This window comes from Chionomys nivalis, chromosome X, assembly GCF_950005125.1.
Source record: "Chionomys nivalis chromosome X, mChiNiv1.1, whole genome shotgun sequence".
NCBI lineage: Eukaryota > Metazoa > Chordata > Mammalia > Rodentia > Cricetidae > Chionomys > Chionomys nivalis.
The window spans coordinates 45,493,940-45,566,028 of NC_080112.1; the positions used below are offsets into that span (position 1 = coordinate 45,493,940).

The 72,089-nt window shown below is 36.9% G+C and overlaps 1 pseudogene; it reads left to right on the forward strand.

Moving 5' to 3' along the window:
* The first annotated feature begins 24,995 nt into the window (after nucleotides 1-24,995).
* Nucleotides 24,996-59,483, forward strand: LOC130868354 (odorant-binding protein-like; annotated as a pseudogene).
* The last annotated feature ends 12,606 nt before the right edge of the window (nucleotides 59,484-72,089 follow it).

Here is a 72,089-nt window from a genome sequence, read left to right on the forward strand (position 1 = left end):
GTGAAATACCTTAAGGAGTATAGGTATTAGGTCTTCTTGGAAGTTCTGGTAGAATTCCGCATTGAAACCATCTGGTCCTGGACTTTTTTTGGAAGGGAGGTTTTTGATAACCCCTTCTAATTCTTCATGACTAACAGGTCTATTTAGGTTGTTCACCTGGTCCTGGTTTAACTTTGGTATATGGTATTTATCTAAAAAAGTGTCCATTTCTTTTACATTTTCCAGTTTTGTCGCATACAGGCTTTTGTAGTAAGATCTAATGATTCTCTGAATTTCCTCTGTGTCTGTGGTTATGTCTCCCTTTTCATTTCTGATCTTATTAATTTGCAAATTCTCTCTCTGCCGTTTGATTAGTTTGGATAAGGGTTTATCAATCTTGTTGATTTTCTCCAGGAACCAGCTCTTTGATTTATTGATTCTTTCAATTGTTTTCTGTGTCTCTATTTTGTTGATTTCAGCCCTCAGTTTGATTATTTCCAGTCTTCTACCCCTTCTAGGTGAGTCTGCTTCTTTTTTTTCTAGAGCTTTCAGGTGGGCTGTTAAGTCTCCAATGTGTGCTTTCTCTGTTTTCTTTAAGTGGGCAGTTAGTGCTATGAACTTTCCTCTCAGGACTGCTTTCATAGTGTCCCATAGGTTTGAGTATGTTGTTTCTTTATTTTCATTGTCTTCAAGGAAGACTTTAATTTCTTTCTTTATTTCTTCCTTAATCCAGGTATGGTTCAGTAGTTGACTATTCATTTTCCATGAGTTTGTAGGCTTTCTGGGGGTAGCATTGTTGCTGAATTCTAGCTTTAATCCATGGTGATCTGATAAGATACAGGTGGTTATTAATATTTTTTTGTAACTGTGAATGTTTGCTTTGTTACCGAGTATGTGGTCGATTTTTGAGAAGGTTCCATGAGCTGCAGAGAAGAAGGTATATTCTTTCCTATTTGGGTGGAATATTCTATAGATGTCTGTTAAGTCCATTTGATTCATTACCTCCATTAATTCTCTTATTTCTCTGTTAGGTTTCTGTCTGATTGACCTGTCCATTGGTGAGAGAGGAGTATTAAAGTCTCCTACTATTAATGTGTGCGGTTTGATGGCTGCCTTGAGTTTTAACAATGTTTCTTTTACGTACGTGGGTGCTTTTATATTAGGGGCATAGATATTCAGGATTGAGATTTCATCCTGATGAATTATTCCTGTTATGAGTAGAAAATGTCCCTCTCCATCTCTTCTGATTGATTTAAGTTTGAAGTCAACTTTGTTAGAAATTAGTATGGCCACACCTGCTTGTTTCCTAGGTCCATTTACTTGATAAGCCTTATCCCAGCCCTTTACTCTGAGTAGGTGCCTGTCTTTGTGGTTGAGGTGTGTTTCTTGTAAACAGCAGAATGTTGGATCCTGTTTTCGTATCCAATCTCTTAGTCTGTGCCTTTTTATAGGTGAGTTGAGTCCATTGACATTAAGTGATATTAATGACCAGTGGTTGTTAACTCCGGTCATTTTTTTTAGTAGTAGATTTTGTGTGTTTCCCTTCTTTGAGATGTGCTGGTAAAGGTCCTCTAGATATCTGAGTTACTGTGGTCATTGTTGGACTCCTTGATTAGTGATTTTCCTTCTATTACTTTCTGTAAGGCTGGATTTGTGGCTACGTATTGTTTAAATTTGTTTTTATCCTGGAAAATTTTGTTTTCTCCATTTATAGTGAACGAAAGCTTGGCTGGGTATAGTAGTCTGGGCTTGCATCCATGGTCTCTTAGTTTCTGCAGTACATCTATCCAGGACCTTCTGGCTTTCATGGTTTCCATAGAGAAGTCAGGTGTAAGTCTGATAGGTTTACCTTTATAAGTAACTTGGCCTTTTTCCTTTGCTGCTCTTAGTATTCTTTCTTTATTCTGTATGCTTTGTGTTTTGATTATTATATGGCGAGAGGATGTTTTTTTTTGATCCAGCCTATTCGGTGTTCTGTATGCTTCTTGAACTTTCATAGGTATATCTTTCTTTAGGTTGGGAAAGTTTTCTTCTATAATTTTATTAAATATATTTTCTGGACCTTTGAGCTGCGCTTCTTCTCCTTCTTCTATTCCTATTATTCTTAGGTTTGGTCTTTTTATTGTGTCCCATATTTCCTGAATGTTTTGTGATGAGAATTTGTTGGCCTTGCTGTTTTCTTTGATCAGCGTGTTTATTTTCTCTATGGTATCTTCAGAATCTGAGATTCTTTCTTCTATCTCTTGTATTCTGTTGGTTATGCTTGCTTCTGTAGTCTCTATTCGTTTACCTAGGTTTTCCCTGTCCAGCTGGCCTTCTGTTTGTGTTTTCTTCTTTGCCTCCATTTCAGTTTTTAAGTCTTGAACTGTTTCCATTATTTGTTTGATTGTTTTTCCTTGGTTTCCTAGGGTATCATTCACTGATTTACTCAATTCTTCAAACTTTCTGTTATACTTCTCATCCATTTCTATTAGGGCATTTTTCACATGCTGTTTAAGGGTGTCAATCACTTTCATAAAGTCAATTTTATCTACTTCTTCATGATTAAGGTGTTCATGTCCTCCTGTTGTGAGGTCACTGGGTTCTGGTGGTTTCATATAGTTTTTCAGATTGTCGGGTGAATTCTTGCATTGGCGCCTGCCCATCTCTTTCTCCGAATGCTCCCCTATGGATCTTCTTTTTCCGGATCAGGTCTCCTTGCCTACTGATGTACCTTCCAAGTGATGGCTCTCTGCAGTGATAGCTCTCCTGGTGCTCCAGTGATGTCTCTCCTGGTACCAATATCAGATCTCCATGCCCAAAGACGGCTCTCCTGGTACCCAGATTAGCTCTCCCACTGATGGCTTTCCTGGTGCCAAGATCAGATCTCCGTGCAGGTTGGGAAGTTCGTAAACAAACCTCCTCCCTTGCTTAGTGCAGGCAGGCCAGTGAACCAAAGGAAGTCTCGCCTGCCTTCTTGCCCTGAGGATTTGCCCCCAGCGCCAGACAGACTGAGCTGGATGGTGTTATGTGCCCAAAGAGGAAAGGGGGCAGAAGGAAGAAGGGTTCTGTATGCAAGCTGGGTGGAACAAGAAGAGAGAGGCAGTATGCAGGGTGTAGAGCCCCTGCAGGGAGCCCAGGGAGTATAGGGTGGGGGATGAGGAACTTCAGAGTTCCCTGTCCAGGGCTGCTTCCGCCGCCACCGGTCAGGTCACCTCTGGGTGTTTTCATTTAGTGAACTTGAAATTCATTGTTCTGTGGTTGGTTGAGTCCACAAGTAAATAAGTCTTTAATGCACTTCATCATTTAGATTAGTATAAAATGGAATGAAAATATAAGAATAATTGAAAGAAATGAAAGAAAACACGACAAGGACTTTTAATGTTGAAAATAAGGAGAGGTAGATTTGTAGTACAGGCTTTAGTTTCAATGATGTGAGCAATGATGAAATACTAGCGCTCTTTTGTGATTACTCAGAGGCATGAGAGATTAAGTCAATAAATGAGTTAGTTTTATATTCCATAAAGCTTTCAGAAAATTAAATCATGAACATATGTTGTGCATATGCTAATGATCAAGCAAAATATGGAAAATTTCCAGGGAGCATTTGCATTAAATAGAAGAATAAAGAAGAAAGAAAGAGATAATGTAAAAATCTGATCTTATTTGACCTCAGCATGAATGAATGAGGCAAATTGTTCAATGTTTCACAGAAAGCCAAAGCCACAGAAAAGTGTTAAGGTTAAAGAATCTGTCAAATTTGTCACTCAATTGAAAATTAAATAGTTTTTACTTTTCAGACTTTCATAGTCAGTTGATCTTGATAGTGAGTAAACAGTTGTTTTTGGTTAAGGGAATTCTTATATCTTTTGATAATGTATTGAGACCAAACTGTAGATATTAATTTGGGAATAATAAAATATAGAGATTCAAGGAAATGTAAGGTAGCAAGTTATCAAAATATATTCTAAGGAAAAGGATTTTGATAAGCACGAGACAAAAACATTACAATAAGATTTTTGTTAAAAATGAAGTTCTGTAATCCAAATTCTAAAATCAATTCCATAAAAAGATAACTAGGTGAACCACAAACATATAAATTTAAGAAGAAAAGCTGAAAAAATATATGAGTATTAACTCATGAAACTTTATAAATTTGGCACTGGAAGTGTAAAAATTGTAGGGGAATGAAAGTTGAGTTAATACATTGTCCTACATAGAACAGGGAAGCAAAGAGGAAAGGAAAACTTTATAAAAATGTAGATATTTGGGACATTGAGATAAACATTGCTTATAACTGCACACATATTCAAAATGTATGAAGAAATCCTTAATATCATTAATTAAAAATAAGCACATAAAATATTAGTGGGTAATAAATTGGACAGAGGTCTATAGAACATATATTTTATAATAGTTCTTCTGAAAATGTAAAACAAAACTGCATAGAAGCAATAACAAACATATTGTAATGTTTCTTTGCACAATGGCTCAGTATTCACAAAAATCGTGGTGGCATTTGAGAAACGTGACATCATACTGGTGTGCTCCTTTGATTATATTGATCCTGAACATCAAACCAAGAGATACCACAGCTAAGTTCTTGATAAAAAAGTCAGTGAATCATCCACTTAGTTTGAAAAATTCCACTATCAAAGATTTAAAAAACTCAAGAAAATAGACATCAAAAACTCAAACTATCCAATTAAGAAATAAGGTACAGATGTAAACTGAAAAATCTCAACAGAGGAGTTTCAAATGACTGAGAAACTCTTAAAGAAATGTCTAGCACTCTAAGTCATCAGGGAAATGCAAATTAAAACTATTTTGAGATTCCATCCTACACCTAATAGAATGGCTAAAATAAAAACTCAAGTGATTGCTCATGCTGGAGAGGACATAGAGCAAAAGGAATATTCCTCTTTTTCTTGCAGAAGTGCAAAATTGAACAGCCACTTTGCATATCAATATGGTGATTTCTCAGAAAATTGGGAATTTATATACCTCAAGACCCAGCTATGCTACTCTTGGTCATATTCCCAATGGATGCTCCATCATCCTACAAGGACACTTTATTTATGTTTATAACAGCTTTATTCATAATACCTAGGAAGCAGAAACAACATAGATGTCCCTCAACTGAAGAATGGATAAAGAAAATGAGGAATATTTACATAAGGGACTATTACTTCCTTAGTTCTTAAAAATATGACATCATGAAATTTGCAGGCAAATTGATGGATGTAGAAAAAAATCATCATGAGTGAGGTAAACCAGACCCAGAATGACAAGTATGGTGTGTACGCACTTATAACTGGTTAGTACCTTTTAAGTAAATGATGACCAAGCTACAATCCACAGACCAAGAGAGGGTAGGCAAAGAGAAGGGCTCTTGGGGGGTTAAGGGATTTCCCTGGGATGGGGAAGTGGAATATATTTTGAGAGTGTACCAAGGGCAGGTTGACATTGGAGCAGGAAGGATCAGGTTGGATTCAAGGAGAGAGAGAGTATAGTAAGAATTGGTTGAAAATGGGGGGGGGGGCATGTGGAAAAATAGTGCAGTGGAAACTTCCTGGAATCTATGAGGGTGACCCTTTTGGGAACTCCTAGTAATGAAGAATCCAGACTCTGAACTCAGCATGTTTTCTAGCCAGGGAAGGCTTCCACTAGTGGGAATGGGTTGTGTTTGGTTGTGCTGTTGCCAAGTGGGTCCCAAGGAGATTCCTAAACAACTCAGGTTGATGCTAGGGCAGTGGGCGTCTCTCTGAAAAATGACATTAAGTACCCCACTATTGAGAGCAACATTCACAAACCTCATTGAATGGAGAAATGATTGAGCTGGTGCCTACATGGAGCCTTTCACCCCTAATTTCTAGTCTCTTTTGCATGCAAATTTACTCTACAGGCTATAGAAAGAGAAACCTGGACATCAAACCAGCCACAAAACCCTCAATCTACAATCTGTCCTTCTTGCAAGATATGCTGGGGCAATGATGATGCAGACTGGTGGGAGTGGTCAACAAATGTCTGGATGAACTTGAGGCCCACACCATAAGCTGCAACTCATGATCTATACTGTCTGGATAGCCAGGAATTATGGAAATCCCAGAGACCTAGGTTAGAACCAAACACACCTGGCTAAAAGTTCAGTGAACTGGTTCTTAATGATATTCTGGTATACTCATAGATTTATGTCTTTTGCAGTCATCATCAGGGTGTTTCCTCTGCCAGCAGATGGAGGTGGGTGCAGAGAATAACAGCCAGGCATGCAGTGAGGGAGAGTGTCTCATTTGGAAGTATCCATCAGATTTCTCCTCTCGATGAACTGGGAGTTTCATGAAAGAGGGTAAGGAAAGATTGCAGGAGCCGGAGGGGATGGAGGACACAGGAGAACGTGGCCCACTGAATCAGCCAAGCAGGGCTCACAGAGGCTAATTTGGCAATCATGGAGCCTGCATGGGTTTGCATCATATCCTCTGTTTATATGTCATAGCTGTTAGCTTGTTGTTTTTATGGGACTCCTAACAGTGGGAGAGGGTGTATCTCTGACTCTTATGCCTGTTGTTGGGACTCTTTCCCTCTTACTGGGTTGCTTTGTTCATTCTCTTTATGAAGCCTTTGGCCTTGTCTTATCGAATCTTGTTTTCTCTTGTTTCATTGTTGTCTCTTGAAGACCTGCTCTTTTATGAGGGGAATACAGGGAATGTAGATTTGAAGGAGAGGGGATGTAAGGGGAAACTGGATTGAGTAGTGGGAGAGAAAACTGTGATTGTGGTGTGTTGTATAAGATAAGAACATATTTTCAATAAAAAAAGAAAAAAGGTCAACACACAAAAAACATATCATCAATCTACATTGATTATAAGGGATTCTTCAGTCATTCTTACTGAGTAGTAACAGAAAACAAAACTATATGAAGAACGAATTAAAACTAATGTCTATTTGACTATGATTTTAGAATTCCAGAATTTGGGAGAACACACACATCCTATGAGTGTCACAAAACAGAAGATTGGAATTGGAACTTGGAAAGTGATTTAGATATTGTATGGAAGAAAAACTATGTGTGACCTAAGGACTCAGTTCTGTGATCCCAAATGCACAGAATGCCACATTGTTTCATAATTCATTTGATTCTTTACAAATTTTTTCATTTGTGAAAATTGTAGCTTGTCATTGATATATCCAGAAACATGTTTTTCTTTTTAGAAAATATTCCTTGACAATTCTCAAACACACACTCACACAAATACTTACTATTCTTATACAAGATGATTCACATCTCTGCCTGAAGTTTGATTAAACCCCTTCATGCAACAAGTCTCTTTTACAGTGTCATTTATTTTAGCTTATTTGTGGCCCTATGAGTTTAATCAGGGCTATCCCTGTGAGGTTAGCTTTGCAACTAACCCTTGGACCCTAAGGTTAATAAGAGAAATGGGAAATGCCAGGAATTTACCTAATGTAAAAACTTATTAAGAGACCAGAGTGCAGAAAGAATGGGTACAATCCTATATACCAGGTCCTCATCCATGTCTCCTGTCAGATAAGAAAGTTCGAGAACAGGCCCAGTGTAGGAAAATATATTGACTGTAAATAAATTCTACAATTGAAAAGTGGGACTTCAGAAAACTGAAAAACATTTGCAAAGATAACGAAAAAGTTGGATCAAGAGAAGGTACACAGAATGTGTGGGAATCTTAGACAGCTTTACAACTGAAGGTTGGTAAATATTCACAAAACATGTAGAACTCAAAATACAGAGTCAGGAAAACAAATACTCCATTCAAAATGGGTCTGAAAATGAAGAGTTCTCTTTTCTTATTTTTCTGTCTTTTCTTTTTTAAAATTTTTTATTACTTTATAAATAATACCAATCAAAATTTCCACTTCCTCCCTTCCTCCCACTTCTTTCCTGCTCCCCCATATAACCTCCCGCCCTCCTCCCTCCAGTCATAAGAGAGGGAAAGGTACCTTGCCCTCCGGAAAGTCTAAGGACCTCCCTCCTACATCCAAGATAAGGAAGATATGCATCAAAATGGAATAGGATCCAAAAGCCAATATATGCAGTAGAGACAAATCCCATTGCCATTATCATTAACTTCTCATTCTGCCCAATCGTCAGCCACATTCAAAGGGTCCATTTCAGTCCCATGCTAGTTCAGTCCCAGTCCAGCTGTATTTGGTGAGCTCCCATTAGCTCAGGCACACTGTCTCACTGGGTGGACCAACCCCTCATGGTCCTGACTAACTTGTTCATATTCTCCCTCCATCTGCTCTTCAACTGGACCTGGGAGCTCATTCCAGTGGGTTTCACCAGATGAAGGTTCTATGGTGATATTCAAGATATATCAGTCTGACTATGAGACAAGGACAGTTCAAGCACACTTTCCTCCACTGCTCAGGGTCCTAGCTGGAGTCATCTCCAAGGACTCCTGGGAACAAAGTCTCTTGCCAACCCCAAAATGTCTTCCTCAATTAAGATATATCCTTCCCTGTTCCTTTATCCTCACTTCCTCAATCTCAATATCCCACTCCCCCAAGCTTTCCCAATCCCTCCCCTTCTCTCCTCTCTTCCCCACTCTCCCCTTACTCCCACACCACCAACACGTTCCTAACTTTTTTCTGGCAATCTTGTCTACATCCAATATCTATGAGGATCTATATATGTTTTTCTTTGGGTTCAACTTGTTACTTAGCTTCTCTAGGATCACAAACTATAGGCTCAATGTCCTTTGTTTATGGCTAGAATTCACTAATGAGTGAGTACATACCATATTCATATTTTTGGGTCTGGGTTATCTCTCTCAGGATAGGGTTTTCTACTTCCATCCATTTGCATGCAAAATTCAAGATGTCATATTTTATACCACTGAGTAATACTCTAATGTGTATATGTGCCAGACTTTCCTTATCCATTCTTCCATTGAGGGGCATCTAGGTTGTTTCCAGGTTCTGGCTATTACAAATAATGCTGCTATGAACATAGTTGAACAAATGCTTTTGTAGTATGATTGGGCATCTCTTTGGTATATTCCCAAGAGTGGTATTGCTGGATCTTGAGGTAGGTTGACTCCCAATTTTCTGAGAAACCACCACACTGATTTGCAAAGTGGTTGCACAAGTTTGCATTCCCACCAGCAAGGGATGATTGTTCCCCTTACTCCACATCCTCTCCAGCATAGGTTGTCTTTGGTGGTTTTGATTGTAGCCATTCTGACAGGCAGAAGATGATTATCTCAAAGTTGTTTTGATTTGCATTTCCCTGATAGCTAAGGAAGTTGAACATGTCCTTAAGTATCTTTTGGCCCTTTGAACTTCTCCTGTTGAGAATTCTCTATCCTTGTCAGAACCCCATTTTTTTAATTGGGTTATTTAGAATTTTAATGTTTAGTTTCCTGAGTTCTTTATATATTTTCAGATCAAACCTTTGTCTGATGTGGGATTGGTGACGATCTTCTCCCATTCAGTAGGTTGCCTTCTTTTCTTAATGACAGTGTCCTTTGCTTTACAGAAGCTTCTCCATTTCAGGAGGTCCCAAGTATTCATTGTTGCTCTTATTGTCTGTGCTACTGGGGTTTTATGTAGGAAGTGGTCTCCTGTGCCCTTGTATTGCAGGCTACTTCCCACTTTCTCGTCTATCAGGTTCAGTGTGGTCAGATTTATATTGAGGTTTTTAATCCATTTGGACTTGAGTTTTGTGCATGGTGATAGATATTTATCTATTTTCATTCTTCTATATGTTGATATCCAGTTATGCCAGCACCATTTGTTAATGATGCTTTCTTTCTTCTATTGTATAACTATAGCATTTTTGTCAAAAATCAGGTTTTCATAGGTTTGTGTATCAATATCCGGGTCTTCAATTTGAATCCAATTGGTCAATGTCTCTGTTTTTATGCCGATACCATGCTGTTATCATTACTGTAGCTCTGAAATAGAGTTTGAAGTAGGGGATGGTAATGCCTCTGGAAGTTCCCGTATTGTATAGGATTGTTTCAGCTCTCCCAGGTTGTTTGTTTTTCCATATGAAGTTGATTATGGTTCTCTCAAGGTCTGCGAAGATTTGTGTCAGGATTTTGATGGGGATTGCATTGAATCTATAGATTGCCTTTGGTAGGGTTGCCATTTTTACTATGTTGATCCTACCAACCCAAGAGCATGGAAGATCTTTACATTTTCTGTTATCCTCTTTAATTTCTTTCTTTAAAGCCTTAAATTTCTTGTCAAATAGATCTTTCACTTCCTTGGTTAATGTTACCCCAACTGACTTTATGCTATTTGTGGCTATTTTGAAAGATGAAGTTTCTCTGATTTCCCTCTCAACTTCTTTATCAAAGGTGTCTAGGGGGGCTCCAGACTTTTTGGACTTTATCTTGTATTCTGGCACATCACTGAAGGTATTTACCAGATATAGGAATTCTCTTTTAGTGTTTTTGTGGTAATTTATGAGCACTATTATATCTGCAAATAACGAGAGTTTGAATTCTTCCTTTCCAATTCGAATCCACTTGATCTCCTTATGTTGTCTTATTGCTATTGCTAAAATTTCAAGTACTGTTGTAGAGATATGGAAAGAGTGGACAGATCTTTCATGTTCTTGATTTTACTGGAATTGCTTTAAGTTTCTCTCCATTAAATTTGATATTAGATGCCTGCTGCTTGCTGTATATTTTTTATTATATTTAGATGTCATCCTTTTATCCCTAATCTCTCTAAGACCTTTATCCTAAATGGATATTGAATTTTGTCACATGCTTTTTCAACATCTAATGAAATGATCATGTTTTTTTTTTTCTTTCAGTTTATATTTATGATGGTTTACATTGATAGATTTTCATATGTTGAACCAACCCTGCATCTCTGGGATGAGACCTACTTCATCGTAGTGAATGATTTCTTTAATGTGTTCTTTGATTCAGTTTGCCAGTATTTTGTTGAGAATTTTTCCATCAATATTCATGAGTGAGATCTGTCTGTATTTCTCTTTCTTGCTTGAGTCTTTGTGTGGTGTTGGTATCAGGGTAATTGCAACTTCATAAAGAGTTTGGCAGTGACTCTTCTGTTTCTCTTATGTGGAACACAATAAGGAGTATAGGTATTAGTTCTTCTTCAAAGTTCTGGTAGAATTCTGCACTAAGACCATGTGACCCTGAGCCTTTTTTTTTTTTTTTTTGATTGGGGGGTTTTTGATGACAGACAGCTCCTATTTCCTCATAACTTGATCTATTTAAATTGTTCACCTGGTCTTGATTTAATTTTGGTATATGGTGTTTATTTAAAAAATATCCATTTCTTTTTCATTTTCCAATTTTGTGTCGTATAGGCTTTTGTACTAAGATCTAATGATTCTCTGAATTTCCTCAGTGTCTGTTGTTATGCCCCTCTTTTCATTTCTGATCTTGTTAATTTGAGTGTTTTCTCTCCACATTTTAATTACTTTATATAGGTGTGTGTCAATCTTGTTGATTTTCTCAAAGAAACAGCTCTTTGTTTCATTGATTCTTTGGATTGTTTTCTTTTTTTTTATTTTTTTTTCTTTTATTTATTTTTTATTCTTTTTTAATTAAAATTTCCACCTGCTCCCCGTTTCCCATTTCCCTCCCCTCCTCCCAAATATTGCCCCCTCCCCCCACTCCCCTCCCCCTATCCCCACTCCTCTTCTCCTCCCCCCACACCATTCCCCCTCCCTCTCGATACTGAAGAGCAGTCCAAATTCTCTGCCCTGCGGGAAGACGAAGGTCTTCTATCTACGTCCAGGAAGGTGAGCTTCTAAACAGGCTAAGCTCCCACAAAGCCAGTTCATGTATTAGGATTGAAACCTAGTGCCATTGTCCTTGGCTTCTCATCAGTCTTCATTGACCGCCATGCTCAGAGAGTCCGGAATCAACCCATGTTTATTCAGTCCCAGACCAGCTGGCCTTGGTGGGCTCCTAATAAATCAGTTCCACTGTCACAGTGGGTGGGTGCATCCCTCGTGGTCCTGATTTTTTGCTCTTGTTCTCCCTCCTTCTGCTCCTCATTTGGACCTTAAGAGCCCAGACCGTTGCTCCAAATTGAGAATCTGTCTCTACCTCGATCCATCGCCAGATGAAGGTTCTAAGGTGATATGCAAGATATTCATCAGTATAGGATAGGGTCATTTCAGGTTCCCTCTCCTTAGTTGCCCAAGGTACCAGCTAGGGACATATTCCTGGACACCTGCGAACCCCTCTAGAGTCAAGTCTCTTGCCAACCCTAAGATGGCTCCCTTAGATAGGATATATACTTCGCTGCTCCCGTATCCATCCTTCCTATATCCCAACCATCCCAATCCCCCGAGCTCCTCCCATCCTCCCCTTCTCATATTTCTCATCCCATTTCCCCTTTGCCCCATGCCACCTCACCCGCAAGTTCCCAGTTTTTGCCCTGCAATCTTGTGTACTTCCCCCTCTCCATGCGGATGACTATATGATTTTCTTTGGGTTCACTTTCTTATTTAACTTCTATAGGATCACACATTATATGCTTAATGTCTTTAATTTATGGCTAGAAACCGATTATGAGTGAGTACATCCCATGTTCCTCTTTTTGGGTCTGGGATACCTCACTCAGGATAGTGTTTTCTATTTCCATCCATTTGCACGCAAAATTCGAGAAGTCATTGTTTTTTACTGCTGAGTAGTACTCTAATATGTATATATTCCACACTTTCTTCATCCATTCCTACATTGAAGTGCATCTAGGTTGTTTCCAGGTTTTGGCTATTACAAACAATGCTGCTATGAACGTAGTTGAACAGATACTTTTGTCATTTGATGTGGCATCTCTTGGGTATATTCCCAATAGTGGTATTACTGGATCTTGGGGTAGGTTGATCCCAAATTTCCTGAAAAATCGCCACACTGATTTCCAAAGTGGTTGCACAAGTTTGCATTCCCACCAGCAATGAATGAGTGTGCCTCTTTCTCCACAACCTCTCCAGCAAAGGCTATCATTGGTGTTTTTGATTTTAGCCATTCTGACAGGTGTAAGATGGTATCTCAAAGTTGTTTTAATTTGCATTTCCCTTATCGCTAAGGAGGTTGAGCATGACCTTAGGTGTCTTTTGGCCATTTGAATTTCTTCTGTTGAGAATTCTCTGTTCAGATCAGTGCCCCATTTTTTATTGGGTTCATTAGCATTTTAAAGTTTAGTTTCTTGAGTTCTTTATATATTTTGGTGATCAGACCTTTGTCTGTTGCAGGGTTGGTGAAGATCTTCTCCCAGTCAGTGGGTTGCCTTTTTGTCTTAGTGACAGTGTCCTTTGCTTTACAGAAGCTACTCAGTTTCAGGAGGTCCCATTTATTCAATATTGCCCTTAATGTCTGTGCTGCTGGGGATAAACGTAGGACGTGATCTCCTGTACCCATATGTTGCAGAGTACTTCCAACTTTTTCTTCTATCAGGTTCACTGTGTTCAGACTAATATTGAGGTCTTTAATCCATTTGGACTTGAGTTTTGTGCATGGTGATAGATATGGATCTATTTTCATTCTTCTACACGTTGACAACCAGTTCTGCCAGCACCATTTGTTGAAGATGCTCTCTTTTTTCCATTGAATACTTTTAGCTCCTTTATCAAAAATTAGGTGTTCATAAGTTTGTGGGTTAAAATCAGGGTCTTCTACTCGGTTCCATTGATCGACTTCTCTGTTTTTATGCCAATACCAAGCTGTTTTCAATACTGAGGCTCTGTAATAGAGTTTGAGGTCAGGGATGGTAATGCCTCCAGACGATCCTTTATTATATAAGATTGTTTTGGCTATCCTGGGTTTTTTGTTTCTCCATATAAAGTTGATTATTGTCCTCTCAAGATCTGTGAAGAATTTTGATGGGATTTTAATGGGGATTGCATTGAATCTATAAATTGCCCTTGGTAGAATTGCCATTTTTACTATGTTGATCCTCCCTATCCAAGAGCAAGGGAGATCCTTCCATTTTCTGGTATCCTCCTCAATTTCTTTCTTCATTGACTTAAAGTTCTTGTCAAATAGATCCTTTACTTCCTTGGTTAGGGTTACCCCAAGATATTTTATGCTATTTGTGGCTATCGTGAAGGGTGATGCTTCTCTGATTTCCATCTCTGCTTCCTTATGCTTTGTGTATAGGAGGGCAACTGATTTTTTGGAATTGATCTTGTATCCTGCAACACTACTAAAGGTGTTTATCAGCTGAAGGAGTTCTTTGCTGGAGTTTTTGGGGTCGCTTATGTACACTATCATATCGTCTGCAAATAATGAAAGTTTAACTTCTTCCTTTCCGATTTGAATCCCTTTGATCCCCTTATGTTGTCTTATTGCTATTGCTAGAATTTCAAGCACTATATTAAAGAGGTATGGAGAGAGTGGACAACCTTGTCGTGTTCCTGATTTTAGTGGAATAGCTTTGAGTTTCTCTCCATTTAATTTGATGTTAGCTGACGGCTTGCTATAAATAGCTTTTATTATATTTAGGAACGACCCTTGTATTCCTAATCTCTCTAAGACCTTTATCATAAAGGGATGTTGAATTTTGTCAAATGCTTTTTCCGCATCTAATGAAATGATCATATGGTTTTTTTCTTTCAGATTATTTATATGATGGATTACATTGATAGATTTTCGTATGTTGAACCAGCCCTGCATCTCTGGGATGAAGCCTACTTAATCATAATGGATAATTTTTCTAATGTGTTCTTGGATTCGGTTTGCCAGTATTTTATTGAGTATTTTTGCGTCGATGTTCATGAGTGAGATTGGCCTGTAGTTCTCTTTCTTGGTTGTGTCTTTGTGTGGTTTTGGTATCAGAGTAACTTCAGCTTCATAAAAGGAATTTGGCAATGACTTCTCTGTTTCAATATTGTGAAATACATTAAGGAGTATAGGTATTAGGTCTTCTTGGAAGTTCTGGTAGAATTCTGCATTAAAGCCGTCTGGACCTGGGCTTTTTTTGGTGGGGAGGTTTTTCATAACAACTTCTAATTCTTCGCGACTAACAGGTCTATTTAGAATGTTCACCTGGTCCTGGTTTAACTTTGGTATATGGTATTTATCTAAAAAAGTGTCCATTTCTTTTACATTTTCCAATTTTGTGGCATACAGGTTTTTGTAGTAAGATCTAATGATTCTCTGAATTTCGTCTGTGTCTGTGGTTATGTCTCCCTTTTCGTTTCTGATTTTGTTAATTTGCGTATTCTCTCTCCGCAGTTTGATTAGTTTGGATAGGGGTTTATCAATCTTATTGATTTTCTCCAAGAACCAGCTTTTTGTTTCATTGATTCTTTGGATTGTTTTCTGTGTTTCTATTTTGTTGATTTCAGCCCTCAATTTGATTATTTCCAGTCTTCTACTTCTCCTAGGTGAGTCTGCTTCTTTTCTTTCTAAAGCTTTAAGGTGGGCTATTAGGTCTCCAATGTGTGCTTTCTCCGTTTTCTTTATGTGGGCACTTAATGCTATGAACTTTCCTCTTAGCACTGCTTTCATAGTGTCCCATAGGTTTGAGTATGTTGAGTCTTCGTTTTCATTGAATTCAAGAAAGACTTTAATTTCTTTCTTTATTTCTTCCTTGATCCAGGTGTGGTTCAGTAGTTGACTGTCCAATTTCCATGAGTTCATAGGCTTTCTGGGGATAGCATTGTTGTTGAATTCTAACTTTAATCCATGGTGATCTGATAAGACACAGGTGGTTACCGATATTTTTTTGTAACTGTGTAAGTTTGCTTTGTTACCGAGCATGTGGTCTATTTTCGAGAAGGTTCCATGAGCTGCAGAGAAGAAGGTATATTCTTTCTTATTTGAGTGGAATGTTCTAAAGGTGTCTGTTAAGTCCATTTGATTCATTACCTCCCTTAATCCTCTTATTTCTCTGTTAGGTTTCTGTCTGATTGACCTGTCCATTGGTGAGAGAGGAGTGTTGAAATCTCCTACTATTAGTGTGTGTGGTTTGATGACTGCCTTGAGTTTTAGTAACGTTTCTTTTACATAAGTGGGTGCTTTTATATTAGGGGCATAGATATTCAGGATTGAGACTTCATCCTGGTGAATTGTTCCTGTTATGAGTAAAAAATGTCCATCTCCATCTCTTTTGATTGATTTTAGTTTGAAGTCAACTTTCTTAGAAATTAGTATGGCCACACCTGCTTGTTTCTTAGGTCCGTTTGCTTGATAAACCTTTTCCCAGCCCTTTACTTTGAGTAGATGTCTGTCTTTGTGGTTGAGGTGTGTTTCTTGTAAGCAACAGAATGTTGGATCCTGTTTTCGTATCCAATCTCTTAGCCTGTGCCTCTTTATAGGTGAGTTCAGTCCATTGATATTAAGTGATATTAATGACCAGTGGTTGTTAACTCCGGTCATTTTTCCTTTATTTCTTTCTTTCTTTTGGTAGTAGAGTTTGTGTGTTTCCCTTCTTCAAGTTGTGCTGGTGAAGGGTCATTAGATGTCTGAGTTATTGTGGGCATTGTTGGACTCCTTGGTTTGTGATTTTCCTTCAATTACTTTCTGAAGGGCTGGATTTGTGGCTACGTATTGTTTAAATTTGTTTTTATCCTGGAAAATTTTGTTTTCTCCATTTATAGTGAACAAAAGCTTGGCTGGGTATAGTAGTCTGGGCTTGCATCCATGGTCTCGTAGTTTCTGCAGTATATCTATCCAGGACCTTCTGGCTTTCATGGTTTCCATAGAGAAATCAGGTGTAAGTCTGATAGGTTTACCTTTATAGGTAACTTGACCTTTTTCCTTTGCAGCTCTTAATATTCTTTCTTTATTCTGTATGTTTTGTGTTTTGATTATTATATGACGAGGAGATGTTTTTTTTGATCCAGTCGATTTGGTGTTCTGTATGCTTCTTGGACCTTCAAAGGAATATCTTTCTTAAGGTTGGGAAAGTTTTCTTCTATAATTTTATTAAATATATTTTCTGTACCATTGAGCTGTAGATCTTCTCCTTCTTCTATCCCTATTATTCTTAGGTTTGGTCTTTTTATTGTGTCCCAGATTTCCTGAATGTTTTGTGATGAGAATTTGTTGGTTATGCTGTTTTCTTTGATGAGAGTGTTTATTTTCTCTATGGTATCTTCAGTGTCTGAGATTCTTTCTTCTATCTCTTGTAATCTGTTGGTGGTACTTGTCTCTGTAGTTCCTGTTCATTTATTCAAATTTTCCATCTCCATCCTTCCCTCGGTTTGTGTTTTCTTTATTACTTCCACTTCATTCTTCAAGTCTTGAACCGTTTCCCTTACCTGTTTGATTACTTTTTCTTGTTTCTCTTGGTTTTCTTGGGTATCTTTGAGAGATTTATTCATTTCCTCTACCTTTTTGTTTGTAATCTCTAATTGGTTGTGGCAGTTTTTCACCTCCTGTTTAAGGTCCTCTATTATTTTCATAAAATTCACTTTTGAGTCGAATTCTTCTAATTCTTGTGGATTAGAGTGTACACTTCTCATTTCGGGATTCCTGGATCCTGGTGATGTCACGTTGCCTTTCAAGTTGTTGGGGGAATTCTTGCATTGGCGCCTGCCCATCTTTTCCTTCAAATGGAGCCAGGAGAGGCCTGATGTCTTGGACCAGTCTTTGCTGTGACTAACTCTCTAGGTGTATCTCCTCAGTGTAGGGGCAGGAACCGTTCCCTTCCAGATGAACTCCTCAACACCAAAACATGTATGCGTGGTATTCCAATGACACGCGTAAAGAAGGCCGAATGCAAGGGGTCGGGAGGGGTCGAGTAGAACACAGGCGACACTGCAGTACAAGCTGGAGGTGCCTGCACTCCCTTTCGGGGGTTACTGAGGCCTGCCCGCTAGGCAGGCACTCACTGCTCTGGTTGGGTAGCCTTAGTGTAGGGGCGTTTGTGCTCTCTACCGGGACCGTCCGCCCCAGGATAGTACACACTCACCCTTCCCGATGAAACTTCTCGGCACCTACACAGGAACTCCTGGATGCCCCAATGAGCCAGGGACTAAGGGAAGTAGGGCGCAGGCAGAGCAGGTCCAGGAGATCACAGCAGAGACTGCAGCCCCAGCAGCGGGGGGCCCGCTTTCCCTGGCGGGGACCTTGAGGCCTGCCCTCTAGTCAGGCACTCACTGGTCTGGGCTGGTAGCCTTAGTGAAAGGGCAGGAAACTGTTCCACAGCTAAGGACCTTGCAGACAAGGCAGTCTTGGGGGTGGGGGTGGGGGCGGGTATGTAGGAGAGAAAGCCCTGCAGCAGGAGCTGGGGGAGGGGCGTTTGTGCTCTCTACCGGGACCATCTGCCCCAGGATAGCACACACTCACCTGTCCCGATGAAACTTCTCGGCACCTACACAGGAACTCCTGGATGCCCCAATGAGCCAGGGACTAAGGGAAGTAGGGCACGGGCAGAGCAGGTCCAGGAGATCACAGCAGAGACTGCAGCCCCAGCAGCGGGGGCCCGCTTTCCCTGGCGGGGACCTTGAGGCCTGCCCTCTAGTCAGGCACTCACTGGTCTGGGCTGGTAGCCTTAGTCCTTTGGATTGTTTTCTGTGTTTCTATTTTGTTGATTTCAGCCCTCAATTTGATTATTTCTAGTCTTCTACTCCTCCTGGGTGAGTCTGCTTCTTTTTTTTTCTGGAGCTCTCAGGTGTGCTATTAAGTTTCTAATGTGAGCTTTCTCCATTTCTTTATGTGGGCACATAGTGCTATGAACTTTCCTCTTAGCACTGCTTTCATAGTGTCCTATAGGTTTGGGTATGTTGTGTCTTCATTTTCATTGAATTCAAGGAAGATTTTAAATTCCTCCTTTTTTTTCTTGACCCAGAGATGGTTCAGTAGTTGATGGTTCAGTTTCCATGAGTTTGTAGGCTTTCTGGGGGTGGTATTTTTGTTAAATTCTAACTTTACACCATGGTGATACGATAACACAGGTGGTTACTCCAATATTTTTTTTTTTTTGTATCTGTGGGTGTTTGCTTTGTTAACGAGTATGTGATCAATTTTAGAAAAGGTTACATGAGATGCTGAGAAGAAGGTATATTCTTTGTTGTTTGGGTGGAATGTTCTATAGATGTCTGTTAAGTCCATTTGATTCATTACATCTGTTAGTTCTCTTATTTCTCTGTTACGTTTCTGTCTGGTTGACCTGTCCTTTGGTGAGAGAGGAACGTTGAAATCTCATACTATTAGTGTGGGGTTTTATGTGTGATTTGAATTCTAGTAACGTTTCACAGAAAGAGAAAAAATGACTCAAAAACAGATTATAAAATGTCCCTTTGCACTAGTCATTTGGGAAATGCAAATCTGAGCATTGTTGATACTTCATCTTTACCCAGTCAGAAGAGCAAAGATAAAAAAGATAACAATCAAGAAACCTTTTAGGGAATGTAGAGAAAAGGGAACACTCATTCACACTTGGTGGGATTGCAAAACTGTAAAACTGTAAACCACTCTGGAAAATTCCTTGAGAAGATGACAGTAAATCTAGCACATGGAACAAAGATACCACTGTTTGTCACATGCTCAAAGAATTTGATTTAATATCTCACTAGTATTTTCTCAGTAGTGTTTAGCTGCTCCATTCACAATATCTAGGAAATGGAACAAACTGAGAAATAGATAATGAAAATGTGTTTCCAATGCACTATGAAACAAGATTTAGCTGCAAATAAACATGGAATCATTACCTTTTTTTAAACTAGTAGTTGCTTTTTATTTTATTTTTTTCTAATTAATTTATTAAAGATTTTTGCCTCCTCCCTGTCACCACCTCCCATTTCCCTCCCCCTCCCCCAATCAAGTCCCCCTCCATTGTCAGCCAAAGAGTAATCAGGGTTCCCTGCCCTGTGGGAAGTCCCAGGACCACCCACCTCCATTCCGTTCTAGTAAGGTGAGCATCCAAACTGCCTAGGCTCCCACAAAGCCAGTACGTGCAGTAGGATCAAAAACCCATTGCCATTGTTCTTGAGTTCTCAGTAGTCCTCATTGTCTGCTATGTTCAGCGAGTCCTGTTTTATCCCATTCTATTTCAGACCCAGGCCAGCTGGCCTTGGTGAGTTCCCTATAGAACATCCCCATTGTCTCAGTGTGTGTGTGCACCCCTCATGGTTTTGAGTTTCTTGCTTGTGCTCTATCTCCTTCTGCTCCTGATTTGGACCTTGAGATTTCAGTCCAGTGCTCCAATGTGGGTCTCTGTCTCTGTCTCCTTTCATCACCCGATGAAGTTTAATATTCAAGAGGATGCCTATATGTTTTTCTTTGGGTTCACCTTCTTATATATTACCTTTAAACATAAATGAAAGAAGGAAATATTATACTGAGTGAGGCAACCCAGATCCAAAAAGAAAATAAAAGAACAACAAAAAACCCAAGCATCATATTTTCTTTTTCATCTGCAGTTTCTAGCTCCAAATCAACAGAGATAAGTATATAATATTGAGCAAAAAAAATAAGAGAGATATCAGAATGTGTAAACGGACTATGTATAAAGTGGGGTTTGAGGATTGGGAGGTAAATGACAACATAAAGGTTCTGGAAAAATGAAAACATAATCATAGTGTCAAGTTTCCAAGTTGGGTGAGGGAGATCTTTTAATACAATAAGGCGTGGGGAGGGGAGTGAAATAACATCAAACTTGTTGGGGAAGCGTCAAAGGATAATATATATATTTGTGTGTGTGTGTGTATGAGTGTGTGTGTTTGTATGTGTGCATTAACAAGAATCAAAGTAAAAGGCTGTAAAGGTGAGTGGGTGTATGCATACAAGATGTTTCATGGAGGGTAGGTAGGTGGGAGGGACTTGTGGAAGGAAAGAAAGAGGGAAAATGATGTAAGCTGATAACAACTGAAAACAATAAAATGCAATAAAACAGTACCTGATATCTATAGAACACAGTTAAAAATTTGACATTTGTGTTGAAATTTCATTCTAATATCACAGATGACTGAACTTCATATATTTTGCATCAAGACAATATGTTACTTTACTGTGTGATTCATTTAAATCTTTTCACTATTAACCATGTTATTTTTTTCTCTGTTGAGGATTATTTACTTTTATTTTCATTACATGTCTTGAAGATTGTTTAAGATATTTCCATATATACATAGTTTCAATTGAGTAACTCTCAACAGCACCCTTTCCTCAAAGCTATGACTTATGAAGCTAGTGTCTGCCAAATTTATTTTGTAAAAAGAAAAAAATACAGAGACAAGAAAAAGCAGACAAAATTATAAGGAAGTGTATTGTTTTTCTCTGTGGGATGTGTGAACCTAAGAATCAACCATGCAAAATAAAGGACAAATAGCTTCATCTGTGTAAAGTTGTATTTGCCATGAAAGATATTGCATGAGTTTTCTCCTTCTAGCAAAACCTTAGTATAAGGTCTGTCATCATAGTGAGAGAAGGCTCTGAGAATGCAATGTGTCTTTAGATAAGGAACTTATGTGTAAATATCCTGGGTGTTTTTATTCTGTGACCATGGAATTCATAGTTACTACTCTGTGTAGAATACTGAATACAAGATCAAAATAAACCTTTAAGGTTCATCACTCATAATAATGATATAGAATAAAAATCAGCATCATATGAAAGAAATGAAAAAATTTTGGAAAAAATGTTCCCAAAACAGATAGAGGATTATATTTATAACAGATACTAATTTAAATTGTAAAATCTTTTGATTCCTTTAATTTTAAGATACTATTTTATAACCACACCAATTGCTCCTTACATTTCTTCCTTCAGAAGCATTTCATAGTTCCTCCTTTCTCTGACATTATTTGGGTCTACTTTAAAAATTAGTTGCTGTCATATTCAAAATTGTGAAAATTTTATGAATATGACTGTTATGTGAGTACAGATAGAAGAAAGGGAATTGGAGTGAATGAATTTGCTAAGTGTTCCATAAAGCTTTTCAGAATATGAAATCCTTAACTAAGTTTGTGCATATGTTTATACTCAAGCAAAGACACAGGGAGTTTCTTGACACATTAATGTTAGAGAGGAAAGGAAGAGGGAAGTGGGAAGTATTTAAAAACTGTCCTGATTTGACCTCCACCTGAACAGATGAGGCAAATTGCCTAGGATTGAACAGGATGCCAAAGCCTCAGGGAACTGTTGATGTTGGGGCCTGTGAGGTTATTTGTCACTCAACTGAAAATAAAGAATATTCTCTTTTCAAACTCTCATGGTTCATTCAAATTTGTATGTTTTTCAAAAATAATTTGTATCTTTTTTATAATACATTGGGACAAACTGTATATACTAATTTGGGAATTTTAAAATACATTGTATAATGGTAAGTGTATAGGAAACAGTTGTCAATGGATATCTAGAAGATTCTTTTTTGTTGATTTTTATTATTTTTTATTATTGATTTTATTATTTTATAATTATTGATTACTATTTTATTGATTATCTCTGCTCCCCTGCGTGCCTTTTCCCTCCCTTTCACCCCTCTCCAATGGTCCCCGTGCTCCCAAGCTCCCAATTTACTCGGCATATCTTATCTTTTACTACTTCCCATATAGATTAGATCCATGTATGTCTCTCTTAGCATCCTCATTTGAGGACTCACTTGCTACCTTGGAATTCATATGCATGTAAAATCATTTAGTGATATAAGAGTCCACAAAATTGAAAGAGTTGAAGGGGATGCATATTGGAGGGTTTAGAAGGAAGAAAGAAAGGAAAGTGGGGAATCTTGTAATATGCTATAATCTCAATATTAAAAGAAATAGAGATAACAATAGGATAGTAGTTAAAGAAAGTGTCATGCAGGGCTGACTAATACTTTTTAATGATGTAGTTAGTAATCATTTGTTTCCAACCGAAAATATCAAAGTGCTAACTGTAGGTTATGCCACATATCAGAGAGGGAAGCAACAGCGGACAAATCTTGATATGTTTGGTTGTTCCTAGAAATGAATGATAAGATCCTATGGCTAAGCACAACACAGACCTTCGTTTTGATGTGTAAAGAAGTCAACTGGGCAGGGAGGGTCCTTGCTTTAGTAAATATAATCATATTTCCTAAACGTAGAGTTCCGTCCATTTGCACATTGTGCAGCTTTTTATTTATTTATTTATTTATTCTTTATTTATTAAAGATTTCTGCCTCCTCCCCACAACCGCCTCCCATTTCCGTCCCCCTCCCCAAACCAAGTCCCCCTCCATCATCAGCCCAAAGAGCAGTCAGGGTTCCCTGCCCTGTGGGAAGTCCAAGGATCTCCCACCTCCTTCCAGGTCTAGTAAGATGAGCATCCAAACTGCCTAGGCTCCCACAAAGCCAGTACGTGCAGTAGGATCAAAACCCAGTGCCATTGTTCTTCACTTCTCAGCAGTCCTCATTGTCTGCTATGTTCAGCAAGTCCGGTTTTATTCCATGCTTATTCAGACCCAGTCCAGCTGGCCTTGGTTAGTTCCCGATAGATCATCCCCATTGTCTCAGTATGTGGGTGCACCCCTCGCGGTCCTGAGTTGCTTGCTCGTGCTCTCTCTCCTTCTGCTCCCCATTTGGACCTTGGAATTTCAGTCCGGTGCTCCAATGTGGGTCTCTGTCTCTGTCTCCTTTCATCGCCTGATGAAGGTTAATATCCACGAGGACGACTATATGTTTTTCTTTGGGTTCTAGACTGTAAAAAACTAATCAACCCAATTATAAAATGGGGCGCTGAGCTGAACAGAAAATTCTCAAAAGAAGAAGTTCAAATGGCCAAAAGACACTTAAGGTCATACTCAACTTCCTTAGCGTTCAGGGTAATGCAAATCAAGACAACTTTAAGATACCATCTTACACCTGTCAGAATGGCTAAAATCAAAAACACCAATGATAGCCTTTGCTGGAGAGGTTGTGGAGTAAGGGGTACACTCATCCATTGCTGTTGGGAATGCTAACTTGTGCAACCACTTTGAAAGCAGTGTGGCAGTTTCTCAGGATATTCGGGATCAACCTACCCCTGGACCCAGCAATACCACTCTTGGGAATATACCCAAGAGATGCCCTATCATACAACAAAAGTATATGCTCAACTATGTTCATAGCAGCATTGTTTGTAATAGCCAAAACCAGGAAACAACCTAGATGCCCTTCAATGGAAGAATGGATGAAGAATGTATGGAATATATACATGTTCGAGTACTACTCAGCAGTAAAAAACAATGACTTCTTGAATTTTGCATGCAAATGGACAGAAATAGAAAATACTATCCTGAGTGGGGTAAGCCAGACCCAAAAAGAGGAACATGGGATGTACTCACTCATAATTGGTTTATAGCCATAAATAAAGGACATTGAGCCTATAATTCGTGATCCTAGAGAAGCTAAATAAGAAGGTGTACAGATTTTTTGAACGCCATTATTTTTATAGACAGTTTTACTTGATTTGTTTTCTTTTGGTTAGTGATATCTGTATTTATTGCCAGTGGACATCTAGCAGCATCTTTTTCTATTATTTATACAGTTAAGCTTTGGTGATATCTCTTGTAGATCTATACAAAAGCCTTTAAATTCAGTGTACTGGAAGAATAAAGTAGTCAAGACTTAAAGGTAGCACAGGATATATCAATACCCTTACAGGAAATCCTCGTCAAGTTTTTCCATCTTATCTTCTAACAGTGTGATTGCTTTGGCTCATATAGCCCAGGCTACACTTTAAAATTCATTTAACTGCACAGTGTCAGGCTTAGATTCAGAATGTATTTTAAAGTACGTGCCATGGTTTTAAATGAATCATATATGACATATGCACATGCATGGTGACTTTTACCCACAAGTATAGTTCTGGAGGCAAAATGATTACTTAAATTCTCTCACAGGGATAGATATTTCTTTCTGAGAGGAATGTTCAATTAATCATCTAAACAGAACCCAACCTTTAGCCTAACCTTATTAGTTTAGGGATATGAGATCATATGTCGTTCAGCAGGGTGAAGTGAACATACTGGACAGATGCAGGCTGTTGTGGTGCAGAAACATTGGTTGATTCCAGGAGACTCCCTCTAACTAACTGTATAAAAAGCTTTTCAGTTCAGATCTTTCACAACCAAAACCCTTCTTTAATCTCCTGTGGAAGAGCAAAGGCAGGCACCACCATGGTAAAGTTTCTGCTGCTGGCTTTGGCATTTGGTCTGGATCATGCTCTGGCTGAGGTAAATTCATTTGATCTGTGCACAGGTTTGATGTTCTTCAACAGTTTAGTTCTGTGGATGTGTGTGTCATTCAGTTTGTCCATGTGAGTACATATTCATGATATAACCTTCCTGACTTCCAGCCAGATTTCTCAAAAATCAAACAAAGAAAATAAAAAAACAATGGGTTGAATTTGCAGAGCATAGGAGACCAAAATATGAGTAGTTCCCAAATGTTTCAAGTTCAAAATATTATGTAAATTGAGTTATCATATTGTCCCGAGTTATTCTTCTTCCCCAGAAGCATAATTTTGAACTAATAAACTGTAGGGACATAGCCCCACCCATTGGGGGCGTGTTCGCCTCGGGCTAATGTTTACGGATAAATCTGCCGGGCGTGAGCCCAGCAGCCCCTTTTCTTTTTTTTGTTTTTTTTTTGTTTTTTTTTTTTATTTTTATTCTTTTTTAATTAAAATTTCCACCTGCTCCCCATTTCCCATAAGCAGCCCCTTTTCTTTTGCTCTGCTTTTCCAGTACTCCGCGGGAACCTGTGGTCCTGTAAGTCTATTTCCTTATTAAAGCTGTATGTATCTATATAATCTGTCTACATTCATTTGCGCCACCACATTTGGCGTCCCAACGTCGGGCTATTTTGCCCCCGACCCGGCACAGGGGGAGCACAAGCTCCACCTTTCCCGGCTAGTTGCCTGAGCTCAGGAAGGCAATTTACAGCGCGCTCCCTGCTCGCTTTCCCTTCCCCTACTCCAGGCTACTACATTCGCAGAGCAGCGACCCCCACAGAGCAGTTAATAGCTCCCTGCTTCTTCCAAACCCTCACTGCCTGATTTAAGTGAAGCACCTGCGGTTTTGAAGCAAAAGCCGCCAACCCCTTCCCTTAACAGGCAGTACAATAATTTTTGTTTTGAGTTAATTGTTTCAGACCGGCTCTGGCTTAGACCACGTGGACTCAGGTGCATTTCTTTAGCCACCACTGGCAGGAAAACTTCATTACAGGTACATAATTTTCTTTTATAAATAAGAAAAATGTCTGAAAATATTACCATTCAAGACTTTAACAGCCTTTTCAGTTGTACCATGTGGGAGATTTTACAAGAAGTGTCTGTCAGCCCACAGATATGGATCTTTCTGGGATTCGTAGTTTTCCTTGGTACTGTATGGTTTGATAATAGAAATATAATAAAGTCTTTACGAGACGAGGTTGAATGCTTAAAAACAATTGAGAATGACAACAATCTTCTCAAAAATCAGTTTGAAGTTCTCCAGGCAGAGAACAGATCTTTGTTTAACACAACTCGACAAACTGAAAAACGCTTAAAAACAATTGAGAATGACAACAATCTTCTCAAAAATCAGTTTGAAGTTCTCCAGGCAGAGAACGGATCTTTGTTTAACACAACTCGACAAACTGAACAAAATTTAGAAGAGGTACAGGCTGATGTTAAGGAGAAATTCACTACTATGGAAGAGGGAACAGCTGATTTGGATCGTAAGCTTCAGTCCCTTTCAGTAGGAACTGAAATATTAACAGCTGATATTAAGGAGAAATTTATTACTATGGAAGAAGGAACAGCTGATTTGGATCGTAAGCTTCAGTCCCTTTCAGTAGGAACTGAAACATTAACTGAGAGAATCAAAACTGCTGAATGTGACAATCGGATTTTGTCTAAAGCTTATGACAGATTGACAGAAAGATTATCTATACAAGAAGGCACGGTATATGCTATAAAAATTATGTCCAAAGATGAGACGTTATCTCTAATGGACAAACTTCATACTTTAGAATCCTCAATGAAGGCTTTAGAACATAATTCTGGACAGGAGATTCAGACATTAAAGAAGGCAATGGTGAATAGAATTGAAAAGATTGAGGAATTTCTAAATTCTGAGGAAGAATAGCAAGAGGTAGAAAGGCATATTTTAACTAAATCTGTGGGTAAATCCCTCCGGGACAATTCCCACAAAACTCTACCTACAGTTCTACCTGCCTTTCCAGTTGTAACAACAGAGAAAGTAGTTGGTTCCAGAAACCCTAGGGTCATCAAGGAAGATACATGGGAACCTGTCCGTATGAATGATCTCAAAGAAATTAAACAGGCTGTAATGACTTTTGGAATGAATGCCTGTTTTGTTAAAGAGATGCTAAGATCTTGGGCCACGACGAATAAGGTCATGTCCTCTGACTGGTTTCAACTGAGCTCTGCTGTCCTTGAGAGTGGAACGCAATTGAAATGGAAATGCTTATTCAGGCAAGAGGCTAGACTTTTAGAACAGCAAGAAAGAGCAAAGGGAATTGAGATTTCCATAGATCAAATTTTGGGAGAGTGGCTATTTTCTGAGCCTCAGGAACAAGCTAATTTGGATGAAAACATACTCTCTGTGTGTACTACAGCAGCCTTAAGGGCTTGGGACAGGGTGCAAGACCCAGGACAGAGGATGGAATCATTTGTCAGAGTTAAACAGGATCAGAGAGAACCCTTTAGTGACTTTTTACAAAGAATAACTAAAGCTGTACAAATAGGGATATCTGACCCAGAAGCAAGACGTATAATGATTGAGACTTTGGCTTATGAAAATGCAAATGTGGAATGCAAAAGGATTTGGGGACCTTTAAAGCTCAGATCAGTGCCATTAGAACAATGGGTCTTGCATACACTAGATGTTGATAAATTTGACTATGGCACTGAAGCATGGGTAGAAGAAGCAATTTCCAATGGTAAAAGGAGACATCAGAATACCAAATGTTTTAATTGTGGCAAAATGGGTCATATGAAAAGGAATTGTAGACAACGGATTTTCAGAAATAATAATAATGCATCTTCTAGAAATAACAGAAATAGGAGGACTCAGCCTTCAGGTTTATGTAGAAGATGTGGAAAGGGCAGACACTGGACGAATGAGTGCAGGTCTACAAGAGATAGACAAGGCAACCTGATACAGACGGGAAACGTGATAGGGGGGGCCTCACAGGCCCCCATGGCAAACATGGTTCAGTCATTTCCAGTTACTACAGAGAACGTGCCTCGTCAGGACATTTAGAAAGCCCCATGCCTACTGTTACAAGCAATAATGATCAGAAAGATGAGTTCTGTGTGTTTTGGCAAACTTCTATAAATGACCAAAGACCAAAGCTGAGAGTGTGTGTAAATGGCATTTTTATTACTGGCCTGCTGGACACAGGTGCGGATGTAAGTATCATTACCCCAGAATCGTGGCATCCATATTGGCCTCTTCAGAATGTAAATGTTCAGCTCCTGGGAATTGGAACCCTATCTCGAGTAAGGCAGAGCACAAGATGGGTTGAATATATAGGACCAGAGGGACAAATAGGAAAATTAAGGCCATATGTAGCCAATATTGCAATGAATTTATGGGGTCGTGACCTATTACAACAATGGAATACCCAAATTAACATTCCTGCTACTTCTAGAGCCTATATTTCTGGGGATAATATTAAAAGATATTACAAACGGAGAAAACCGGCCATTCGGGCTGTACAAGAACAAGCAATTGATGTCACTTCAGAGATACCAACAGCCTTGCCTTTAAAATGGTTGACTGAGAAACCAATATGGACAAAGCAATGGCCTTTAGCTGAGGAAAAGTTACAGGCTTTAGAACAGTTGGTACAAGAGCAATTAGATGCTGGACATATAGAAGAATCTACCAGCCCTTGGAATTCTCCTGTATTTGTGGTTAAGAAAAAATTAGGTAAATGGAGAATGGTGACAGATCTCAGGGCTATCAACAAGGTTATTCAACCTATGGGCCCTCTGCAATCTGGAATTCCTTTGCCCTCTTTATTGCCAAAAGGATGGCCTCTCATAGTTATTGATTTAAAGGATTGTTTTTTCACTATACCTTTACAAAAAGAAGATAGAGAAAAATTTGCCTTCACAGGTCCTACTTATAATAATTCTCAACCTTCGAGGAGGTACCACTGGGCCGTCCTCCCCCAGGGTATGTTAAAACCCCCTCCCTGTGCCAATATTTTGTGAATCAACCATTGCAAATAATACGCAAGAAATTTCCCAAATCGATAGTATATCATTACATGGACGACATTTTGTTATCCGATTCAAACATGGATACCTTGAACAGACTGTTTGAAGAAATAAAAATACTTTTACCAAAATGGGGACTGCAAATTGCTCCTGAAAAGATTCAGAAGGGAGATTCTGTTAATTATTTAGGTTATAAAATAGGTTTACAAAAAATTAAGACACAAAAGGCACAAATTCGGAGAGATCACCTACGGACTCTTAATGACTTTCAAAGACTATTAGGGGACATTTCCAGTCTACGGCCAACTATTGGGATAACACCTGATCTAATAATTCATTTGAACAAAACCTTGGATGGTGACAAAGATTTAAACAGTCCCAGAGAATTAACAGCTGAAGCAGAAAAGGAACTGACGATGATTGAGGAAAAATTACAACAGGCACATGTGGATAGGGTAAATCCAGAGCTCGACTGTATTCTCGTCATACTACCATCAAAAATTTCCCCTACAGGAATTTTAATGCAGAGAGATGATATTATCTTGGAATGGATCTTTTTACCACATAAACCAAGTAAGAAACTGAAAACTTATGTAGAAAAAGTCTCTGAGTTAATTATAAAAGGCAAGTTGAGACTTCGTCAACTAGCAGGCATAGACCCAGCAGAAATTATAGTGCCTTTCACTGCTGATGAACTAAAGAAATTATGGGAAGATAATGAACCATGGCAAAGAGCTTGTGCTAATTTCTTGGGAGACATTAATAACAACTATCCAAAAAGCAAGAGGCTTAACTTCATAAAGAGAACTTCTTGGATCCTTCCTCGAATCGTCCGTGATACTCCAATAACTGGAGCCCGTACGTTCTATACTGATGCCAATAAATCAGGGAAGGCAGGTTACAAATCAGAAGACTTGGGTAAGGTGGAACAAAGTCCTTATGATTCTGTCCAGAAGGCAGAATTATATGCCATTCTTATGGTGCTAAGGGATTTTAAAGAACCTATTAATATAGTTACTGATTCACAATATGCAGAAAGAGTTATTTTACATATTGAAACTGCTGAATTTATACCTGATGATACAGAACTAACCTCTTTGTTTATCCAGGTGCAAGATTTGATTAGGAACAGGCTTTGCCCTATGTACATAACACACATCCGATCCCATACGGGTCTGCCAGGTCCTCTAGCACAAGGTAATGCAGAAATTGATCAATTATTGATTGGTAGTGTGCTACAAGCCTCTGAATTTCATAAAAAACATCATGTTAATAGCAAAGGTTTGAAGAAAGAGTTTTCTATTACATGGCAACAAGCTAGGGAGATTGTAAAGAAATGCCCTACTTGCTCTTTCTATAACCAAACGCCACTGCCTGCAGGGGCTAATCCAAAGGGCACCCAAAGGAATGAAATCTGGCAGATGGATGTGTTCCACTTTGCAGAATTTGGCAAATTAAAATATGTTCATCACACCATTGACACGTATTCAGGCTTTCAGTGGGCAACGGCTTTAAGTTCAGAAAAAGCTGATTCAGTTATCACTCATTTATTAGAAGTCATGGCTATCATGGGTATACCTACACAAATAAAGACAGATAATGGTCCTGCTTATGTCTCTAGGAAAATGAAACGTTTTTTTGATTATTACAATATCAAGCATGTTACAGGTATACCATACAATCCTACAGGTCAAGCAGTCATAGAAAGATCAAATCGAACTATAAAGGATATGTTGAACAAACAGAAAGGGGTGGAAAACACCCCCAGAAATAGGTTACATAATGCTTTGTTAACCTTGAATTTCCTCAACGCTAATGAGAAGGGAACATCGGCTGCAGAAAGACATTGGATAATGGAAAAGTCTACTGAACTAAATCAACCAGTTTATTTCAAGGATGTGCTGACCTCACAATGGAAGCCAGGAGATGTGCTGCGTTGGGGAAGGGGATTTGCTCTTGTCTCCACAGGTGAGGAAAAATTGTGGATTCCATCAAAATTGATAAAGGTTCGTTTTGATGAAGAGAAGCCAGTTGGGAAAGATAAATAACAATTCAATCACATGGATGGCAATCATAGTGATGGTAAGTAATACAGATAGGTTGGGGGCAGGGTTCTCTTCTTATCTCCACAGGAAAATACCCATCTTCAAAGAATTTAAGGTACCCCTAATATTTAATTACTGATGGAGGGACTTGTTCTGTAAGTATTAATTTATATATATATATATATATATATATATATATGTCTTAAACTTTCTTTGCTTTTCCTCATATCTGTGTCTTTCTTTATATGTCAGTATATGTCCTTGTTGTTAATGTTTAAATTTCCCATAACAAGCAACAAATTTTCCTACAGCAATCTTTGAAGTTTCCAGGATGAAGATGGGGCCCCACAACATCAACTCCATCTGGTTTTTATGACGTCATGATTTTTTTTTTTAAAGCGCTAATATTAGACCTGTTTTTTGGTACCAACTACAAGAGACAATTTCGAATGGTGCACATTTTTGACAACACTCTGGTCGGACCTTCTCAAAACGCTCTGAGACTAGTTACAATTTTCTTAGGTCAAAGGTTAATTTGGAAATTTTACCATCATTTGCTTTCACAGCACCCCCTAAGAAGAACGTCGCCCCCATGTCAGCTAGAAGCAATCTTAGAGGACGGCATCCCTTCTCCCAACAGAGTTTGCCCTCGGGGTTGGGGACATCTTTTAATGGTTGGTTTAGGGTTGAGGGGATGGGGTGATATTTTTTTTTGGAAAAAAAAAGAAGAGGAAGAAGAAGGGGGTAACTGGTTTTTTGGGATGATTGGTATTTGTGAATTACTGTTTATAGAAAATTGTACTGGTACTGTTTCTTGTATATTGATATGTTGAATATTGAATGTGAGTGTTCCTACCTCTATTTTTGTATGAGTATGCTTATAACTTTGTCCATATTGTATTGATACATCTACCATATTACATTGTACATTTCTACCTCTGATACTATGACATTGTTTACAGTTGAAGATCATTGTCTTCATATATTGCACAGTTGTTTATTCTTTTAGTCTTCAAAGTTAGATAGGTATTGAGAATTATATGTTTGTCATATTTATTTTTAAGTTTATCAGGTCTTTTAGTTACATAGAGATTATATTTAGTATAGATAGTATGATCTTCAGCCTCTTCGAAGAGCTGTAGAAAATGACCTTTAATCTAACCTAAAATTTCTGTGCCAAAGAGACACAATTACTCCTGGCAACACCACTCTACTCCCGAGAGAACGTTGAGCACCAAAGACACTCCACTGGGAGCTTGTCTTCTTGGCAGAACTGGCCTTTGGGTTAAGAAAAGCCCATACCTCAACTTCTGACAAAGATACAGAATATCCCTAAGTGGATGAAACAGGATTGTCTTATCTTGCCAAGACAGGATAGGATAGTCCTAAGAAAGTTCCTTGCCTTTAATAATGGTATGCCAGTTATGTTAGGCCTTAGCCAAAGTTGGTTGACTCAACATTGCAAACGAGACTTTGGGTGATTGCCCAGGTAGTCAGTTGTCTCTGTCAATTGTTGCACATTTTGGATATCTCTCGATTGTTAAGTAATATTTATTCCCTTCTCAGATCTTTGACGGAGTTGAAGATTATATAATTGTAGTTACTCTCTATGTTATTTAGACTCCTTGAGATAGAATGTTTAGCAAAAGTTTTGTTCTCAATATTGTTTGTTATATTTATTATTTGTTATTATTGTATATAGTTGTATTTGGTTTGGTTCTATCTTATTTAGACAAAAGGGGGAGATGTAGGGACGTAGCCCCACCCATTGGGGGCATGTTCGCCTCGGGCTAATGTTTACGGATAAATCTGCCGGGCGTGAGCCCAGCAGCCCCTTTTCTTTTGCTCTGCTTTTCCAGTACTCCACGGGAACCTGTGGTCCTGTAAGTCTATTTCCTTATTAAAGCTGTATATATCTATATAATCTGTCTACATTCATTTGCGCCACCACAAATAAACAAACTATTATTGATTTATATTTCTCATTAGCTTATGTATTTCCAAAGATTGGAATCAGAGATGAAAGTACCAACTCAAATTTCAATGGTCTTTGTTGTTTGTTCAGCTTGAAGGAAAGTGGGTTACCACTGCCATCGCTGCTGACAATGTGGACAAGATAGAGGCAGGAGGACCACTGAGACTCTACGTTCGTGAAATTACTTGTTCTGAGGCATGTAGTAAAATGGAAGTCACATTTTATGTGAAGTAAGCAAATTGTCAACGGTGTAACCTGAGCAGACTGCTTACGTTTCACAGATTTTTCTATTGTTAAGCTTATAGGAGAATGTTCTGTTTCTGGTGATGAAACTGAAAGTCTCATCTTCAGAAATGCGATTTTAGCTCTGGAGACCACATGAAAGTAAGAATCAGTCTCCAATTCTATGAGTTTTTCGTGAGAAATTCTTCTGGCTGGAGGCCTGTGGTTGAATTTTATGCTCTCATATTAAAATCAGGAGATTCTAAGGATCTCAGTTCTAGTTAACCAAAAGGTAGGTGTGAGCATTTGGGTCAAAGTCATGCATGTTATATTATTCAGGCATAGGTGTCATAAAAATATTCTTCCACAAACAGGTCAGAAAAATCTAATTTGCAAATCCATGTCTGGTATGGGAAATACTTCTCTCTATGTGTTGTTTTTATTAGTTAATGGATAAAGAATCTACCTCGGCCTGTGATAGGGCAGAGTATAGCTAGGTGGGGAAAACTAAACTGAATGCTGGGAGAAAGAAGCCGGAGTCAAAGAGATGTCATGTAGCTGCCAGAGGGAATAGACGTGAGTTGCCAGCAGGAACTTTGCCAGTAGGCCACGAGCCTCATGGAAAATATAAAATAATGAAATTTGGTTAATTATAGATGAAAAAGCTAGTAAGCAATATGCTTAAGTGATTGGCCAAGTGGTGATTTAAATGATACAGTTTCTGTGTGATTATTTTGGGTCTGAACTGCCAGAAACATGTCTGTGATACTCTAGTTTCAAAAATTTTCTTTCTGACATTTGGATGACAATGTTCAATGGAAAAGTGCTTAACACTGTAAGAACTTAAAATGTTTGTAACCATTATTTTGTTCTAGCCACAATTGTTGTTTTAGGTTAGACATAAAAGCATTTAAAACACATTCATAAAATCCTGTGTACATATTATTGTTGGACTAGTAAAAGAGAATTAACATATTGAAAATCATACTCAGTGAATAGTGAAATTTGGATAAGGAATAAACTAGTCTTCATAACACGTGGGAAAATTGCTACAAATAAAGTAATTCATATGTATGATTACAAACAGGATAATATTTTCTAAACAAAAATTATGAAAAGTGAGGTAAACAGAGTTTCATCTCTTCTAGCTCTGAACACTGTTCATAGATATTAAAGTATCTCAAGTTCTGTAAATCTTGAAGATATTTAATATGAATTCAAAGGATAAATACAATAAACCATGATTCCTCTGTTTGATTTTCAGTGCGAATAACCAATGTTCACAGATCCAAATCACTGGGTATAGGCAAGACGATGGCAACTGCAGAACCCAGTGTAAGTATGGGATCTTGGCACTTCATCTATGAACAAAAGCATTGTGGGTGAACGCATACATGCTGACACTTCAGCCACGGATAGATACATGGACCTAGAACAATTTTGGTTACTGGGAATGTTATCAGTCCTTCCAAACAATGGAGATATGATATGAAGTCAGAGTACATTGTAGGTCATCTAAAGTTTACATGGAGAAGAACACGATTAACTAACGACATGAGTGATGCTAACAAAACATCTCCAAATAGTTTCCTGCATGAAAATTTACTTCTAAACAATATTCAGTGTCTTTCCTTTCATACAGTATTTTGGTTTGTTATTGGACAGGACTGCCACTCACTGTTAGGTCTCAGTGGCCTCAAACATCTTTGCAAACTTCATGATTCAGTCTATCAAGTACTTATATTACAGGGATTATCTATCATACTAGATTTATAGAGAATTTGAATTAACAATGCTATAAGAAAGTTTCCCTTTCTTACATTTTGTAAAAATCATAACATTTAGATCACTGGATGATAAAATTGACTTTTGAAAAGCAGTTAGGGGGAAATCTGTTTAATAATTTCAAACTTACTACCCCAATTTTGAAAAAAAATGCTAAAATAATATCAACACTATTCAATTGAATTGTACACAGCATAACTTTTGGGTTGAATTTAAATAAAGAGAAGGCATATTCTTACTGCAAAAATAATGCTTTTTTAACCTTACATGGATATTAAAAACCAGTCCTGTAACAGAAAATGACCAGATCCTAAAATCTATTTATTTCCTGTGAACCATTTAATCATTTAAGTAGTATCTGTAAGTGGAAATATCATAGACACACACACACACACACACACACACCAGGATAAGAGTGAGTTTTCATCTTTTAAGGTGAAAACTTTTCTGTATATTTCTAACAAAATTTGCAACAAAAGACAACAGAGTCTTTGCCAGTGAGATTGTGGATAGAGCCGGCCGGACAACAAACTTGATTTTTGTTGTTGGTAAGAATGGTAGTGGGTTTCCTGAAATAGTAACAAAAGTATAACACTGTAAATGAGGATTAAGTCAGATTCACCCACCAAATACAGTACCCTGTTATTTCCAAACTCTTGTCAACTAAATAACAGTCCATTTGTTTTGTGAACCTACTTTTACATTATACTGTAATTCAAGTAGCGTGGTCATTGAAGACTAGGTACAATGGTAGGGTGGGGGGGTATTGGAAGAGTTTGTGTACCTGTTTCCTCACTGGAAAGAATAGAGTAAAATAGAGTATTTTCCCACAATTCAGACCATTTTGAGTGTCATTTGCTCCAGTGCATACTAAATTAAAATATGTGTCCATGGAACTTTCAAAAATTATTATTGCCTGTATTGACTCACCCAGCATAGTTGAATTTAGAGCAGTTGGTATTTTTTACTGTATGTATTGGTGGGATACTAAGGACGCAATGTAAATTCTCCAGAATTCTACTGACCATGTCTCTGCCATTGGCATTCATGCAGTGTAGGAAAAGGTCAACCTTTGACTCCTGAACAACATGAAAAACTTGAGGCATATGCTAAGGAACGTAGCATTCCACCAGAAAACATTCGAGATGTTCTTGCTACAGGTAACCTTAATGAATATTTTTGTACCTAGCATTTATAAATTAATACATACATACATATGTATAACAATGGATATTCATAAATACATGTATGTATATCTACATACTGAGTCTGTATCTCTATGTATCTGTTTATGTGTTGATGTATCTATTATTCTATGTATCTATCTATCTACCTACTTATCTACTCAGTAAGATCTCTGAATCATGTTATATCTAGCTATATGATATCTTTCAGTTTTTCTTTCCAGCAACATCCCCTGGGGAGCTCATATTCTTATGAGATCAGTTCTGCTAATCCTTACTCCATTCCACTTCTTTTACAGATACTTGTCCCAAATAATCATCTTCTGTAGGTGAGTAGAAACAGAAGCCATGTCTAATCACCTTGATATTGAATGGATTTGTGTTTATTATTTTAAAAAATGGAGATAAGTATGTGACCAAGGGAAAAATGAATGCCAAAAAGACAGGTTATTATTTGTCTTTTAAAACTGCGAATCTTACTGTGAGAAAAATGAAGGATAGCATATGTTTATTTATTAAGCAGTTTGAAGGACATTTATTTGTAATTGCTAATATTTTCGGTATCGAAGAATATTCCATCATTAAAAGTGTGTCTTGACATTTGAGAAATCCCACTTTACTTATGATTGTGGCATATGATTGGTCACAGACATCATACAAGCAGATTGATCTTTTCAATAAATTCATTTAAACCTCTCAATATAAATTGTCATGTAAGATTAAAGAGTGTCATTATTTCCTGTCAACAGTGCTCCTATAGAATTCAAAACACAAGATATTGGTGATTTCTTGGGAAGAAACTGTTCATGTGCAATCCCTTCTCTACACTCTATATTGTTATATTTAATTTTGTATTCATACATTCTCAAGGATGAAAACTTTCCTGTCTGATCAATCATGTTTTAATATTTGCTTTCATGTCTGCAGAGATGACAACAGGATGAGAATTATGCATCATGTCCTCTTTACATGGAATTAGCATTACATACAAATCCCCATTTCTTTCTGAATAAATTTCCCCTTGACTCTGAATTCAAGATACCACCATCCAAAGTCCTGACTTACCTTTCTTTTCTCTTCTTATGATCTATGAGCTGTTACTTTTTGAATGATTAAATAAAATGTTTCAAGAAGCAATGAGGACCTTGTGAAAAGGGTTTCATTTAAAAACCACATAAACATTCACTAAGCTAATTAAAATCACCACGCTGCTGTAAGAAATGATATCTGTATTACTAGAACTTACTGTAATAATTGAAAACTTTACAATTCCTGGAGAGGCATGGGCAAGAACTCTGCCAAAATAAATTGTGTGTTGTAGTCTTATTTACCTTCAGCTGAAAAATTGTTATTTACAGATGAATGGTCATAACATTTAAAAGATTTCAGGCAACAAACTCTTTAGATCTGCCTCCATGTTACACATTATTTAAAACAAAGGGTAAAATATGTTTTCAGTAGTTCATATGAGGAGATTATCTCTTGTTAAATGACTTCAGTCAGTAAGCAAATGAATCAAGATATTCTTAAATAATGTACACATGAAGAGTCATTCTCACTTGAAGAATAAATTCCAGAGAATTATATTCCATATATCAAAATCCCTATAAATATTCATATATTTATTACAATTTTCTGTTTGTGATACAATGATTCCTTAGAATATAGTTAGCTCTCAGAATAGAAAAGGCAATGGAATTTTCTTTGAGGGCTTTAAACAAGGAAAAAGAAAAGATATTAGACAGTGTCACTACATCCAGTCTCTCATCTAAAGATATACCCAAGTCAAAGTACATTCAATATTCATAGGCAACAGATATGAATCAGAAAGAATGAAATAGTTTCTTGTTGAATAAAACCTGTTATTTAACCTTTCTTGTGTGTCCTGTAAACAAAGTGACGTCAGAACAAATACTGGACTAATGTTTGATAAAAGTTCTGTATATCCAATGTACATTTACATCATTTCACCCAAATCTCAAAATAATTACTACTATACGTGTATCCCGTCTCTTCTTCCAATTTTTCCAAGTTCTTCATGAATATTCATATTTATTTAAAAGTATGTGTGAATGTGTGTGTGTCTGCCTGTGTGTGTATTTAAAGAGAGGAGACTGATAGAGAAATTTATAGCCCACCTGAGTCCATTTAGTGTTTCTAATATGGATTTATGTTTAGTGCTGGCCCCTTGGTCTTCGATTAATTACTACTTATGAGCAGTCTCATTTTAGAGGTAAAAGGAACATGGCTACTACTTTTATTATCAGAAGTTGCTTTCTATGTTGCCAAACTTTCAAATTGCATGGAAGTTCTTAAGCTCACCATTCACATCGTGATAACATAGCTAGTTTGCCCAATCTGAGAGGTAACTCAGAGGTGATTAGTTGAACTTACATTCCGAGCTATAAAATCATGCTTGGTTCCATAAACATGTCCAAATATTGTTGATTTCATCAACCAGTGTAATTTCTATGTGCATTCTGAATGGTAATTTCTTAATCAAGACATTACTGATGATTTAAGTATCAATCTTAGTTTGTAGTATTCTCATGTTGACCAGGGATAATCTTCCTTCATCAAATTGTAGAGTGTACTATTTCTACAGATATGTTCTTATAATAGCCAGAAATCTCCCAAAGCTGTCAGTTTTGCAAGTTAAGAATTCCAGGAATTCTTATTTCTCTGTGTTCTCAGCAAGATAAACATCAAGAAAGCAAATGACTCCATTCCAAACCTGGATTATAGATCTGAAAAGCATGTTCTCAGAAAGTGATACACAAATGTCTGAGACACACTTAAAAGTGTTCAATATTCTTCACCATTAGGGAAATAAAATTAAAACTATTTAGATATTTTGTCTTACTGCTGTCAGCATGGCCTAGATCAATAAAAGAAATAATGCCTGGAAAGGGCTGCACTTGGTCCTGGTTGGTGGAAGTGAAAACTGATTCAGCTGCTGTCAAAATCAATGACGAGTATCCTAAAGATGACATCAGTCTTACCACAAGTCCTTCAAAGAAGAATTACAACACAACTATCTTGACATTTTTTTTTCAGGAATCCACACAGATGACCCCAGCTAATAATCTAAGCAATAGTGGAGAGGGTACCTTGCTGTGAGACAATGGTCTTCTACTCTGTAAAGATTTATCAGTTATATTGCTTTTATAAAATGTTGATTGGCCAATAGCCAGGCAGGAAGCATAGGAGGGGCAGCCAAGTAGGAAGTAGAGGTGGGGAAATGAGAACAAGAGAATTCTGGGAAAAGGAAGACTCAGTCTGCAGCTGGCACCCAGATGCAGAGGGAGAAGATGAGAATGTTTCCTGATAACAGGTTCCAAGCCACGAGGCTAACACAGACATTAATTATAGGCCAATATAAGTTATAAGAGTTAGTAAGAAGCCTGAGCTAATAGGAAACCAGCGTATGTTAATGTACATCTCTGTGTGTTTTTTGGGGACTGAAAGGCTATGGGACCAGGCAGGACAGAAACCTCTGTCAACAGTACCTGAACTGGCCTTCCCCTTTAATCAGATTGATGACTATCTTAATTGTCATCATAGAGCCTTCATCAGCACCTGATGGAAACAGATGAATAGATCTACAGCTAAGCACTGGCATGAACTCCTGAAGTCCAGACATAGAGATGGAGGAGTGATATTCTGAGCAAATGGGCCAAGTCTATGATGGGGAAACCCACAGATAGAGCTGACCTGAGCATGTAGGAGTTCACTGACTCTATACTTACAGCTGAGGAACCTACATAAGAACAAACTAGGCACTATGAATGTGGGTGACAGCTGTGTGGCTTGGGCAATTTGTGGGGCCACTAGAAGTGGAACCAGTATTTATCCTCATGCATAAACTGGCTCCTTAAAGCCCATTTCCTATGAATCGTTAGCTTGCTCAACCAGGTATAGCGAAGAGGGCCTTGATCCTGCCTCAAATGATGTGACAAACTTTGTTGACTCCCCATGTACGGCATCACCCCCTCTGAAAAGTGGATAGGGGTGGAGAGAAGATGGGGCAAATGGAAGGATGGGAGGGAGAAGAAACTGTGATTGGAATATAAAATAAGATTATTTTTAAAATAAAATAAAATAAATAATTAAACTCCAGTCATACTTGGGAGCCAAGCACTTTTCCCATCTGTACCATCCCCCTAGCCCATGTGGATGTGAGTTTTTATTAGCAATGATACAAAAAACCCATAGAATGTAAAGAATCACCTCCAAATATGTTATATATAGCCAGTGTTAATGTAATCCTCATCAAAGATCATGCATGCATGTGCACACACACACACACAGAGGCATGCATTCATGTATGCATATGAACATTCATGCACATATAGAAAAACATAACTGGATATCATAGTGTTAAAAAACCTTAAAGAAATACTAGAAAATGAATATACACCCATATCAAGGGGATTGTTCACAATGATTAAGATGGATTTATTCCAGGGATACAGGCTTGGTTTATAACACATAATTCTATAAATATACTAATCATACAACGTAATTAAGGCAAGAAACCACATGATTAATTCAATACATGAAGAAAAGGCCAATGATAAAATATATCATACTTTCAAGATAAGATTCCCAGGGAGAGTCGAAATGGAGGAAATATACTTCAAAATATTAAAGGCTATCTCTGAGAAACATACTTCAAAAACCATTCTACATGTAGAAAACTGGCAAGGAAACTGACTAAAATCTTGAAGAAGGCAGAGTGCCCACTCTCCCTATTCCTTTACAATGTCATGTTGGATTTCTTTCAGTAAGCAACAGAAAAAGGGAATGAAATTATAATCACACACATATGAACAGATGAATTCCAATCATCCCCATTTTCAAATGCCATGGTATTATACTTAACACATGTCTGTATTGTACCAGAAGACATGTAGCAGAGTCAACAATTTCAGCAGCATGACAAGCAAAGAATCAGCTTACAAATGACAACAGCCCTTCTATATACCAATAGCAAAGCCACCTTAGAAAGAGATCATGTATGGAATCTCATTTACAATAGTATGGAAGGAAGGAAAATATATTGGGTTAAACATAAACTAAAAAAAGAAGGCAAATTTCTTTCTTTTAAAAAATTGTTTATCTGGAGAAGACTAGGGGGTCACTGGCAGTGGCACCAGAATTTATCGGTACTGCATGTACTGGCTTTTGGAGATCCTATTCTCTTTGGATGAATACCTTCTTTGTTCAGCTTAGATATAGTAAGGAGTGCCTTGACCTTCCACAAAGCAATGTGCCTTACCCTCTCTGAGGAGTGGTCGGCCTGTGGAATGAGAGGGTGTGGAGGAGGGGAGGGAGTGGGAGAAGAAGAGGGAGTGTGAACTTGGATTGGTTATTTTTTAATAATCTAATAAATAAAAAATGTTTTATTCAGTTATATATATTTTTTTCTGTTCCCCTGCCTTCCTCTACCCTCCTCTTCTACCATCTCCCATGATCCCCACTTTCCCTATTTACTTAGATCTTGCCTTTTTCTACTTCCCATGTAGATTAGATCCATGTATTTCTCTCTTAGGGTACTCTTTGTTGTCTAGGTTCTCTGGGATTGTGCATTGTAGGTTGGTTTTCTTTGCATCGTCTTAAAAGGCCACTGTGAGTGAGTACATATGATATTTGCCTTTCTGAGTTTTTGTTACCTCACTCAGTATGATGTTTTCTAGATCCATCCATTTGTCTGCAAATTTCAAGATGTCATTATTTTTTTCTGCTGTGTAGTATTTCATAGTGTAAATGTACCACATTTGCCTTATCCATTCTTTGATTGGGGGGCATTTAGATTACTTCCAGGTTCTGGCTATGACAAACAATGCTGCTGTGAACATAGTTGAGCACATGAATTTGTGGTATGATTGAGCATACTTGGGTATATACCCAAAAGTTGTATGGATGGTTCTTGAGGTAGATTGTTTCCTAATTTTCTGAGAAATCACCATACTGATTTCCAAAGTGGCTGTATCATTTGCACGCCCACCAGGAATGGAGGAGTGTTCCATTTACCCCTTATCTTCTCCAGCATAAGTTGTCATCAATGTTTTTGATCATGGACATTCTTACAGATGAAATATGGAATCTCAGTGTTGGTTTTGATTTGTATTTCTCTGATGGTTAAGGATGTTGAGCATTTCCTAAGTGTCTTTCAGCCATTTTAGATTTCTCTGTTGAGAGTTCTCTCTTTAGGTTTGTACCCGATTATTTCATTGGATAATTCGTTCTTTTGATGGCCAGTTTCTAGAATTCTTTGTTTATTTTGGAGATCAGTCCTCTGTATTATGTGGAGATGGTGAAGATCTTTTCCCATTCTTGTAGGCTGTTGTTTTGTCTTGTTGAGCATGTCCTTTGCTTTACAGAAGATTTTCAGTTTCAGGAAGTTCCAGTTATTAAGTTTCTCTCAGTGTCTGTGCTCCTGGAGTCACATTTAGAAAGTGTTTTGTGCCAATGCATTGAAGTGTACTTCCTACATTCTCTTCCGCGAGGTTCAGCATGTTTGGTTTTATACCGAGGACTTTGATACATTTGGACTTGAGTTTTGTGCATGGTAATAGATATGGATCTATCTTCATTCTTTTACATGTTGATATCCAGTTCTGCCAACATCATTTGTTAAATAAGCTTTCTTTATTCTATATTTTCTATTTTTTTGCTTTTCTGTCAAAAATCAGGTGTTAGTAGATGTGTGGATTAATATCAGGGTCTTCGATTCAGTTCCATTAGTCCTCCTGTCTGTTTTTATGCCAATTACCAGAATATTTTCAGTATTGTAGTTCTGTAGTAAAGTTTGAAGTCAGAGATTGTGACGTCTCCAAAAGTTCCTTTATTGTACATGATTGTTTTGGCTATCCTGGTTTTCTGGTTTTATTTATTTATGTATTTATTTATTTATTTATTTTTGCTTTTCTATATGAAATTGAGTAGTGTTCTTTAGAGGTCTTTGAAGAATTTTGATGGGATTTTACAGGGCATTGCACTTAATCTGTAGATGGCTTTGGGTAAGATTGCCATTTGTTTTGTCCTCACTGTCCTTGTCTGCTACTTGATATTTTTTTTAGATAACTTATTATTGTTATTATTGATTTTATTGAACTATATATTTTCTCTGTTTTTCTTCCTTCCTCATCCATTCCTATCTATCCTTTTCCATGGTCCCCATACTCCCAATTTACTCAGGAGATCTTGTCTTTTTCTAATTGCCATGTGGATTAGATCCATGCATCTCTCTCTTAGCATCCTTATTGTTGCTTAGGTTCTCTGGGGTTGTGAATTATAGCTGTTTTTCTTTGATTTATGTCTAAAACCTACTTATGAGTAAGTATATATGATATTTGTCTTTCCAGGTCTGGGTTACCTCACTCAATATGACGTTTTCTATTACGTCCATTTGCCTGCAAATTTCATGTTGTCATTTTTTTTTCTGCTGTGCAGTACTCCATTGTGTAAATATACCATAATTTCCTTAGCCATTCTTTGGTCAAGGGTTATTTAACTTGTTTTCAGGTTCTGGCTATGTCAAACAATGCTGCTGTGAACATAGTTGAGCACATGTCCTTGTGGTACATTTGAGAATCCTTTGGGTACATACCAAAAAGTGGTATTGCTGGGTCTTGACGAAGGTTGTTTCCTAATTTTCTAAAAAATTGCCATACTGACATCGAAAGGGGCTGTTCCAGGAATGCAGGAGTGTTCCCTTTACCCCACAACCTTTCCAGCATAAGTCGTCATCAGTGTTTTCATCTTGGTCATTATTACAGGTGTTAGATGAAATCTCTGTGTTGTTTTGGTTTGCATCCCGCTGATGTTTAAGGATGTTGAACACTTCCTTAAATGTCTTTCAACCATTTTAGATTCTTCTGTTGAGAGTTCTCTGTTTAGGTCTGTACTCCATTTTTAAAATTGGATTATTATTATTATTTTTGATGGCCAAATCTTATTTCTTTGTATATTTTGGAGATCAGACCTCTGTCTGATGTGTGGTTGGTGAAGATTTTTTTCCATTCTGTAGACTGCCATTTTGTCTTGTTGACCATGTCCTTTGATTTATAGAAGCTTTTCAGTTTCTGTAGGTCCCATATTAAGTGTTTCTCTCAAGTTTCTGTGCTACTGGGGTTATATTTGGAAGTGGTCTCCTGTGTCAATGCATTCAAGTGTACTTCCCAATTTCTTTTCTATAATGTTCAGTGTGATTGGTTTCATGTTGAGGTCTTTGATCCATTTGGACTTGAGTTTTGTGCATGGTAGTAGATATGGATCTATTTTCATTACTTTACATGTTGATATTCAGTTATGCCAGCACCATTTTTAAATAAACTTTCTTTTTTTCTATTTTATATTTTTTGCATTTTTTGTCAAAAATCAGGTGTTATTTGATGTGTGGTTTATTATCTCCATCTTCGAATCACTTCCATTGGTCCTTCTGTCTTTTTTTTATGTCTGTACCAGTTATTTTTTTTTCAGTACTGTTACTCTGTAGTAGAGTTTAAAGTCAGGGATTGTGATGCCTTCAGAAGTTCCTTTATTGTACATTATTGTTTTGGCTTCCATGGGTATTTTTTTTTTTTTTGCTTTTTTATAAGAAGTTGAGTAGTGTTCTTTAAAGGTCTTTGAAGAATTTTTCTGTGATTTTTATGGGCATTGCATTGAATATGTAGATTGCTTTTCGTATGTTTGCCATTTTTAATTTGTTATTTCTACCTACACAAAAACATGGGAGACCTTTTCACTTTCTGGTGTCATCTTCAATTCCTTTGTTTAACGATTTAAAGTTCTTGTCATACAGCCCTTCCTTTCGCTTGGTAAGAGTTATACCAATATATTTTATGCCATTTGTGGCTATTATATAGGGTGATGTTTCTCTGATTTCTTTCTCAGTCCATTTATCAGCAGTGTAAATAAAGGACACTGACTTTTTAGTTAATCTTCTCTCCTGTTACATTACTGAATGTGTTAATGAGTTTTAGAAGTAACTTGGTAGAATTTGGGGGGTCACTTATGTGATGTATCATATCATAAACAAGTAGTGAAAGTTTGACTTCTTCATTTCTAATTTGAATCACCTTTACTCCTTTCATTTTCTTATTGTTCTTGCTAGAACCTCAAATACTATATTGAATAGATGTGGAGAGAGTGGACAACCTTGTTTTGTTCTTTATTTCAATAGGATCAATTTCAGTTTCTCCCCATTTAGTTTGATGTTGACTAGTGTTTATTGCCTTTATTGTGTATAGGTATGTTCTTTGTACTCCTGCTCTCTCCAAGAATTTTTTTTGAAGGGATGTCATATTTTGACAAAGCTCTTTCAGCATCTATGGAGACGATCATGTGATTTTTATTTCAGTGTGTTTATATGTTGGATTACTTTGACAGATTTTCATATGCTGATACCTGTATCTCTGGAATGAAGCCAACTTGGTCATTATGGATGATTTTTCTCATGTGTTCTTGTATTTAATTTGTGAATATTTTATTGAGTATTTCTGCATCAATGTTCATGAGTGAGATTGATCTGTAATCAATTACTTTCTTAGTAATGTCTTTTTTTTTTGATGAGGGGTATCTGGGTAATCATTGTCTTATGAAAAGAGTTTGGCAACATTCCTTCTGTTTTTTCTTTGTGTAACAATTTGAGGAGTATTGGTATTAGTTCTTTTTTGAAAGTCTTGTAGAATTCTGCACTAAAACCATATTATCCTGGGCTTTATTTGCTTGGGAGACTTTTGATGACTGTTCCTATGTCTCTATCAGTTATAGGTGTATTTAGTTTGCTTATCTGGTATTGATTTAATTTTGGTAAGTGATATTTATCCAGAAAATTGTCTGTTTTCTTTAAGTTTTCCAATTTCGTGGAGTACAAAATTTCAAACTGTCACCTGATGATCCCTTGGATTTTTTTCCATATTGTTGCTATGTCCCCCTTTTCATTTCTGATTTTGTTAGTTTGGATATTCTTTCTCATTGATTCTGTCTCATTGATTTTTTGTATTGTTTTCTTTCTTTCTATTTTGTTCATTTTACTTCTCAAATTGATTATTTCCTGTCATTTAGTCCTCCTGGGTGAGTTTACTTCTTGTTGTTCTAGAGTTTTCAGGTGTTTTGTTAACTCACTACTGTGGGATTTTTCCAGCTCGTTTATGTAGGCAATTTTAGGATCATGAACTTTCCTCTTAACACTGCGTTCATATGTCCCATAAATTTGGGTATGTTATGTGGTCATTTTCACTGAATTTTAGGAAGTCTTTAATTTCTTCCTTTTTTCATTACTCCATTTTGTGATCAATTTCCATGAGTTTGTGGTTTTTCTGAATTTAGTATTGCTTTTAAGTTCTAATTATAAGCAATGGTGATCTGATAAGGTACATGGGGTTATTCCAATTGTTTGCTATTTGTTGAGGTTTTCTTTGTTACCTAGTATGTGGTCCATTTTTGAGAAGATTCCATGAGGTACTGAAAAGGAGTCATATTCTGTGATGGTTGAATGGATTGTTCTATAAATGTCTATTAAGTCCATTAGAGTCATAATATTTGTTAGTTCCCTTATTCCTCTGCTAAGACATGCCCAGTGGTGAGAGTGGGGTGTTGAATTCTCCCACTATTAGTGTGTTGGGTTTAATGTGTGATTTAAGTTTCAGTAGTGTTTCTTTTACATATGAGGGTGTCGTTGTATTTGTGGCATAGACTTTCAGAATTGAGATTTCCTCTTGAGTCATTTTTCTTGTGACTAAGAGGAAATGGTTTGTCTCTTTTGATTGATTTTTAGTTTGAAGTCTATTTTGTTAGATATTAGGATAGCTACACCAGCTTGTTTCTTAGGTCCATTTTAGTGAAAAAAAAACTTTCCCAACCATTTACTCTGAGGTGATGTCATCTTTGAGGTTGAGGTGTGTTTCTTGTATGTAACAAAAGGATGGATTCAGTTTTTTATAGATTGACGTCTTTTGATGGGTGAGTTAAATCCATTTATATTAAGGGAGATAATGACCAGTAATTGCTAGTTCCTGTTATTTTAGTTTTTTCTTCCTTGGTGTTGTTATCGTGTGTGTTTTTCCTTCTTTGGGACTTGCTGCTGTGAATCATATATTTTCTACATTTTTGTGGATGTATCTAACTTCTTTGTATTGGACTTTTTCTTCTAGGAGCTTCTGTAAGACTGGGTTGTTTTTAATTTTTTTTTTGTTTTTTGCTATGTATTGCTTAAATCTGGTTCTGTCATGGAATATCTTGTTTTGTCTATCTACAGCGATGCAAAGTTTTCCTGGGTATAGTTGTCTGAGCTGGCATATCTGTGGACTCTTTATATCTGCATTGTACTTGACCAGGACCTTCTGCCTTTCATTGTTTCCATTGAGAATTCAGGTGTAATTGTGATAGGTCTGCCTTTATGTATTACTTGGTCCTTTTCCTTTGCAGCTCATAACATTTTTCTTTATTCTGTTATGTTTAGTGTTTTGATTATGATGTGCAAGGAGACTCTTCTTTAATCCAGTCTATTTGGTGTTCTGTAAGCTTCTTGCACACTGATATGCATATCTTTCTTTGGGCTGGGAAAGTTTTCTTCTTTGATTTTGTTGAATATATTCTCTATGCTTTTCAGTTTTATTTCTTCCTCCATCCCTATTATTCTTAGGTTTGGTCTTTTTGTGGTGTTTCATATTTCCTGGATATTTTATGTTAAGCTTTTGTTAGATTTAATGTTTTGTTTGATTAATGAATCTATTTCCTCTATTGTATCTTCAGCACTTGAGATTCTCTCTTCCATATCTTGTATTCTACTGTTTGTGCTTGCATTTGTGGCTCCTAATCATTTTCCCATATTTTACATTTTCAGAATTCCCCTTGGTTTGTGTTTTCTTTATTGTTTCTATTTTGATTTTTGAGTCTTGAATCATTTCTTTCATCTGCTTGACTGCCTTTTCTTCATTTTCTTTTAGGGAATTGTTACTTTATTCCAATGTTTTTTGTTTGTTTTTTACTCCATTTCTTTGAAGGAATATTTTATTTCCTTTTTAATGACGTCTTACATTTTCTTAAAGTTGCTTTTGAAGTCACTTTTTTTCTGCTTCAAATATATTGGGGTGCTCAAGTCTTGTTTTTGTAGAACCACTAGAAATTGTTGGTGTCATGTTTCTCCTTGTCGTGTTGAGTGTTTTCTTACTTTGCCTAACCTATCTTTTCCTCTGATTTGTATAGTTTGGGCTGTGTCTCTGGTGATCAATCATCCAGGTGCCAATGAGTTAAAGGCTCAGATGGTTGCTCCTTGTGGTCCAGTCGGGGCCTCGGTACCAGTCACACAGGAGGTAACTTGCTCAGTGCTCCTGGGGTTTGCTTTGCTATCATGATATTCATTTGGGCCTGCTTCCATGGAGGACACTTGTTTGGTCCTGATCCTGCTGAGTTTGCTTGCTTGGGCCTGGTTCCCCCGAAGGCCTGCTCTGGTGGATGTCACTGGCTTGGACTTGTTCCATTTGAGGTTACTAGCTCAGAACTGTTCCCGCAGATATCCCTGGCTTGGTCTTCTTCCTGAGGATGTTCCTGACTTGGACCTGCTCCTGTAGAGGTCTCTGGCTCAAGCCTGTTCTTGAGGAGTTCTCTGCCTAGGGACTGGCCCTGTGGAGGTTGCTGACAATATGCAGAAAGAGTTGTCTTGTTTATTGAAACCACTGAATTTATACCAGATGATACAGATTTGACTTCTTTATCCATTCAGGTTCAAGTTGTAATCAGGAATAGGCTTTATCCCATACACATAACACACATACAATACCATATGGATCTTCCCAGGCTTCTAGCACAAGGTAATGCAAAAATTGACTGATTATTCATTAGAAATGTGCCAAAGGCCTCAGAATTTCAAAAGAAACATTATGTCAATAGCCAAAGTTTAAAATAACAGTTTTCTGTTACATGGCAATAAGCTAAGTGGATTAGAAAGAGATGTTGTACTTGTTCTTTCTATAAGCAAATACCATTACCTGAGGAGAGTAGCCAAAAGGGAACTCAAAGTAATACAATCTGGGCAATGGATGTGTTCCACTTTACAGAATTTGGAAAATTAAAATATGTACACCACACCATTGACAATTATTCAGGCTTTTTATGGGCAACTGCCTTGATGTCAGAAAAGGCTGATTCAGTAATAACACATTTATTAGAAGTAATGGCCATTATACATATACTTGCACAAATAAACACAGAAGATGGTCCAGCATATGTGTCTAAGCAGAATAAAACCTTTTTTCTGTTTATTGCAATATAAAGCATATTACAGGTATACCAAACAATCCTACAGGTCAGGTTGTTATAGAAAGAACAAATCAAACTATAAAGCACATGTTAAACAAACAGAAAGTTATGGAAAATACCCCCCAAATTAGATTGCATGATGCTTTATTAACCTTGAAGTTTTTAAAGCTAATGAGAAAGGAACAACAGCAGCAGAAATATATTAGTTAATAGAAAAGACTTCTGAACTAAATGAGCCGGTATATATCAAGGATGTGTTGACCTCAGAATGGAAAGCAGGAGATGTGCTACATTGGAGAATGCATTTTGGTATTGTTTCTACAGGAGAAGAAAAGCCATGATACCATTGATATTAATAAAGATTCGGTTTGAAAAAGTGAAACACCTTGAGACAGAGAAATGACAGCTCATCCACAGAGGTGACTATCATACAAATGGTAAGCAATGCCAAAAGGGTTGTGGCAGTTCTTGTCTTTGCAGAAAAATACACATCTTCAAAAAGTCAAGAAACCTTGGACGTTTGGATACCTAAAGAGAAAAATAGAACTATCCAGGAAGGATCACCAAGCAAAGCAAAGAGAGATATGACCTATGAGGAGAGGTCATCTGAGGATTAAAATTTATTATACAAACACACATGCACACACACATATATACACATATACATATACATATACATATAAATCTGGCTTTGGAATTGGACAATGGCTTTTCTTCTCTAAAGAAAAATTTAGAGTTTCTGTCTCATGTCAGAAGCTATCTTCTATGGGGCAGAATAAAAGAAAGATTTTAGGAAAAATTTTACTTTTCTCCATTTCTCTTTTGCCTATACTGTGCCTTTCATTGGATATATTTCTATACAAATAATGTTTAAGTTTTTTATAATGAGCAGTGGGTTTTCCTGCAATAATCTTTAAGTTTACATAAAGCATATGGGTGCTCACATCAACTACCAAACCTGGTTGATATGATGTAATGATGCGGATGGCGCTACTTTAAGACCAGTTTTTCGTACCAGTTGCTCAAGATGATCCCAACTTGGTTAGCTAAATGGTGTACTTTCTTACAATGTTCTGGCCAGAACTCCAAATAGGAACCTCAAGAAAAACTTATTGACTATTCAGAGACTATTTGCAATTATATCAGACAGCAATCTTGAAACCTAACTATCATTTTACTTTTACATGACTCCATAGAAAGAACATCACCCCCTTGACAGCTGGAAGTAATTCTAGAAGATGATGCCTCCTCTCCCAACACAGTTTGTCCTCAGCGTTAAAGACATAATTTAATGGTTGATTATTACTGGTATAGGTTTGAGATTTGGAGTGGAAATTATGTAATCTCAGAGATCTCTTAAAAAAGGAAAATTGAAAAGGATAATAGGTAGGTCAGTATGAGCCTACTCACACTAGTAATAATAATAGTAACAGAGTGAATACTTGTAAACTATTATTTATAGACAATTTACGTTGATATTGATTCTTGTATATTGATACAGATTCAAATTATATTTATTATATTGAATATGCTGCTATTTCTGTTTATCATATTTGTACACCTATGTCAGATTGTATGCATGCATGTTTCTACCTCTGTTTAAGTCATTGTATATATTGATACAATTTATAATAAATTTATCATATTGCATTATACATTTCTATCTCTGATCAAATACTTGTACATTGTTTACATTTTGAAGTCATTGTCCTCATTTGCTGCACAGTTGTTTAAATATTGCTTGATATTCTAACATGAAGTCTTTGTCTTTAAGTTATACAGATATTAAGTATTATAGGACAATGGTCATTCCTGTTTCTCATATTTATAGTTAGATTAATCAGGTTCTTTAGATACACAGAGATTGTATTCTGCATAGATAGGTAATCTTCAACCACTTCAAAGACGGATAGAATATGACATTTAAATAATTTAGGGTTCTGTTGACATGAGGCATGATTGCTTATGACAGCACCAACCTATTCTTAAGAGAATGTTGAGCCCTGAAGACACTCCACTTGGAGCTTGTTTTCTTCTTGGCAAAACTGGCCTTTAGGCAAGAAACTACCCATGCATGAACCTCTGACTAAATGCATGGTGTCCAGACTGGACACGCAGGGTACAAGAAAAAAGACTGCCAAATCTTTCAAAGACAGGGTAAGACAGTTTTGAAAATTTTTCTTGCCTCTGAAAATGGTCTGTCAGTTACTCTAGGCCTTAACAAAAGTTGGTTGCTTCAACATTGCAAATGAGACTCTGGGTGATTGCCAAGGTAGTCAGTTGTCTCTGTGATCTACTGCACATTTTGGAAACTGCTTGATTACACTTCCTGCCTACTCAAGTAATATTACTTTCCTTCTCAGACCTTCAATGGGGTTTGCAGATTAGTTGTAGTTCCTTCCTTCTTATGATTTACCAAAGCCATTTCTAATATAAGGCTTAGACTCCTTGGGATATAAGGATTATTGAAACATTTAGCATATGTTCCTTGCTTAATGGTGTTTATGATGGTTGTAATTCTAATTTTGATGCTTGATAGTGATTCCCATTGTATATAGTTTTGTACTTGGCTTGGAACTCTCTTACATATTTGTGCATGATTTTTTTTCCGTATGCTTTCCAAATAGATAAAGATAGCCTGCTCAGTCTGTAGACAGAAAAATAAAACTTGCAATCTGGTACAGGTACAAAAATAGATGTATAGACCAATAGGATCAAGTAGAAGACCCAAATACAAACAGTTATTCCTATGGTTATATGAACCTTAACAAAAGTCAAAGCACTTACACTGGAGAAAAGAAAGCATCTTTAAGGATCGATCCTGAGAAAACTGGGCATCTACTTGCAGTACAATGAAATTTGACCCTATCTTTTACTTTTCAGAAAAATTAGATATAAAAGGACCAAGGACCTAAATCTGAATCCTGAAACAGTAGAAACACTGGAAGAAAACATAGGTAATACCTTACAAGGTATAGGTATAAGTCAGGATTTTTCAAACATCATTCCCTTTGCCATGGAAGAGAGGCCAAGTATTGGCAACTGTGCCTTCATAAAACTAAAAGTCTTCCATACTGCCATGGAAATAATGCGTGTTGTGGATATTTATCAGTAGAACAGAAGAGATTAATAGGCAAAGATATATCTAACTCATTCTTTCTTCTGTCAGTATTGATTTTGACCATCATATCAAGGAAGTGTGTAGGAGAGTTCTCCACAAAAAATAGTAAATGAGTTAGTCATTTGGTTTGAAAAGGTCAACAAACAGAAAGGCATATCGATATAGGAGTAGCCCCTGTCAATCACCTTGCTTGTAGGGCGGGGTCGCCTGAGGATATTTTTTACTAATAAATATTGCTGGTGTGCTCTTCCCTGGCCCCTTCTGCTTTCCTGTTCTCCCCTGGAACCATGTGTTTTGTGAGTTTTTCCCTAATTAAAGCTAAAAATATTCTTATAATTTATGTCTGCCTTCATTTACACCGATACATATCATCAATTTTAATTAACAATGTAAATGGAATTTTTCACTTACTTTAATTCACTAATAACAAAAAGAAAAATCTCATGAACACTAAAAGTGAATTAAACTTCTGCTAATACTTTTCCAATAGTCAGCCATTTTATAGAATTATACTTATATGATTTGTTTGATCTATGCTTTTGTAAGTTTGAAGAGAATCATGTATTTGGATGTGAATAATGAACCAATCTCTTAAACACGATAACAACCATATTCATATTTTTTCTATGTGAACAATTATAAATAAACCTCATATTTCAGGAATGTTTTATTAAGTAGTTCAAATATATAATAAAGTATATATATATATTGTTTTTTATTAACTAGAGTATTCAAAATAACAAGAATTCAAACATTAGAGAAAGCAAAATAACATAGAAACAGATTGTGTTATACTTACACAGGTTTGGAAGTTATTAGTACTAGTCATATTAAAACTCTCTATGCTGTGGTTAACGTTTTTGATCTTAGGACATGGTGAGTGGAGCCATGGAAATTATGATTTCAGTGTCTAACAGTGTAGGAGAAACTGAGGTCTCTGTGCTCAAAGAAAGGTGCTAGGTAACTGGGATGTTAGCCACATGTGGTTGTTCCTTCAAATACAGTAATGCATAACCTGATATCAGCCCACAAGACTTGGGGCTTGGGTGAACTTTGTACTATCTGTGTGACAGAGACTAGACCAGAGCTTCTCCTAGGCCATTATTGTGATCTCGTTTATCTCACCAGTCTATAGAACCTAACTTAATGGAAGGTGTTGCATGCAGTCATTCTATAGCACCCATCATTATGGAATGTGTCACATGTAGTCAATGTATAGAACCCATCTTTATGTAATGTGTCACATGTACTTTATAAAGAGTTTTGATGTATTCACATTGGATCTTTTATTTAGCTTACTTTGTGATTTGTTGTGTACATGGCATAGAGTTAATAAACACCAGGCCAGTTTTCACTGAGTTGTGTGATGCCTAAATATTGCAAGAATAAACTGCTTGGTGCCAGACTAGCAAAGATTATTTAGTAATTTTGAAGCAAACTACCTTATTGCCTCCTGTGAATCATTACCCTGCTGACCACAGTGGATGCAGAGATGCACACAAAACTGTGCTACATATGTAGATCCTGTCTCAATATTTTTTATTATTTTAGTTTCATGGGAGATACCTCATGCAATAATGTGTTTTCAGGGAAAGCCTATAGATCTAAGTGCACTGCCCTCTTCTATATAATGTACTGGATGTGGGCTATAAACTTGTCAGTCTTGCAGTGGGGGAATGGAAACAAGAGGATCCCTGGGCCACGGTAAACTGTTAAACTAAGATACTTGAGAAGCTTCAGTACAATGAAAGAACATGTTTTAAAAGCAACTTTTGGTGCCTGAGAACTGACATAAGAGGATGAACTTTTCTCTCCAAATGCATGCTGCTGAAGCACAATATTGATGAGGATTAATAAAATGTGTAGGTCTTGGGGAAAAAAAAGGTTGACAATATAGTAAGTTAACTTTGCCTGTCTAAAACTGTTTGTGGCAAAATCAAATTTTACTAGTTATGTTTTTGCTGACAGAATTTAAATTGAGTCCTTTTTGAAACACTTTATGTATGCAGGCCAACCTAAAAATACTGACAAATTACCATGGTATTTAAACCTTTACTGGAAGTGTTACTTAACAAATTGCCATTTAGTGCACTGTGAAAATCTTCTCCCTGCAATCAAGACATATAAATTCAATGGAGAGTTGTTGGTTTCCAGCTGTTAGAAGAGGCACTATTGCATTATTGAGGATAGCATGGCAGGTCTTGTCTATTAATGATGGATACAACTATAGCAGAGCTCCTCCACCAATGGCTCAAGGAAAACAGCAAAAGAGGTGTTCAGAAAATTTCTTAGAGTGAGTGAATAACTATGATGGCTGTGAAACAATGTTATAACTGTGTAATAAATACTAGAACAATGACAATATCAATGGACATGTTAACATGGAAAAGAGAAAATTTTGAAGCTTCCCATACCCAGTTATAAAGTACAGGTAACATCTCCTAGATGGCTAGGAGAAGTAGAATTAGCCTCTCCCATGCATGATCTGATGTTTTAGTTGTACAATGCAGAAAGATTGGCCTTGAAACCATGTACACATCAAAAACAAATGGACTCTGGTTGTATGTATATACTCACACACACACACACACACACACACATGTTCAAATTCACACACACATAGATGTACTGCGTATTTGTCAATAATGACCAAGGAAATAGAGAGTGGGTAAATATATGAGAGTACTTGGATAAAACATATCTTGGGTTGCTGGGGAAAGGAATTGATGTGGTCCTATTTCAATTAACAACTTAAAAGTTCATTAAAGCAGCACCTGATACATTAAGCACACAACTCAACAATTACATTTGAGTTGAAATACTGTTTCTAATAAAATACAGCACTACACATACTTCATTTCACCTTTAAGAAAATGTGTTACTTTTTGAATATTCCTTTTTATTATTTTCTGTATACATTAAAATATTTTTCTCTTCAATGAGTTTATTCATTATTATTTTGATAGTACATTTTCAGGATTCCATAAGATATTTTCAAGCAGAATTATAATTCAATATCTTCATACCACCTTCTCTTTCTCATTTTCTGTCTCTTGGGAATAGTGTTTTCCAGAAGTTTTCTGTGTAAAAGGAATAAAAGACAAGCAGAAGCAGAAATGGATATGCAGAAGTATGTTGAATAATATACAGGAAAGTACAAATCCAAAAACAAAAATGCACTGTAAGGACACTAGCCAGGCTTCTTTAGGTATATGAAGTTATGTTTCACTTGGAATGTTTGTTTAATTTTACAACCCAACTGCTATCTTTCCACCTACCTCTACATTTAGATTGTGCAATTTGCTTTCACTGCTGCAAGGATAGAGGGAATGTCCATGAAGTCATTCAGTGGAGTAAAAATGAGCATGAAAAGCAGGAAGGAAATGATAAGGCAAACCTGTTCTTCAATCTGAATTAATTAGATAATTTGTCCTGGACTGTGGAGGAAGCCAAAGCCAAAGGCACTGGTTGAGTGGATTTGTCACTCAAGTGAAATGAAAGTGTATTTACTTTCTTGAGTTGGCATGCTTGATTCAACTTGTCATTGTTTAAGTCTTATTTTTCTAAAAGAGAATTCTTATGTCTTTCTTATTGTAACAATGGCCAAAATGTAGAAACGATTTTGTGAATAGTAACACTACTCTGCTTTAAAGGAAAGCTAAAAATGGATGTTGTCTGGGAATATCCTATGCAGAAGGATTTTCCTAAGTTTGAGCTTAATAAAATCTTATTCTTTGCAACAAGGGTTAAGAGGTTTTTTGCTGTTGTTGTAGGCTTTTTTTTTTCTTTCCTGGTATTTGAAGTTCTATAAGAAAAGCTATTTCAGGGTGGCGTAGAGTTATGTGCAGGCATCTCATAGACCTGAATATTTAAGAAGAAATGTGGAGAAGATTCAGTGTGAATGGCCACAATAGAATTTAAGAATTTGAACAGTGGAATGAAGAACACTTTTCTTGAGTCAATGAGTTAATGAATTAAAACTATCCTTCTATGACAGTACTAAACCTGAGTATCAAGCCAAGAAACATATCCGCACAGTTGTTGAGAAAAAGTAGTGACTGATTCTTCCTTTTACTTTGAAAGGTCAACAACAATAAAAATATGTCCATCAATTATCAATCTAATGGCAACTTGGCATTTGAATCCTTCATTATTGCTCACTGGTAGATGGAAATCAGTCTTCCCATGAACATCAGAGACAAAATACAGAATGTTAGGCTACATGATCAAATATTGAAATTAATCACTCTTCCACTAATTATTTCATAAGACTTGAGACACACAAATATCAAGAGTTTCACAAACCTTAGGCTAAGTACTTTGGGCAGGGTGGTAGGAAGTCATGGACTTTGTGTTAGTCATGTGCCATTTCCCTGAAAAGCATAGAATATCTCAATGTTTCATGCTTTATTCAGAGCTCTACAATTATTTTCTTATTTGTTAAAATAGGTGGTTTGCCATATGTATCCCAATTATCATGTATTGATTAAATTAAATTGTCCTGTGAATGGTTAAACACACAAACAACTCCCCCAACCCACACACACACACACACACAGAGAGAGAGAGAGAGAGAGAGAGAGAGAATTCTTATTCTGCTTTCTCTTACCTCAATTACCTCATACTACTCAGATATTTATGCTAAGATCAGCAAAAATTCTCTAACCAAGAACTTTCTTTCACAGATCCATGTTTTATTTCATTTTTTCAAAAGATTTTCTTCTCTGACTTTGTAAATTCATCCTATCAGTGTGACTATAGATAACTCTGGAAATCAGTGGAACTCCAGGACCCTGTACAGTTAGGAAAAATAGTGAAGGTATTGTCTCTCTACACAGAAAAATGTTTCAATTTCCTATAGTTCAGAATAGAAGTGTAAAACCACATAAGTGAGCTTTTCCTTCAGAATTCCCAACAAATGGTCAATGTCTAGTTCAGGCTCAGTGCAGGAAAACATATAAGATGTAAATTAAGGTTAAAAGTTTAGAAGTGGGACTTTATAAAATAAATAGAATTTATAGTTTAACAAATAAATAAACAAAGAAAAACGAAGGGGAAGCCAACAAAATGGGAAGGAATCTTTGCTAGCTCTACAGCTTACAGCATTAATATCCGGAATATATAAAGAACTCAAAAAACAGAGGCAGAACCTAAGTACTTTATTCAAGAGTTTGTACCTGATGTATTTCTTTTAAATGAGAGAAAAATATGGAAATTGCTCAAAAAGTATCTTGAAAATGTCTGTCTGCAGTAGTTATTTGGGAAATGCACATCAAAGCACTGCTTAGATTTCTTATTACGCCTGACAGAAGGACAAAGATCAAAAACACAATAAACAGGAAATGTCAGAAGGGGTAAAGGGAAAAAGGCAACACTCATTCACTCTTGGTACATTTGCTAAGTTATACAACTCTGCAAAACAGTGTGGATAATTTTCACAAAGCTGACAGTAAATCTAGCATATGAAGTAACTGTACCACTGCTTGTAACATACCCAAAGGGAATGACTTTCTATTCAAGGACATTTTCTAGTTCATGTTTTCTGTTGCTCCATTTACAGTAGCTACAAAGTGTAATCTACCTTAATACTCTTCAGCTGATGAATGAATAACCACAGTGTGTTTAATATGTACTATGGAACATGATTCGAGTATAAATAAAAATGGAATCTTTAAATTTGCAGGTAAATGATATGAAGCAAGAAAGATCATATTGAGTGAGATAACCCAGACCAAGACACTGAAAACACCACATTTTCTTTCTCCTCTGTAGTTTCTAACTCCAAATACACAGATCTGACTATACAATATTGAGTAAACAAAGACATCAGGGCAGTATAAAGTAACCAGATGCAGTTTGGGACTGAGGATTAGGAAGTTTACATGGGACAATGGTTCTATAAAGATGAAAACAGAATCATAGGGCCAAGGTTTCAAGTGGGGAGTGGGAGATAACTTAATACAATAGGAAACAGAACAAGAGGGTGAAATAAGAGCAAAGACATTTGATGAATCATTGCAGGATAATATTTAAATCCATTTTAAATTTCATTTTGTATTTATATTTTATATTTACCTAAAGTTATGCTCAAAGCTTATGAATGAGCATTGAAATTTCTGTCTTTAAAAATCTAAGGCACTTAGACTGATAGACTCCACACAGGAATGATAGACAAGAAATAGGTAATATCAAGAATGAGAAAACCTCTTTTGAATGATTTGTCAGGTTGACAAAGTTACTGCCAAGGAAATATAAATTCTCTATTCTGAACTTGGTTGCATCTCAGAGGTTGTGGGTGTGTCCATATGGCTGAAGTTACTGTACAGTTAGGACACAGGACTCACATAATTTAACTGGATCTAAGATCCTAAATTTTCTTTCTTGTCACTTCTCTCTCCTGTTCCAGAAAATACTATTTAGGATGCTAAGGAGGAGAAACAAATGGTTAGAAGCATTGCAAAATAAGCAAAAAAAAAAAGGTACAAGAAGTGACTCCCATGTGTTGTTAGCAACCAATAATTGTCTGGACTCAAGGACCATGACCACTCAACAGGCAGGAAAATATTCCGGATACTAGAAACCTTGTCAAGTGCCCAGGGTTATTGAGGTCTCAGATTTTAGAAAAGTTTCTACTACTGCAAATTTGCTAGGCCAGCTCAATCCCTTCCTTTATCTATATAACCACAAATAAGCTTAGCTAGATCCCCATTCTAAGAAAATCTTCTCTTTACAGCAAATGAAAACCATCACAGAAATCCACACCTGGACACAAGATGGAGAAACAGATGTTGGGAGCCAGGTCCCAAGGCATCTCAGCTTCTGCATCTAGGGATCAGGGAACACCTCTAAAGAGGTTGTAGGAAGACAAAAAAAGCCAGAATACCAAGAATTCTGCTGTGACACCGTCTCTGCTAGAAATTGTAGAATTAAAATGGAAAAATGTGGGTAGCAATGGAAATGTTAACATGGAGGGGGAAATTTATGCAGAATCCCAGCCCTGGGCAATAATGACAAATATCTAATTAGTGTGTAAATAGGGAGAATTAGCCTTGTCCTTGGCAGAGTGGCCCTGTGGTTGGCTGTTCGATGCAGAGTAGCAAGCCTTGAAACTATACAAACTTAAAGAGAAAATGGTACTCATCAGCTTGTGTGTGTACATCCACATACATATGTATGTATCAATAATAATCAAAGTAGATGGTTATAATCATACAAGATATTTGAAGGAGGCTAGGTGTGAAGGGCTCAAGGAAGGAAAAGAAGGAAAATGATGTAAGCTGATGACAACTGAAAACAACAAAATGTATTAAAACAGAACCTGACATATAAAGAACACATTGACATTTGAGTTTGGATTTTCTTTCTAATATCACAGAACACTGAACTTCATATATTTTGTATCAGGGCAATATGATACTTGACTACGATTCATTTGAGTCTTTTCAATATTAACTATGTGTTTTTTGTCTTTGTTGATGACTATTTACTTTTTGTTTTTCATTACATGTCTTAAAATTTGTTTAGGGCATTTCCATATATAGATAGTTTCAATAGAGTAACTCGCCAAAACAGAGTTCCCTCAAAGTTATGGCATATGAATCTAGTGTGCACCGCATTTTCTTTTGCAAAGAAACAGAGATAGAAGAAGAAACAGAAGAAAGCATGAAGAAATTCATTGTTTTATCTGTGGGATGTTTGAATCTAAGGTCCGACTTGAAAAGTAAATGAATATCATTTCATGTGTTTAAAGATATATTTGCCGTGGAAGATATTGCTTAAGTTTTCTCCTTCTAAAAAACCTTAGTTCAATGTCTGTTATAGGATGGAGAAAAGACTCTCAGAATACAGTGTGTTCTTAGAGAAGTATTTTATGTGTAAACATCCTGGGTACTTTATTCTGTGACCATGACTTTGAATCCTGAATAAAGGATCAAAATAAGATGCTAAGCATTATCACTCATAAGATTAACATAAAATAACAATGTTATGAGAGCTGTGGGCTGTGTTCCTGCCGCCCCAGCTCCTGGTCGCCTGGCTAGCTTATGCCCCGAAATGACAACACACAAACTGTATTCTTTTAAACACTGCTTGGCCCATTATATCTAGCCTCTTCTCGGCTAACTCTCGCACCTGGACTAGCCCATTTCTAATAATGTGTGTAGCATCCCAAGGTGCGCTTACCGGGAAGATTCTAGCCTACGTCCATCCTGGGTCGGAGCTTCATCGCATCTGCTCTGGAGCACAGCGGCATGGCGTCTGAGCTCACTTCCTCTTCCACCCAGCATTCTATTCTGTCTACTCCGCCCACCTAAGGGATGGCCTATCAAATGGGCCAAGGCAGTTTGATTATTGACAAATGACCTTCCTCCATCATTTCCCCTTTTTCTGTTTAAACAAAAAAAGAAAGGCTTTAACTTTAACATAGCAAAATTACATATAACAAAAACAGTTATCAAGAATTACAATATTTACATCTATTTTATCTTTATCATAACTAAGGCAAACTATAACTATATATTCTTCAACTCCACCAAAGACTTGAGAAGGATACAATATTTTCTAAGCAAACAAGGAATAAGCAACTTCCAAACTCTAGAAATGACAGAGACATTTTGGTGCCTAGACAGTCACCCAAAGTTCTTTTGTACTGCTGGGGCATCCATCTTCGGCCTTCAGGCCCATAGTATCCAGAGACATTTCCATGAAACAGGAAATTTCAAACGCAGTTCAGTCACTATCTGCTGTGTCCTGCAGAATGTCTCGCACTCTTTCATGAATCAGGAACCCTGAAAGATCATCTCACCTTTAGGCAAGTTCAGCAGTCCTCTCTCTGCGGGTCCTTTGTGTCCAGTTTATGCAACAGTCCAGGCAAGAGCAGTTTCTTGCCCAAATGGCTATCAGACTCCATAAGGATCCTCTCCGATGCCCATCTTCCTCTTTAAGTAGATTGGTGCTGCCAGGAGCAGACATGTCTCATTGTCATGAAAAACTCTAAGTTATTAAAACACTTAAAATGCCATATTTTATAATCTTTGAAAGATATGAAGAATGCCTATCTAAAATATATCTATGTACATCTAGAAAATCTAACTAACATAACTACAAACTTGACTATTATTAATGATTATCCATTAACAACCTATATACATTTTTTAAATGAACTACACAATTACAATACCTTAATCAAGGTGAGAAATACATACATACATATAACAAAATTGACCTTAAATTTATATCAACAAAGCAAAACTTATACCAGTGTAAATTATCCTTATTTATATCATATCTCCCTTTAAATGTAAAAAGAACATTTACAGACAATATTTGGGAAAAAGGGCGCAGTTTTTTCTCTCCAAACTGCTTCCTGCTGAATGGGGGCATTGTTAATTAGGTCTTTCATGGTATAACCTGTGTGTTAAATTCATCTCAGTTGGCAGTTGAGCGAAGTAATTTTTTGAGGGTGTTCACAGCAACCTTTCAGGAGGGCATGTGTAGGGCCCGGGTCTGCCCTTGTTCCTGGGGTGCATTTGCAGGGACTGTTTCTGGTCAGCTAACTAAGCATCCTGTTTGTTTCTGTGCTCTCCCTGCCCCGCCTGGTGGTTAGCTGTAGGGCATTGACTCCATTGTTAATATGGTAATTTCCCACCTGCCTGGGCAGGGGTCCTTGTGCAGCAGCTAGATACTTAAGGACTTCCCCAAGTCTGAATAAATGGCATTCGCTGATCTCCTTTCGAATGACCCTGGTCTCTTTGTGTGTTCTTTCAATCTTCAGGCCCTTGCACGACTCACGTACAGTACAGTGGCGCTCGAACTGTACCGAGGGTGTAACACAAAATCGGGTTTTACAGGCGTGGTCTATCATACCATATTGGGATAGAAACAATCCACAGGGTCTCATCCTCTGTGAAAACAAAAGAAGAAACTCTTTTCCAAAGTATCATATCCTTAGATCCAAATTCTGAAGTCAGGGTATTTTCAAAATATCTGTCTTGGATTAGTTCAGCAGCATTTATAAACAAATATCTTTTAGCATCTGTTGCTCCTTACTCAGCATTCAAACAATTCAAACAGAGCATAATAGCATATAGTATCAAGATTCTCATTGTATTTTCCATCTTTGTGTGGCTTTATTTTAACCTCTATTTTGTTTATTTTTACTTTTATTTTATATTCTCTGTGTATCTTTGTCCTGGAATAACTCTGTAGACCAGGCTGTCCTTGAACTCTCAGAGATCCCTCTGTCTCTGCCTCCCAGGCATTGGGATTAAAGGAGTGTACTGCCACACCTTGAAGTCACAGAGGTCAATCTCCCTCTGCTTCCCAAGTGTTGGGATTAAAGGTGTGTACTACCACACCCAACTACTTCCTTATTTTTGTTTTTTTTACTTTTTAGAACTTTAACTTTTAGCCTGCATATATTTTTAAACACACTGTAAATCATTTAAAGTTTTCTTTGTCTTTGAATCTCTCTTTACTGTATATCTCTCTTTTTCTGATCACCTGAGTCTTTAATTTACCAAGCAATATCACTAGGACAAAAGCCGTGGCTTTGACGGCTAGATCCAGCCCATTCCTTAGCTTTCCAGCCTCGTGGCTGAGGTACAGACTGTAGCCACGTTTATCACTACAACTCTAGGCATTTCAAGGTCCCTGCCAGCAAGCAAACTGCAACAGTTATTAAGCAACACTCAAAAAGCTCCATAGTCAGGACCGCCTGCTTGAAAGAGTCCGAGTTTGCCCCGGCAGGACGGCCCACAAAGCTGGCATTTTAAAACAACTCAACTTTTTTCCCGCTACTGCTGAAAACAAACAAGCATTCAGTCGGCTCTTATCAACACCATTTAAGTGTTTCGTGGCAGGACCTCTTAAGAGCTGCAGGGTTTTGCAGCTAAAGCTAAGTCAGAAAACCTCTCTTAGATGAGAGCACTTGCTTGCCTCTAGCATGCAGAGCAGACCCAAGAAATTGCTGCTACCACGTCGGGCACCATTCTTTTGTGGGAGCTGTGGGCTGTGTTCCTGCCGCCCCAGCTCCTGGTCGCCTGGCTAGTTTATGCCCTGAAATAACAATACACAAACTGTATTCTTTTAAACACTGCTTGGCCCATTATATCTAGCCTCTTCTCGGCTAACTCTCGCACCTGGACTAGCCCATTTCTAATAATGTGTGTAGCATCCCAAGGTGCGCTTACCGGGAAGATTCTAGCCTACGTCCATCCTGGGTCGGAGCTTCATCGCATCTGCTCTGGAGCACAGCGGCATGGCGTCTGAGCTCACTTCCTCTTCCTCCCAGCATTCTATTCTGTCTACTCCGCCCACCTAAGCGATGGCCTATCAAATGGGCCAAGGCAGTTTGTTTATTGACAAATGACCTTCCTCCATCATAACAATCAATAGAGTGTGAAAGAAATGAAAATTAATGGTTCACCGTGTTCAAAATAAACAAATCGAGAAATATATTTATCAGACATTCATTTGAAAAGTAAAATCTTGCTTCCTTAACTTTAAGATACTATATTTTATAACCACACCAATTGCTCCTTACATTTACTCCTTCTGAAGCATTCCATAGTCCTTCCTTTCTCTGCCATTATTTAGGAATTATTATAAAGTAATTGTTGTCGTATTCAAATTTGTGATAATTTGATGAAATTATATGACTCTTGGTGAGTATAGATTGAAGCAAGGGAATCGGAATGAATGGATTTGTTTAGGGTTCCATAAAGCTTTTCAGAAATCAAAACCCTTAACTAAGTTTGTGCCTATGTGTATACTCAAACAAAGACACAGGCATTTTCCCAGCACATTAATGTCAGAGAGGAGAGTAAGACAGAGGAAGGAGAAAATATTTAAAAACTGTCCTGACTTGACCTCAACCTGAACAGATGAGGCAAGTTGCTTAGGATTTAATATGAAGCCAAAGACCCGGGCAACTGTTGATATTGGGGACTGTGAGGTGATTTGTCACTCAACTAAAAATAAAGAATATTTACTTTTCAGACTCTCATGGTTGATTCAACTTTGTATCCTAATATTCAGTATGCTTCTATAAAAGAATTTGTCTCTTATTTTATAACTCATTGAGCACAAAATATGTATATTAATTTGGGAATTTAAAAATACACTCTATAATGGAAAGTGTAAAGGAGACAGTTGTCGATGGATACCTAGAATGATCTTGATAAGCACAATGAAATACATCATTAATCATAAACACATTTTTGAAGGGGAACAAATAACTACAATCAAAAATTTTAGAGTCATTTTTCCCAATATACTAGATCTATGTCCAGTTGAACCATAAATCTTTGTCATTATAAAAGGGAATCTGAAAACATTTAGAACTTATCATGTTAGAGTCTATGAACTTGGAAACTGACGTTAGGAAATCATTTAGAGAAAGCCTCATTGAATGAATATTTTATTCTAAGATTTCCAATGAGGTGGAGAGGAGAAGTAAATTTTATTAACCTTTAGGTATTAGGGACTTCGAGGCATAGTGGTGAAGTAGTAAACACAGAATGAATATGCTTTTACTCCAGCAAGGACAGTGTGAATGTGCAGGGCATGTTCCTACCATACAGAAGAGGAAAGATGATGGAAGGAGAAAATAATAAAATAAATCTATTCCAATTTGATGTTTACCTGAATAGACGGTGATAATTGAATTTGATGATACAGCAATCCTAAGCTAAAGGCACCACTTGTGGTTGGGTATTCTATTTGTCACTCAACTGAAATTTAAAGAGTAATGATTTTCTGAGTCATCATTATTGATTCATTTTGTGGATGTTTATAACAGGGTGTGTAACAGACAAAAACTTTTTTTTATATAAATTATTAGGGTCTTAAGACGGGTATTAATTTGGGAATTTTAAAAAACAAACTGTTTCATTAAAAATGTTAGGGAGCATATTACTGGTGTATATTCTTTGCAGGTTTGTAGGTGGGATTTAGGTGAACTTTTCACCTGAAGCTTAAAATTTTGGATATAGAATAGAGCAAAAATGTTTTAGAAAATTCATCATTCTGCAATGCCCTATGAGGCAGTAACGGGGGGGGGGGCAGAGGAATCAGAGGTGAACTTGATCAAAATTTATATATTTGGGTGTTGAGATACACAGAAGAAATAGATGATAGAAAGTTCATAAGTTGATAATATATGTAAATACATTATTTATAACAACACACGTATTCAGAATTTTAAACACATTATTTATAACAACATATGTATTCAAACTGTATAGTGATATCCCTGAGAGCATTAGTAAAAAGTACAGCTAATATAAATGAGTAAGGATTTGATCAGAGGACTATAGAAAATAATGAAATGGAGCAATCATCCAACAAGTCACTTTATTTCTCCTGAAAGGATAAAATAAAACTCCCATTGGACGGCATACAGATGTATTACAATGTATCTGTGCCCAGTGACTGAGCATTGGCAAAATGGTGGAGGCAATAGTGAAATAGGTGCCTGCCTCTTTTCAGCTTGAAGGAAAGTGGGTGACCATTGCCCTCGCTGCTGACAATGTTGATAAGATAGAGAAAAGAGTACCTCTGAGAATCTACATTCATAAACTTACTTGTAGTGAGGCATGTAATAAAATGGGAGTCACATTTTATGTCAAGTAAGCAAATTGTCAACCATGTAAACTGAACAGACTGTTTACGTTTGACAGATTTTATGTTGTTAAACTTACAGGTGGATGTTCTTTTTCTGGTAAGAAATGGAAAACCTCATCTTCAGAAATGTGATTATATTATTCCATGATGGGTTAAGTCTGGACACCACACAGAAATTAGACACTGTCGTAAATTCCATGACGGTTTCCTGAGAAATCCTTGTTGTTGGAGGCTTGTGATTGAATTTTATGTTCTATTATTAGGTGCAAGCGACTGTACAAATTTCATTTCTAGTAAGTTGAAAGGTATGTGTGAGCAATTGGGAAAAACCATACATGTTATATTATTCAAGCACTGATGCCATAAAAAGTCTTCCACAAACAGGTCAGAAAAATCTTATTTTCCCAAATTCATGTCTCTGATGCTCTAGTTTCAAAGATTGTCTCTGACATTTGGAAGACTATGTTCAATGAAAGAGTGTATAAAACTAAGAGCATAAAATACTTAGAACCATTTCTATGTTCTATCCACAGTTGTAGCTTTAGCTTAGACATAAAAGCACCTAAAACACATTCGTAAAATCCTGTGTACATATTATTGTTGGACTATAACAAGAGAATTAACATATTGAAATTCATACTAAGTGAATAGTGAAATTTGGACAAGGAAGAAAATAGAGTCTTCATAGCACTTGGAAAAATTGCCACAAATAAAGTAATTAATATGTATAATTACAAACAGGATGGTATTTTCTAAACAAGAATTACGAAAAGTGAGATAAGCAGAGATCCATCCCTTCTAGCTTTGAACACTGTTCAGAGATACTAAGTTATCAAGATAATTATAACACTTGAAGATCGTTAATGTGAATTCAAAAGATATGAACAATAAACAATGATTTGTCTGTTTGATTTTTAGTGCAAAAAGCTAGTGCTCAAAGATCAAAGTTGTTGGGTAGAGGCAAGAAGATGGCAAATAGAGAGCCCAGTTAAGTATGGGATCTGGGAGCTTCCTTAATGAACAAAGTCATTATGTGTGGGTGAGCACATTCATGCTGACACTTCAGCCACCCATAAGTACATAAACATGGAACAATTTTTGGTTACTTGGAAATTTATCAATACTTCCAACGAACTGAGATATGCTACAAAGTCAGAGTACATTGTAGGTCATCTGAAGTTTACATGAAGAAGATCAATATTACCTGAAGATATCATTAATGCTAAGAAAATATCTCTAAATAGTTTTCTGCATGAAAATTTATTTCTAGATAATATTCAGTGTCTTTTCTTTCATACAGTATTTCGGTTTGTTATTGGATAGGCCTGCCACTCACTAATAGGTCTCAGCGGCCTCAAACATCTTTGCAAACTTCATGCCTCAAGCAAACAAGTACTTATATTAGAGTCGTTATCTATCATTCCAGATTCAAGGAAAATTTAAATTAATGGTGCTATTTTAAAGTTCCCTTTTCTCATATTTTGTAGAGATCATAATATTTGAACCATTGGACCATAAAATCTAATTTTCAAAAGCAGTTAGGTGAAATTCTGTTTATGAATTTCAGACTGACTATTTTAATTTTGTAAAAATTGCTAAAATAATAGCAACATTAATCAACTAAATTATAAACAGTATAAGTTTGGTTGATCTTAAATGAAGAGAGGGTATATTCTTCTGGCAAGTGAAATGCTTTCCTAACTTTACATAGATATTAAAAAGCAGTCCTGTAATAGAAAATGACCATTTTCCATAAAAATATTTTATCATTTAATCAGTGTCAGTAAGTAGAAATACCACACACAAATAAACACACACATACACACAAACATGGACAAACACACTTATACACTCACACAGAGGTATACACACATAGAAACACTCACACACACAGAGATAGACATACACCCATAATATGAATTCTGGAAAATTTAAAATGCTTATTCCTACATATTTTCCATCAATAATCTCACAAAATGAATTTTTGTGCATATTTCTAACTAGTATGGTCTCTTTTCGCATAGATATCCATTTGTCCACCAAATATTACCATGGTATGACACTATTTATTTATTTATTTATTTATTTATTTATTTAGTGAGACCAGGTTCCTCTGCAGCTTTGGAGCCTGTCCTGGAAGCAGTTCTTTTAGACCAGGCTGGCCTTGAACTCACAGATATCTGCATGCCTTTGTCTCTTGAGTGCTGGGATTAAAGACATGCACCACCACCACCAGGCTTGACACGAAAGTTTTACACTTTCAAGAAATTGACAAGTGACCTTTTGGATCTGGTTAAAAGGGAAAGGCATACCCAAAAGAGTCACCCCACAGGTCTTGACACAAGGAATTCAGAGAAAAAGGACAGTGTCTGTCCTTAGGACTCGCTATCGGGTTTAAAGAGTAGAAAATATGGTCACTGTATTATGTTGGGATATGTAAAATGAATGCCTATAGAAATATCTTTGCCCATGTGTGTCATATGATAGCAAATAAGAGATGATTGTTAGAGTTGAAATCAATATTAATGTTTAGTCAACAGGTGACATCAAACAAAGCAGAAAGATGAGTGACACTGAGTTTTTAATTATTTCCATTATTATTCATGATGGAGACAATATATTTAAACCTGTGCATGCAACACCAGAGAACATAGTCTTTACCAGTGAGAATGTCGATAAAGCTGGCCGGAAAACAAACTTGATTTTTGTTGTTGGTAAGAAAGGTAGTGGTTTCTCTAAAATGGTAACAAAAGTATCACCCTGCAAATGAGGATTAAGTCAGATTCATCCTCCAAATACAGTACTATGGTATTTCCATGCTCCTGTTCACTAAATAACAATCTGATTGTTTTGTGGATCTAATTTACATTATATTGTAATTTTAATAGCATGATCACTGAAGACTAGGGCTGATCGGGATGGTATTAGAAGACTTTATGTTCATGTTTCCTCTCTAGAAAGAATAGAATAAATATTATTTTCCCAAAGTTCAGACCATTTTGAGTGTCATTTGTTCAAGTACTAAATTAAACCATGAACTCTAGATTGTAGACTTGGGAGAAATGTGAAGGTTCCATTAAAAGGCTTTCATGAGTCTCTTGTGTTATGTTTTTGAAAGTGGTTAGGATTGAGATGAGTGAATTCTCTAGAAAAGTAGTTTTTATTTTTTCTTGCATCATGAAACACTGAAAAGTGATGTCATACCACCATATAAACTTCATTAAACGTGTCCATGGAACTTGGGGAAAATTTATTATTGTCTGTATTGACCAACCCAGGGTAAAGGAAATTGGAGCAGTTGGCATTTTTTTTTTAATTGCATATGATGGAAGGACACTAAGGAAGCAATGTTAATTCTGCAGAATTATACTGAACATGTCTCTGACATTGGCATTCATGCAATGTAGGAAAAGGTCAAACTTTGACTGACTCCAGAACAATATGAAAAACTTGAGAAATTTGCTAAGAAAAAGAACATTCCACCAGAAAACATTCAAGATATTCTGGCTACAGGTAACCTCTTTGAATACTTTGTTCACCAAATCATTTATAAATATGTATGTGCATATATGTATATTGATGTTTATACATAATATATGTATGTATATAGACATACTGAGTTTATCTGCCTATCATCTATCTATCTATCTATCTATCTATCTATCTATCTATCTATCTATCTATCTATCATCTATCTACCTACCTACCTATGCAGTAAGATACCTGATTCAGATTATATCTTAGTCAGATGCTATCTTTCCATTGTATTTCCAGCAATAATTCTTGGGGAACTGCTTTCATTATCTTATGAGAACATTCATGTTACTCCTTACCCTACTTATGTTGCTTTACAGATTCTTGTCTGAAATAAGTGCCTTCTGTAGGTAAGTAGAAACAGAAGCTATGCCTAAACATCTTGATAGTTGAATGGATTTGTGCTCATTACATAAAAATTTAGAGATAAGTATGTGAACAAGGAAAAAATAAACTCCAAATTATTTAAAATCAAGACTGGATAGTATGTGTCTTTTAATGCAGAAAATCTTACAGTGATATAAAGAAGGATAGAATATTTTTATTTATAAAACAATATGAAAGTTTTATTTAATTCAGAATTGCTAATATTTTTTGTTTTTTTTTTTCTTTTTTATTACTTAAAAATATACCAATCCAAATTCCTACTCCCTCCCTTCCTCGGAGTCCCCTCCCTCTCCCTCCACAAATTCTCCCCCCACCCCTCCAACCCTACGGGAGTGCCATGCACCCCACCAAGTGTCAAGTCCAAAGCCCTCCCTATTATGTCTAGGTTGAGCAAGGTTTACTTCCAAAGAGAATAGGATCCCATGAAGCCGGCATATGCAAGTAGAGACACATCCCAGTGTCATTATCAGTGGCCCCTCCAGTCTGCCCCAGCTGTCATTCTCCCTTTCAAGGGGCTTGGTTGTTCCCATGCTCGTTCACTCCCAGTCCAGTTGGAGTTGGTGAGCTACCATTAGCTCCAGCAAACTGTCTCAGTGGATGATCCCCTCATGGTCTTGAATTCCTTGCTCATACTCTCACTCCCTCCACTCTTCAGCTGGATCTTGGGAGCTCAGTCCAGTGCTCCAATGTGGGTCATTGCCTCTGTGCCCATCTGTTGTTGGATGAAAGTTCTATGGCGATATTTTTATATTGAGGAATATTCCATCAAGAGAATGCTCCTTGTCATTTCAAAAATCTTACTTTAGTTGCGATTGTGGCATATTATTTGTCACAGATATGGTAAAAGCATGTTGACCATTTCAGTATATTCCTTGAAACCTCTCAATATAAATTTTCATGTATGGTACAGAATGTCATTATTTCCTATCAAAAGCGTTCTTATAGAATCCAAAATACAAGGTGTTAGTGATTTCTAGGAGAGGAATTATTTGTGTACAATCCATTCTTTATACTCCATATTGTTATATTGATTTTACATTCATGTACTCTTAAGGATGAAATCTATCATGTCTGTTCAATCATGCTTTAATTTTTACTTTCATGTCAGCAGAGATGACAGGAGGAATGGAATTATGAATCATATCCTCTTCACCATCGCAACAGCATCACATATAAATCACCATTTCTTTTTAAATGCATTCTCCCCTCTCCTGTGAAATCAGGATACCACATACTAAATTTCTGATCTCTCTTCCCACATCCTTCTTATGATCTATAAACTCTCCTTACATTTTGAATGATTAAATAAAGTGTTTCAAGAAGCAATGAAAACCTTGTGAAAGTGACCTCGCTCAAAAAACACATAAATACTCACTAAGCTAATTAAAAGAATCACTGTTGTAACAAATTGTATCTGTTCTTCTAAAGCTTATTGTAATAATTGGAAATTTTGCAATTACTGAAGAGCAATGTGCACAAACACTGCAGAATTAGATTCTATGTTTTGTTTCATATTTTCTTTCAGCTGAATATTGTGATTTGTGGTTGAACGGTCCTAAGGCACTGAAAGTTTTCATATAACAAACTCGTTGGTTCTGTCTCCATGTTACACATTATTTAAAAGATAGAATGAAGTATGTCTTTAAAAGTCCATCTGAAGAGATTATCTTATGTTAAATGACTTCAGTAAGCAAATAAATCAGGATATTCTTAAATAGTGTACAATGAAATAGTTTCTTGTTGAAAAAAATCCGTTACTTAACCTTTCTATGTGCATCTTTTTAAAAAAACGTGACTTCAGAAAAAAATGCTTGACTAATGTTTTGTGAAAATTCTGTATATTCAATGCATATTTACATCATTTCACTCAAATTCTCCAAATAATCGCTCC